Source organism: Meles meles, chromosome 7 (genome assembly GCF_922984935.1).
Source record: "Meles meles chromosome 7, mMelMel3.1 paternal haplotype, whole genome shotgun sequence".
NCBI lineage: Eukaryota > Metazoa > Chordata > Mammalia > Carnivora > Mustelidae > Meles > Meles meles.
The window spans coordinates 93,588,377-93,660,465 of record NC_060072.1 but is presented as its reverse complement, the minus strand read 5'-3'; the positions used below and the strand labels follow the sequence as shown (position 1 = coordinate 93,660,465).

Here is a 72,089-nt window from a genome sequence, read left to right as displayed (position 1 = left end):
ACTTTAAATAAAAAAAGTTTCAAAGGAAGTGAAAGGAAATGTCCTAAACTAAGAGAGGATATTTATAAGACATGTATTTGACTAAAGATACGTATTTAGTGAGTGTATAGATATAATATGTATTATAGATATCTACATGCACATATATATTATGGATATATTTCACTTTACATATATCAAATACATATTGGTCTATGTTATGTGTATAATGTAATAAAGATACAAAGTTACATGCATGTGTAAGTATACACACATAGTCATATATACACAGTATACTAATACAAAGATAAACAGCCCAATAAGACTGGTTCAAGATTTGAACATATACTTCACTTAGGAAGAAGCATGAATACTAAATGTGCACATTAAAATATATTCAGCATCATTAGTCATTAAGGAAATAATAATTAAGTGAAAATGAAACATTACAAAACATTTGTTAGAATGGTCAATATTAAATATACTAACAATAGCATGGTTAAAACCATGAGGCAGTTGAAATTTTCACATATTGCTGGTGGAAATATAAAATGGTGAAACCACTTTGGAACACAGTTTTGCAGTTTCTTATAAAATTAGTAATGTATCTATTAAATAACATGTTGAATCCAGCCCTAAGACTTTACCTGATAGGAAAAAAACAAAACAAAACTATGTCCTTAGAAAGAGTTGATAATTGCAACTTTATTTATCATAATGAAAAGAGGAACATAAGTAACCATTAGGAAGTGATAAAAAGTGGTGTATTTGGTACATAGTAATAAAAGAATAAAGAATTCCTCTGTGTGGCAATGTGGATAAATCTCAAAGTAGTATGCCAAGAGAAAATATACACATTTTAAAGGGAAAATACTATAAGATTTAATTTATTTAGAAAAGATAAACCAATTCTACTATGGAGATTAACTGGGAAAGAATACAAACATTTAGAAGTGATAGAAATTTATATATCTTGATTGTACTATTAGTTTTAAAGATGTATACATACATTTATCAAGACTCAGTGGAATGTTACTCTTAAAATAAGTACATTTTGTTGTATGTAAGTTGTACTTCAATAAAAGTGATTTTTTTTTTTTTTTAAATAGACTCCATGCCCAGCACGGAGTCCTACTTGGGGCTTGATCCCTTGACCCTGAGATGAAGACCTGAGCTGACATCAAGAGTGAGATGTTTAACTGATTGAGCCATGCTGGTGCCCTAAAAGTAATTTAAATAAGACAAGACATGGAGTGTGAGAAGATATTTGCAATTATCATCAAGGACTGTAACCAGAATTTATAAAATCTACTACAACTCAGTAAGAAAAGAAAAACCTAACCTACTAACAGACTAACGTCTTTGATAAAGAGCTTATCTAAAGGCTAGTGAACATAAGAAATGGGAACTTTTTGTACTTAGGGAAAAGGATGTTAAATTCACAACTACTGTACAATCCTGAGAATAATGGACATTAAAAATAGATGGACCATCCCATGTATCTTGAAGATTAGAGTGTGCTTTCCTATAAACACTATGAAAACTTTTTGAATGTATTTATTAGATTGATGTCCTGATATATTTGAAAGAGGAACTTATAATCCTAGGTATTTACCCAATCAAAATGTGTGCATATGTACACTAAATATATGCATGTTTAAGAAACTTTCAGACTCATTATTCCCAATAACCCAAAGAACTTGAAAATCAAAGTCCATCAGTGATAGAATCAGTTTTTAAATTGTGATATATTCATAAAAAGAAACGACATAAAAATGGAGGTAAAAATAATATTGCTACATTCAATAGAATGAGAAGTTCTCCAAAACATCATTTTGAGCGAAGAAGCAAGACACAAAAGAATATGTAGAAAATGATTTCATTTACACACATTTCAAAAATAAGTGAAACTAATCTATGGAGTTAGAAATCAGGATAGTTCCTCTATTCAGGGAGGATTATGAGGCATGTATGGAACTGGCCTAGGTATATATATGGCTTAGATGATACAGTTCATATTCTATCTCCATGTCTAGAATTGTGCCCTTATAGTTTGTTCACTTTTGTATAATACTAAACTATTGCAAAATTTAACAATTAAAAAAAAACAAGGCAGCCCCTAATAACAAAGCATCTGACACTTTAGTATTCTATAATAGTTCCTTATTTCTACACTTCTTAGTAATGCACCAAACCCTTTTTTTATATATTCAGTTTACTACAATGCGAGGTCATGCTTGGCACAGGTTGTATTCATTAGAATACTTCAAGGCAACATCCAATCACTGAATTTCAAAGACCATGCCATTTCTTTTTTTTTTTTTTAAAGATTTTATTTATTTATTTATTTTGACAGAGAGAAATCACAAGAGAGACAGGCAGAGAGAGAGGAAGGGAAGCAGGCTCTCCGCTGAGCAGAGAGCCCAATGTGGGACTCGATCCCTGGACCCTGAGATCATGACCTGAGCTGAAGGCAGCGGCTTAACCCACTGAGCCACCCAGGCGCCCAAGACCATGCCATTTCAATGAATTCTCCTAGTCAGCATATATATTTTCATCTCATCTCTTCTCTCTCTCTTTTTTTCTTCTCTTCTTTTCTTTTCTTTTGTATTATGTTAGTCACCATACAATACGTCATTAGTATTTGATGTAGTGTTCCAGGATTCATTGTTTACATGTAACAGCCAGTGCTCCATGAAATAGGTGCCCTCCTTAATGTCCACCACCAGACTCACCCATCTCCCATCCTCCTCCCCTCTAAACCCCTCAGTTTATTTCTCAGAGTCCACAGCCTCTCACACTTTTTCTCCCCTTTTGAATTTCCCCCACTTTACTTTTCCTTTCCTTCTCCTAATGTCCTCCATGTTATTCCTTATATTCCACAAGTAAGTGAAACCAAACAATAATTGATTCTCTCTGCTTGACTTTATTTCACTCAGCATAGTCTCCTCCCATCCCATCCATGTTGATGTAAAAGTTGGGTATTCATCCTTTCTTTTTTTTTATTTCTTATTTTTTTTAATAAACATACAATGTATTTTTATCCCCAGGGGTACAGGTCTGTGGATCGCCAGGTTTACACACTTCACAGCACTCACCATAGCACATACCCTCCCCAATGTCCATAACCTCCACCCCCTCTCCCAACCCCACCTCCCCCCAGCAACCCCCAGTTTGTTTTGTGTGATTAAGAGTCACTTATGGAATAAATGAAACAAGATGGGATTGGGAGGGTATTCATCCTTTCTTATGGCTGAGTAGTTTCCATTGCATATGTGGACCACATCTTATTTTTCCATTCATCTTTGAAAGGTATCTTGGCTCTTTCTACAGTTTGGCAATTGTGGACATTGCTGCTATGAACATTGGAGTACAGATGGCTCTTGTTTTCACTACATCTGTATCTTTGGGGTAAATACCCAGTAGCATAATTGCCAGGTCATAGGGTAGCTCTATTTATAATTGTTTGAGGAATTTCCATACTGTTTTCCAAAGTGGCTGCACCAACTTGCATTCCCAACAACAATGTAGGAGGGCTCCCCTTTTTCCACATCCTCTCCAACATTTGTTGTTTCCTGCCTTGTTAATCTTTGCCATTCTAACTGGAGTAAGGTGATATTTCAATGTGGTTTTGATTTGAATTTCCCTGATGGCTAATGATGATGAACATTTATTCATGTGTCTGTTAGCCATTTGTATGTCTTCATTGGAGAGGTGTCTGCTCATATCTCCTGCCCATCTTTTAACCTGATTATCTGTTTTTTGTCTACCCCTCTATCTTTCACTCATTACTCAGGCTACTGAAATCTGGCATATTTATCCACTAATCTACAATCACTGCTCTTCCTTAATTTGTTGTTATTACTCTTCTTTTAGAAGGCCTCCTTCCACCCTATTGCCCATATCTGGATAAGGCCAATCTGTTTAGACTCTACATTTTTAATGTATTACAAAATAGTCCATCTTATTCATTCCATCTGCTTCTACCATACTTCAGATCACTTTGATCTCATGCTCAATATGAAAACTTCATATTCTAACTGGAGTTCCTGACTCCTGTTTTGATCATTTTAATACATCTTCCTCACTGCATATAGAATAAGTTCTGATGGCTAGTGATGATGAACATTTTTTCATGTGTCTGATAGCCATTTGTATGTCTTCATTGGAGAAGTGTCTGTTCATATCTTCTGCCCATTTTTGGATATGATTATGTGTTTTGTGTGAGTTGAGTTTGAGGAGTTCTTTATAGATCCTGGATATCAACCTTTTGTCTGTACTGTCATTTGCAAATATCTTCTCCCATTCCATGGGTTGCCTTTTTGTTTTGTTGACTGTTTCCTTTGCTGTGCAGAAGCTTTTGATCTTGATGAAGTCCCAAAAGTTCATTTTCACTTTTGTTTCCTTGACCTTTGGAGACATATCTTTTTTTTTCCCATTTTATTTATTTTTTCAGCATAACAGTATTCATTCTTTTTGCACAACACCCAGTGCTCCATGCAAAACGTGCCCTCCCCATTACCCACCACCTGTTCCCCCAACCTCCCACCCCTGGGTCACAGAGGGATCAGGGGTGGAGACATATCTTGAAAGAAGTTGCTGTGACTGATATCGAAGAGGTTACTGCCTATGTTCTCCTCTAGGGTTCTGATGGATTCCTGTCTCACATTGAGGTCTTTTATCCATTTTGAGTTTATCTTTGTGTACAGTGTAAGAGAATGGTTGAGTTTCATTCTCGACCAGTTTTCCCAGCACCATTTATTCAAGAGACTGCCCTTTCCACTGTATATCTTTTCCTGTTTTGTCGAAGATTATTTGACCAAAGAGTTGAGGGTCCATATCTGGGCCCTCCACTCTGTTCCACTGGTCTATGTGTCTGTTCTTATACCAGTACCACGCTGTCTTGGTAATCACAGCTTTGTAGTAAAGCTTAAAATCAGGTAAGGTGATGCCGCCAGTTTTGCTTTTGTTTTCCAACATTTCCTGAGCAATTCGGGGTCTCTTCTGATTCCATACAAAGTTTAGGATTATTTGCTCCAGCTCTTTGAAAAAGGCCGGTGAAATTTTTATCGGAATGGCATGAAAAGTATAGATTGCTCTACACAGTATAGACATTTTAACAATGTTTATTCTTCCGGTCCAAGAGCATGGAATGGTCTTCCATCTTTTTGTGTCTTCTTCAATTTCTTTCATGAGTGTTCTGTAGTTCCTCGAGTACAGGTCCTTTACCTCTTTGGTTAGGTTGATTCCCAGGTATCTTATGGTTCTTGGTGCTATAATAAATGGAATCGATTCTCTAATATCCCTTTCTGTATTTTCATTGTTAGTGTATAAGAAAGCCACTGATTTCTGTACATTGACTTTGTATCCTGCCACATTACTGAATTGCTGTATGAGTTCTAGTAGTTTGGGGGTGGAGTCTTTGGGGTTTTCCATATAAAGAATCATGTCATCTGCGAAGAGAGAGAGTTTGACTTCTTCCTTGCCAATTTGGATACATTTTATTTCTCTTGGTTGTCTGATTGCCATTGCTAGAACTTCTAATACTATGTTGAACAAGAGGGGTGAGAGTGGGCATCCTTGTCGTGTTCCTGATTTCAACGGGAAGGCTGCAAGCTTTTTCCCATTGAGGATGATATTTGCTGTGGGTCTTTCATAGATAGATTTTATGAAGTTCAGGAATGTTCCCTCCATCCCTATACTTTGAAGCGTTTTCATCAGGAACGGATGCTGGATTTTGTCAAATGCTTTTTCTGCATCAATTGAGAGGACCATGTGGTTCTTCTCTCCTCTCTTATTGATTCAAATTAAAACCACATTGGGATATCACCTTACACCAATCAGAATGGCCAAAATTAGCAAGACAGGAAACAACGTGTGGTGGAGAGGATGTGGAGAAAGGGGAACCCTCTTACACTCTTGGTGGGAATGCAACTTGGTGTAGCCACATTGGAGAACAGTGTGGTGATTCCTCAAGAAATTAAGAATAGAGCTTCCCTATGACCCTCCAATTGCACTGCTGGGTATTTACCCCAAAGATACAGATGTAGTGAAAAGAAGAGCCATGTGTACTCCAATGTTTATAGCAGCAATGGGCACAGTCACCAAACTGTGGAAAGAACCAAGATGTGCTTCAACAGACGAATGGATAAGGAAGATGTGGTCCATATACACGATGAAGTATTATGCCTCCATCAGAAAGGACGAATACCCAACTTTTGTAGCAACATGGACGGGTCTGGAGGAGTTTATGCTGAGTGAAATAAGTCAAGCAGAGAGAGTCAAGTATCATATGGTTTCACTTATTTGTGGAGCATAACAAAGAACATGGAAGACATGGGGAGATGGAGAGAAGGGAGTTGAGGGAAAGTGGAAGGGGAGATGAACCATGAGAGACCATGGACTCTGAAAAACAACCTGAGGATTTTGAAGGGGTGGGGGGTGGGAGGTTGGGGAACCAGGTGGTAGGTAATAGGGAGGGCACTTATTGCATGGAGCACTGGGTGTGGTGCAAAAACAATGAATACTGTTACGCTGAAAATAAATTAAATAATAATAATAAAAAAAGAATAAGTTCTGAGATACCATCTCAATTCCTCCAGACTAGCCTGGCTAAATCTCCACTGTATTCCTATGTCCATCACACCTACATCACAGCTGCATTGAATAGCTTCTTTACCTTTTGTCACCCAATTAGACTGTGACAATCTTGAGAGGAGGGGCCATCTTTCTCAATAGTAGACTCAGATCTTATCAACTCAGATCTTATTACATTTTTGAAATATGATAGTTTCTCAGTATATTAATTAAACACATAGATATTTACAAAGACCAGAATATAGTCTTTATTCTGCTTCAAATTTCTGCTTAACAGAAGTCCTGTTATACCTGTGGTTCATTTAGAAGATACTACACCAATTTTAAAGGTTCCCCCTTTAATATAAGAATTTTATCATGCTCCTTTGACTATTTGGTGACTTAATTTTTGAGTATTAGAGTATAGTCCCTCAGGCTGGGTGTTTAATCCTCTCTAGTGATCACAACTCCATGGAACTTTTCATTTATACTCTAATATAGACCATATGAAAAAATAGAGATCATAACAAATAAGTATAAGGTAACAAAGTCTTTAAAAAGTTCTAGATAGGGGCGCTTGGGTGGCTCAGTGTGTTGAGCCACTGCCTTTGGCTCAGGTCATGATCTCAGGGTTCTGGGATCGAGTCCTGCATCGGGCTCTCTGCTCAGCAGGGAGCCTGCTTCCCTCTCTCTCTCTCTGCCTGCCTCTCTATCTACTTGTGATCTCTCTCTGTCCAATAAATAAATTTTTAAAAATCTTAAAAAAATTTTTAAAAAAGTTCTAGATAGGAGGTAATGATAATTTTTCTGTTGTATTATATTTACTTGAAACTGTTACTAGGAAGTCCCTTAATTATGTGGGGATACTATTCGATTTTACTGACAGCATATAGGGCAAACTTCTTAGACTTTAGTCCAGGTAGACTGGAATTAGCATTTCTGTTGGATGGTGTGGTATTAGATGGCTAGTTTCAACCAAAGCTTGTTCTTGGATTCCTTGTTTGACAGAATGGTCTCAGATGGAATCTTTGTTACAAAAAGTAGCCTTCTGAATTTCTAGACATTATCAGAGAGGACAAACACTGAAATACACTCATGGGCAAAAAACTTTTTAAATGTTCTGCAGTTGCACATTTTAAAAATCTGCAGTAGCCTACGTGAGAAAAATGGAACTGTTACCCAGAGCCCACCCTCCTTTCTTCTTACAGTCATCTTCCTTTCATTCCCTATGGTAACCTCCAACAAAGGTTCCTGCTGATCTTGGATATTATCTCAGGATGCAAAGCAACCTTTTGTCCTTCTAGTTACTTTGCTCAGAAACATGCCTCAGAAACATTCTGACAAATAAATTATATTGCAGTTGCAACTTACTAATTTTTGTTTAATGTAACTAGACAGTAAAAAGCATTTGTTTAAAAAAGGTTTTCTTAGGTGAAATGTCAACCAAGTTTTAATAAGTGAAAAGATGCAATTGTACAATTTAAATTACATGTGTGAGTGTGTGTGTGCACATATGTTGGCAATTAGGGCAATAGATACTGCATTATATGCCTATCAAGTCTAAACATTTTATTGCTCACATATGAACCAGTTCATAAAGCAAGCTTAGAAACTTCTTCATTTGATTCCATGATTAATATTCTTGGAAAAGAAATGGGATTCTGGAAATGAAGTTAATTTCTCATATCCTTATGAACAGTCATATTTTTAAAAGTACACACACATACATAAACATGTGTTTGTATATAAATGTAGAGAGATAGATGACAGATAGATAGATAGATGGATAGATGATACACACACTTAGGAAAGTGACAAGAAATATTTTAATTATTTTTCCAAATTTCATAAAAGAAAATAATTGATTGAGAAATATGAACATACTTACACTTTGGTGTCTTGTACATGCTCCAATTTTTATCCACACAGATCCTTTGTAGAACTCACAGTTAAATAAGAACTATCAGTAGTGACATGAATGTAATGTAGCCTCACTTTCTCACTTAACTTTCAGTCAAAGGTAGCAGTGGAAATGCATACACAAGCTATATAAATTTTTTATTTCTCTAGGGCTAACATTTATCATGAATTATATAATATCTGTCTAAATTTTAAAAAGGAACCATTTCTGCATAATCTGATTGGCTACATAGAAGGAAAGACTAGTAAATGTCAAAGGAAAACTAGAAATTCTCTTTGATTTTTGAAAAGTTGATGGTTTGACCAAAGAATGTTAGCATGGGGAGGGTTTCTGATAGTTTCACCAAGATAGGATTGAGGATGATTTACATATTCAGCCTGTTATATCGGTAAGATCAACTAAATTAAAAGGAAAAGTGTCTTTGGTGACCCTAATTTAAAGACACTCAAGGATGTAAAATGTAACTAATATAGAAAAATAAGACAAAACAAAAGCTAGCTGATGCATGTGGGAATTGGGATAGCGTCCTTGGAGATTAGAAGATGCATTAATAATACAAGATGCATTATCAATGCATTATCTTTGCCAATATGATGATCCAAATAATATTTTGTTCTTTTCTTCACTTTAATTCACATTTTTATTGCTAATGAATACAATAATTTTTTATGTGTATTGGCTATTTATGTTTTATTTATGAACATACTATTACTCTCCTTTCATTATTTTTGAATAAAAGTGATTCCTTATCCTTTTCTAAAATATTCACATATATTCAGGATATTAAGTCTGTGCAAGTCTTATCTATTACAAATCCTATTTAATGATTTGTTATTTGACATTTAATATAATTTAGGGTGGTGGTGGTATACAGAAAATTTGGTTACTATGTGGTAAAATATACTTCTTTTGTCTTATTATTTCTGAATCTGTTGCCATTACTTGAGAGACTTTACTTATTCTGATCTTGTCATATATTTACTTGTATTTTATTTTTTTAAAGATTTTATTTATTTAATTAACAGAGAGAGATCACAAGTAGACAGAGAGACAAGCAGAGAGAAGAGGGGAAGCAAGCTTCCCGCTGAACAGATAGCCCAATGCGGGGCTTGATCCCAGGAACCTGGGATCATGACCTGAGCCCAAGACGGGGGCTTTAACCCACTAAGCCACCCAGTCGCCCCTACTTGTATTTTCTTCCAATAACTTTATAACTTACTCATATTAGTATCTATACTGTTGGATTATAGTTGATATAAGGCATGAGCATATAGAATTTCCCCCAAAATGATTAGACATTTGTTTTAATGCCATTTTTGAGACTGAGAAATATAAAATCTGGGCAGAAAAACCTGCGGTGATATGTTTGCATCTATTACATAAAATATTAATTTTTACCAAAATGTTAATAGTCTATTAACTAAGGTTGAAAATTTGAACCCCATCCCCCGAGAATTACATAGACTGATGTCTTAGTTTCTCACATGGTAGTCATTTAATCTCAACATGTTTGCCTACTAAAATAGTAAAATGTCAAAATAAAAATAAGGGTGATTTTAAGCATAAAAGTGGTCATGGAAATAGTGAGATGTGGTTAAATTCCAGCAAATAAATGAAGTTTTAAAAGATGAGACTGAATAAGAGGACTTTGGGAATAAGCAGAGAAAGAAGAGAGAACAGATCCATAGACTGAACCTTGGACCAATCCAGTATGCAGAAGTCAGTAAAACAAGGTGGGATCAGTAGAATATTTTGGCTCCTCTGGTATTTTGGAATGTTCCCCTTGGTTTTAGGCATGGTAATGCTGTCAAAAGCTTTCTAGAATCTTTCGAAGGATGCAGGAAACAAATTCACTAAGAAATCAGTTGACATTGCTGTCTCTGATTCTAATCCACCACTCTAAATTATTTTCTGATTTATATTTGAGTCTCCTCCCTCTCTTTTTCTCCATAGATTCCTAGTTGTCAATATCAAAATATTTACGAATTTGCCCAATGCTAAAATTTGTATAAAGTGAAATCAGAATGACTCTATCAGTACCATCATCAGTAACAAACAAACTAAAGTTAAAATTTTTTCATCTCTTTACTCTTTGGAATATATCTCATGGACAGCCAGTGATCAGAGCATGACAGTTTAAAGAGTTATACACTAATTGTTTCTGTATCTTAGATTATTACCCCTGTTGTTTGTTCAGTGTGAATTACTGTTACTTCATTTATTTCTATTTTTGCTCAATTGTAGTTTTTTTTCCTTTAAACTTTGAAAAACATAAAATATGGTTGAAAAATCAAAATTTTATTTTAAAGGTATATTCAAAAAGCTTCATGGGCTCATTTCTTGAAAAAGTTTTTGCATTTATGAAATAAGAATGTCAAATTTTCAATCATATATTTATTTATTCATTCAAAAAAAAGTTCAGCACTTATATCCTAGGTGTGTCATCAGGCATTAAATTGTTGATTATTTTCTAAATTAGCCCTTTCATCTATCATCTATCTATCTATCTATCATCTTCTATCATCTATCTACCATCTAGCACCATCTCCATCATCTTTCTGATTATCATTATCTGCCTGCCACCAACTATCCATTTACTTAATTAGAAATATTTCATAATGGTTTAACAAACTGCACTTTGGAATTAAAGATCTAATTACAATTCTATCTCTATATAATTTCTAAACTTTGTCATGAGTGGGAGCATGTAAACTGATTTCCCTAATTCTTGTTTTTTTTAACAGCCCCAAAAGTTAATAATCATGTGTACTTTGCCTATTATGATGATTAGCTGAATAAGGTGTGTATGTCAGTCATCATAGTACTACATGCATAGTAAATATTCAATAAATGATAGGTGTTATAATGATTAGTAGTATTTCAAAAAGGTTGAACTTAGGTGTACATTCTCAAATCACTAAAGAAAATATTCATTCTCTAAGCATGATATTAAGCAGAAGTTCTATTTCTTTTCTTAATATTGAACACAGCTTCTTGTAAAAAAAAATAAGTAGGAGAAGTATTTGATTTAGGTACCCATATGCTGTTCTTCCAGTGATAGATTCACATGTTGCAACTCCCCCCAAAACCTCAAAAGGAATTATCTTGGCACATATTATTGGTATCTTGGCACATATTATTATGTATGATCCAAAGTATTCTGGTAATTTACAGCATGACTTGATGATTGTCTAGATGATATCATGAAATGGGCAGTTTTTAATGTAACAACTCTAACAATTGTTTATCATCATGCTTGAAACAATAAGCTTATATTTAATGAAAGAATAAAGACAAGGTCAACTGGTGTTTTGTAAGTTCTTTGGAGTGCTTTTTCATCTTTCTTATTTCTCATTAGGGACATCCTCCCCTTAGATTTCCCAGGGAGATGTCTTCATTCCTTTTAGATAATTGGAAACTAATATATATTTCCCAAGTTGCAATCTAATCATCTCAGCTATGATAATCTTCATGAATGTTTGTGAGGTAGAGTTATTTGGACACACATTTTATAAATTATAGAGTATTAAACAAAGGAATTTATGAGAAATCTTTATTACTCAAGCCATAGATACTACCATATATTCAGATATATGGGATAATGCAGACAAATCATATTATTACCATTTCACACTTTATCTCTTTGGTTTGAATTAACATGAGATTATTTTATATTAATATTTCTGATACAAAATTAAATATTATTTTCTAGTGAGTATGTTTGCCTTTCATTATCATTGATCCTTGCTCATGTAAACTACAGAAAAAAAAATACCAACATAAACTGCTCATGGTAAGTAAAATAGTGGTGTTATTTTCTTTCAAAAATGTAAGAATAATTGTAAATATCATGTAAGTTATATACAAATAAATAGCAGGGATAAAGTGATATTTTATTATTACTCCTTGTATAAAGCATTAATTATTGTTCATTTTCTATTTTCTAATTCCATAAATGGAAGAGTTTGAAGTTTGATTTATGCATTTCCACCTGCATTTCTAATACTTAAGTGGTTAAAACCAGACACTGCACTGCAAAATAGTGGAGGGAATGAGGATTATCCTAGTTCTTTCTGGATAAACAGAGTGCCTGACAAATCTACAAGTCAGTCAGACATGACAAGGTCAGAGGATATTTTTTCTTTGGACAATTGGCTTTAAATATTTTAATATAGTTTATAAAAATAGGAAAGACAGCTCTTTAGAGGTGCTAATTTTTATTAATACTTTGAGCAATAAAAACATAATTGATAATTCATGTGGTTTATGAATTTGTAAATAAGGTGATGGGATAAATCATGTAAATGGAAAAACATTACATATTCAATAATAAAAAGAAGAACAACTTCAGAATAGGCAAAGATAACTGATTGACAAAACTAATAAGGGATGTAATTTAAATATTTTTATTTAAAGGAAAGAAAGAACAAACTATATGATATAGTTTATTTTTTTCTCTCTGCCAGTGCATATGTTTACCTGGAAATACCTTGTTTATTTGGCAAATTGATTGCAGTTTCTCAGGTTAATAGGAAAATGAAGTGCATCACTAGATTTTTTAAAAAATTATTTTATTTTTTCAATGTTCCAAGATTTATTGTTTACATATAACATGCAGTGCTCCATGCAATATGTGCCCTCCTTAATATCCACCACCAGGCTCACCCATTCCACCACTGCCTCTCTTCCAAAACCCTCAGTTTGTTTTGCAACTTTTCCTTTCCTTCTCCTAATGTCCTCCATGTTATTCCTTATGCTCTATAAGTAAGTGAAGCCATATGATAATTGACTCTCTCTGCTTGGCTTATTTCACTTAGCACAGTCTCCTTCAGTCCCATCCATGTTGCTGCAAAAGTTGGGTATTCATCCTTTCTGATGGAGGCATAATACTCCATCGTATATATGGACCACATCTTCCTTATCCATTTGTCTGTTGATGGGCATCTTGGTTCTTTCCACAGTTTGGCAACTGTGCCCATTGCTGTTATAAACATTGGATACAGATGGCTCTTCTTTTCACTACATCTGTATCTTTGTGGTAAATACCCAGCAGTGCAATTGCAGGGTCATAGGGAAGCTCTGTTTTTAATTTCTTGAGGAATCTCCATACTGTTTTCCAAAGTGGCTGTACCAAGTTGCATTCCCACCAACAGTGAAGAGTGTTCCCATTTCTCCACATCCTCTCCAACACACGTTGTTTCCTGTCTTGCTAATTTTGGCCATTCTAACTGGTATAAGGTGATATCTCAATGTGGTTTTGATTTGAATCTCCCTGATGGCTAGTGATGATGAACATTTTTTTCATGTGTCTGATAGCCATGTATGTCTTCTTTGGAGAAATGTCTGTTCATCTCTGCTGCCCATTGTTTGACATGATTATTTGTTTTGTGTGTGTTGAGTTTGAGGAATTCTTTATAGATTTTCGATATTAGCCCTTTGTAATGTCATTTGTGAATATCTTCTCCCATTCCATGGGTTGCCTCTGTTTTATTGACAGTTTCCTTTGCTGTGCAGAAGATTTTGATCTTGATGTTGATTTTTACTTTTGTTTCATTTGCCTTTGGAGACATATGTTGAAAGATGTTGCTATGGCTGATGTTGAAGAGGTTACTCCCCATGATCTCCTCTAGAATTTTGATAGATTCCTGCCTCACTTTGAGGTATTTAATCCATTTTGAGTTTATCTTTGTATATGGTGTAAGAGAATGGTTGAGTTTCATTCTTCTATACATAGCTGTCCAATTTTCCCAGTACCATTTAATGAAGAAACTGTCTTTTTTCACCCTTGATATTTTTTCCTGCTTTGTAGAATTTTATTGGACCATAGAGTTGTGGGTCCATATCTGGACTCTCTACTCTATTCCATTGGTCTGTGTGTCTGTTTTTGTGCCAGTACCATGCTGTCTCAGTGATCACAGCTTTAGAGTAAAGCTTGAAAGAAGGCAACTAGATTTATTTTAATTGAAAATATGGCTCTAAAATATATAACCAATAAGGGTTCTGAATTCACATTATTTTCACTTTGCTATTATAATAAAATATTAAATTAGAGAAATTAGAGAAAGCATGTTCCATTGTATAATTTCTTTGCTAGAATATTAAAAGAATGGGTGAGGGGCACTGGGTGGCTCAGTGGAGTAAACTCTCTGCCTTCCGCTCAGGTCATGATCCTGGAGTCCTGGGATCGAGCCCCACATCAGGCTCTCTGCTAAGCAGGGAGCCTGCTTCCTCCTCTCTCTCTACCTGCCTCTCTGCCTACTTGTGATCTCTGTCTGTCAAATAAATAAATAAAATCTTTTTAAAAATGGGTGAATTTTTTTTCCATTTTATTTATTTTTTCAGTGTAACAGTATTCATTCTTTTTGCACAACACTCAGTGCTCCATGCAAAACGTGCCCTCCCCATTACCCACTACCTGTTCCCCCAACCTCCCACCCCTGACCCTTCAAAACCCTCAGGTTGCCCCAACCTCCCACCCCTGACCCTTCAAAACCCTCAGGTTGTTTTTCAGAGTCCATAGTCTCTTATGGTTCGCCTCCCCTCCCCAATGTCCATAGCCCGCTCCCCCTCTCCCAATCCCACCTCCCCCCAGCAACCCCCAGTTTGTTTTGTGAGATTAAGAGTCATTTATGGTTTGTCTCCCTCCCAATCCCATCTTGTTTCATTTATTCAAAATGGGTGAATTTTTAATAAAAAAAAAAGTCCATATAATTAAACAGCTCACTGAGAGTATTTTATTCTTTTTTTAAAATAAACTTTTAATTGAAGTATAACATGCAAACACAAAGTGTACTTACAATATACAGCTTAGGGGCACCTGGGGGGCTCAGTGGGTTAAAGCCTCTGCTTTCGACTCAGGTTATGATCTCAGGGTCCTGGGATCAAGTTCCGCATTGGGCTCTCTGCTCAGCAGGGAGCCTGCTGCTCCCTCTCTCTCTCTCTGTCTGCCTCTCTGCCTACTTGTGATCTCTGTCTGTCAAATAAATAAATAAAATATTTAAAAAAAACAATATACAACTTATTAAATGTTCACAAACTCAACACACTCACATAACCAGCATCTAGATCAAGAAAGAGTACATTATTAGTACCTCAGATTCCCCCCTTCCCATTGTTGTTTTTTTTTAATGTCAAGTGACAGTGTGGGCCTGTTTCTGGGCTCTCTCAGGAGGGACTGACATTTTCACAATACTGAATTTTCCAGTCTTTGAACATAGTCTGACTCTTACAAAGGGAAGCTTTATGATTGAACAGTTGCCCTTGGAAATGCAGGAATATCAGGAAAAGATTGGTTGAGTTCATCAATTTTTCTGGGGTTTCTGAGAAATTTTCTGGGGGCTCTGGGACTTCCTCTGAGAGTCCCTTGAGGAAGTAGATGTCCCACCTCTCTATACAATCTAGGAAGAATGTGAATGTGCTCCTGGCTTCATGGAGCAAGTAAAGTTGCCTCTTGGTGCCTCCACTCCATTTCCTTATCCACATCACTGCAGGTGCTTGGTGTCTTCCCCTCTCCACAGGACGTCCTCCATCATTTTGTGCCACTTTTTCTCTAGTTCCTCTTCTAAGAATTTATGTATAATCCAGCACTTTTGGTGGCCTTCCATCTTAGGTGCAGGGCTGTTGGTCTAGCTTTTATTGTTGTTGGTCACTTTGGAGTGGTGCTGCTAACTGTTCCTTGTTGACTTGACTGTCTATACTCGGACTGTCCTTGACATTTTTTCTTCATGCTGGTGTGTAGCTCCAGAAGTTGCCTGGGTGTGAAGTTCAGAGTACGGTGCACAGGGCAGAGTTTTGAAACTCCAAAAGTACTTCATTTTTAATTACTCTTATTTTTGTATATAGTTATGGAAATTATACCTTCATGTGTCAGATACAGACATTTATAGAATTGGGGTCAGTTTTTATAAAGATTTTTGGAATTTTTGTCTAAAATGCATTTAGAATATTTTGAATCACTTCAAATGTAATTATCTGAAAGACTAAAATTATTTAAAGAATTGCTTATTTTTAAAAATTTCTACTCTTCACTCAAAACTATGCCATGACATATAGCTTGTATGTAATATGAAATTTAATTGCCTTTTGAGAAGGGTAAATATTCCATTATATACTCTAAACAATTTGCAAAGAAAAAAAATTTTTCACATTATTGAACTTATTTTTACAATAGTTTCAATTTATTATTTGGATATTCTTTTGGGGGGCATATTCTCTATTCATTCTTAAACAGTAAAAGACCCACCAAAACTCTAGTCTTAAGAGCAAAGTGTCCTTTTCCTCAGTAGCCATTAGTATGTTCTTCTTGCTCAGATTCATTACTGGACTTTTGTAAATGTGGTTATATTTGGTTCATATTGTTTCAGTTTTTTTTTTTCCCTAGATTCAACTAGTATTTATTTTGTTGTGGTATTACATTCTTACACTCTTTTTCTTTTGTCATATTTTTTTCTTCATCAGTAGTTCATAGAAAAGTTGCAAGAGGCTATAATGGGCTCTAAACAAATACCACTTTAATATGAAACCTAAAATTTCAGAATTTAACTGTAGGTCTTAATTTATTATACTGGCATATTCTATTTTGATGAAATTCATAATGAAAAATTAATGAATTATTTTTGAATCTGGAACCAAGATTTGATCTAATGTATTTAGGAAAGAACAAATTTGGAATTAGTTACAGTTGAGCTGGAAATTTGTAAGTAATGGTGAAAAAATAAACTATTATGGATTTTGCAGGTCAATTTTCAAAACTGAGTTGACTTCTATTGTGCTTTTTAAAGATACTGTCTGTTGCATGGTTCTACATCATATCTTCAACCTCATAGAGTATTTCCTGATAAATGAGCATATACGTGAATATGGATCTTTTTTTTTAGTATATGTGCTGCCGAAGCAAGCACTGAATATGGATCTTTTTATATAAAATTTCCTGGATATTAAACTTCTCATATAGTTTCTTATCATTGTACCTTTTATTTCTTTTTTTTAAAGACTTTATTTATTTATTTGACAGAGAGAGATCACAAGTAGGCAGAGAGGCAGGCAGAGAGAGAGAGAGAGAAAGAGAGGGAAGCAGGCTCCCCGCTGAGCAGAGAGCCCGATGCGGGACTTGATCCCAGGACCCTGAGATCATGACCTGAGCTGAAGGCAGCGGCTTAACCCACTGAGCCACCCAGGCACCCTGTACCTTTTATTTCTAGGATTTGTTTGAAATCACAAAAGAGAAATGAAGAACCAAACAAAACCGATAGAGTTTATCCTTCTGGGACTGACAGATCATTCTCTGTTACAGATTGTAATTTTCATATTTCTATTTCTAAATTACATGCTGGGTATGTTAGGAAACTTAACCATCATTGCCCTTACTCTACCGGATTCTCATCTCAAGACCCCAATGTATTTTTTCCTCCATAATTTCTCTTTCATGGAAATTTCTTTCACAAGTGTTTGCATCCCCAGATTCCTAATGTCCATTGTAAGCAGAGAAAAGACCATTGTCTATAATGGCTCTATATCTCGGTTGTTTTTTTATATATTCTTGGGGGTTACAGAATTTTTTCTTCTGGCAGCTATTGCCTATGATCGTTATGTTGCCATCTGCAAACCTCTGCATTATACATCCATCATGAACAACAGAATTTGTCATCAGATTGTACTCACTTCTTGGGCAACTGGATTCCTGGTCATTTTCTCTCCATTGTTTTTGATTCTGAACTTGGATTTCTGTGCTTCCAATATCATTGATCATTTCATTTGTGACATTTCTCCTGTCCTGCAACTTTCTTGCTCAGACACACATTTAGTAGAATTGATTGCTTTTCCCTTAGCTGTGATGATCATCATTGTCACATTGTTATTCGTAATCTTTTCTTACTCTTATACCATCAAGACAATTCTAAAATTCCCTTCGGTTCAGCAAAAGAAAAAAGCCTTTTTGACCTGCTCTTCTCACATGATTGTTGTATCCATCATTTGTGGTAGTTGCATATTCATGTACATAAAGCCATCTGCAAATGAAAGAGTCACTTCAAGCAAAGGAGTAGCAGTGCTCAATAGTTCAGTTGCCCCTATGCTGAATCCATTCATTTATACTCTGAGAAACCAGCAAGTTAAACAAGCCTTCAGAGATGTGTTTAGTAAGATATTTTCTGCTTCAGATAAATAATACTGCCTGTTGAAATAAGTAACATAAAAACATAAACAGAACAGTGAATTAAATTTCTTGACTTTTCTAGTTTAGTATTGATCTTTAAAATCTAATTATTTGGATCTCTTTAGTTTACCTGAGCTTCGAAACTCTTTCTTTAACTTTTTGTAACATGAAGAAATATTTTGTAAAGTTATTTTTTGTAATGTCAATTGTCACCATATTAAGAAAGCATACTTTTTGAAATGAATCAAACATTTCACTTGTGTCATTTTATTTTATTTTATTTCTTTAAGATTCTGTTTACTTATTTTAGAGAGAGAGTGAGCAGGGGTAAAAGGAGAGAAAGAGGGACAGAGAATCTTCAGGAGACTCCCTGCTGGGCACAGAGCCAATGACCTGTCTGGTTCTCATGACCCTGAGATCATGACCTGAGCTGAAATCAAGATGTGGACACAAACTCACTGAACCATCCAGTCACCTCTTAATTTAGTATTTATGTTGGGTAAATTTTAAAAATTACAGTAGAAAATAAAATATGAATTAGCACACATTTAGTTGTTTTCTCACACAATCTTTTTCAAAAACATAAAACATGTTTAATCTCTTTTTTTAAAATTTAAATTTATTTTTTCAGTGTTCCAAGATTCATTGTTTATGCACCACACCAAGTGCTCCATGCAATACCATCAGGGAAATTCAAATCACAACCACAAGCTTAATCTCTTCAACATGTCAACGAATCTATTGAATAAATGGGAATTTATGATGAATTTAATTCCTGGCATATAGGTTATTAGCATTTACTTCTGTACCAGTTTTCTATGGTAAATGATATTAAATATCAGTTTTTCCTAATTCAAATGACTTCTTGAGAGATAGAATTATGTTTTATTTTCTCTAAAACTAGAGTTACTCTAAGTGTCAATCCTTAAAACACATAGATGCCACAATTCTATAATTCTCCCAATGTTTATGCCACTATGTCTGTTGGTTTATACCATAGAGGTGATTAAGTTGTTAGCTCAAGGCTATCTTCCATATGTGCCAGTGGTATTTGATCTTGTCTATGCCTATAGTTACCATACATTTCTCTTGTCAATAGTCTCAAAAATATTGATTGATTTTGATGAAGTCACACCAAAACAAATCTATAACACAAAGTAGAAACCACAATTGATGATTGATTGATCTTGACAGTTAATAAGAATATGGCTTGGGGCACCTGGGTGGCTCAGTGGATTGAGCCTCTGCCTTTGGCTCAGGTCATGATCTCGGGGTCCTGGGATCGAGCCCTCCTTCGGGTTCTCTGCTTAGCGGGGAGCCTTCTTCCCCCTCTCTCTCTGTCTACTGCTCTGCTTACTTGTGATCTCTCTCTCTCTCTGTGTCAAATAAATTTTAAAAATCTTAAAAAAAAAAGAATATGGCTTATCTTTGTCAAAACTCATCAAATTGGATATTTAAAATTTGTTCATCAATCAAAATTTTTAATTAATTGTTAAGAAAAAATTGAGTTGTGGAAATCTGGTTTACTTTTTATAGTGTTATGGATTATCAGTTTTGTAATTTCTTTGTGTGTTCTAGGCTTATTCAAGTGTGGCATTGAAGAAAAGGATACTGAGGCTTCTCACTGTAGGGGAAACAAGTTACAAGAAGTTTTTTCTTAAGTAACCTGTATAGTGTATATCAGAATTGGAGGTATCAGTATGAACGCATAACACACACACACACAGAGTCTTCTGAGATATAAGATAACAAGCATATAAGATATAAGATAATAAGCAATAACACACTAACCAACACAACTAATGTCCACATTGGTTTTTAAGTATCACTAACTAAAGGGAACCTTGGATCCCTGGAGAATGACAGTATTATTTTGGGATGATCAAGGAAAGTATAAGAAAGCTAAAATCACCTTATCGTAAAGAACTGCTCAAAAAATGAAGAAGACATATAAAAAAAGTTTAGAATCCAATTAAAAGAAGTTCCCATTCACCATATTTGTGCAATTTGGATATCAAATGAATGATAACATTAATAAACTTATTGAGTAAAATGAGTATCCTTGAATTCATATTGCTTTATAGTAAATGGGAGATATATATATACCTGGGAGAAAAGAAAGACCATCTTTATAGAAAAATACACTTAACTACCCATATAGAGGTAATGATTAAGGTAACAAATCATCAATGAATGCTAAAACTAGTGGATGAAAGTTTCATGAGGAACAGGATATCTACACAGTCTCAAAATATCTCTTAATAAATTAATTATTAGTACATGAAGAAAACAGTAACTTTGCAGTCTAGAGAGACTTGAAAGAGACCACCTGATCCAAGTGATCAGTTACCAAAACCAGTGGGAAAATCAGCATTATATGGCTCTTGAAAATGTGATTAGGAGGGATCTATCATCACTTCTGTTTTATTCCTGCAAATAAAACCCCACTACCACCACCACCAACAACAACAATAAAAACAAAACCCAAATCTCAGTTTAAATTTGAAGAAAAATCAGGTAAGAGCTATGCAGAAATGACAACTAAATGCAACATATAATCCTGCATTAGGCTGGATCTAGAGGGAATAGAAATATATAGAAAGATATAAAAGATATCACTTGGAAAAATTTATAAAATTTTAATATGGACTATGGATTAGATAACATATCAATGTCAGATTTTCCAATTTTGATCATTATACTTTGGTTAGGTAACATAATGATCTAATTAGGAAATATACCCTGAGATAAATAAAGAGGCACAATGTCCAACTTATCATCAAATGGTTTAGAAATTATATATATACATGTGTGCATACACATTTATGTTTATAGTACTAGTATTGTATATATAGAATATTAAGTGCATGTATGTATGTATGTAGACAGAATGATGAAAAAAACATACAAGAAGTAAACAACTGTGACTAAAAAAAGGGCATATGTAATACTTTGTACTATTTTTGGAACATGTCTTTGAATTCAAATTAGAAAAAAGTTACAAAAACAGGCTTGGACTGAAACAACTATTCTCAATATGATTCTTTATGGATTTGACTTACAGGGGGTGTCATGAAAGAATATGGACTGTCCTAAAACAACCAAATCATTTCCTCATTTGAGAGTAGTTACAAATGACTGAAAGCTATTACATATATTAATAATGGATTCATTAAGAGTTTCTAGAATTTCATATTAACACACAAATGTTAGAATATTATTAGTTCATTGAAACCTAGTGCTTGGTACTTATGAAGCTTAGGTGTTGTACAACATATGGAATGACTTTACTTTGTGCTCCAACGTTTACATAACTTTAGGAAATGATGCTTCCATTCATCAACATTATGATCTTACATTGATTGGTGTTTTCATTTATCACATTCTCTTTTTAATGTGAAACTGTTACTAAATTCACCCTTATGAATTAATTCCCTTTGGGATTCTTGGGTAATTTTAAGAGCACATAATGATGATAATGGCATGTAGCAACAATACTGTAATTATAAATTTCTTTTTTAAGATTTCCAGTTATTGGGCATATGAATGCATTTCAAATAAATTTATATTTCTAGTGCTAACATGATACTGCTGGCTCAGAAAACAATGTATATCATCATCCCTCTAATTTTTTTACCTCTAATACCATCACAAGCTCTTTTAAATATTAAAAAGCACATGTAAATATGTTATGATTCAAACAATTTACACAGGAATGTTCATAACAATGTTGTTCATAATAGTGCTCAAGTGGAAACAACCTAAATGTCCACCAGGTGATGAATGGATAAACAAAAGTGGTATATCTGTGCAATGGAATGTCATTTATCCGTAGAAAAGAATGAAGTATTCATAGATTCAACCACATGTGTTAACCTTGAATATATTATGCTAAGTGAAAGAAGCTAGTCCCAAAAGACAAATATCTAGAATCAGTAAATCCTAGAGACAGAAACATATCGATGGTTGCCAGGGACTGAAGGAAGCAGGGAATCACTGCTTGATAGATATGGAGTTTCTTGCTGAGGTGATGACTGGGCTATGAAAGTAGATAATGGTGATGATTGCATAACTGTGTGAGTGTTTTGACTAGCCACTGAATTGCACACAGTGAAACAGATAAAGTGGTGCCTTTTATGTTATATAAATGTTACCTCAATAAAAAATGTAGTTCTGGAGAGGAATATAAAAACTGGATTCGAGCACTGGGTGTGATGCATAAACAATGAATCTTGGAATCTTAAAAACAAAACAAATCAAAAATTGGATTGGAAGACCAATAGCCTTTAGAGCTTTGACTTCATGATAGCCAATCTACTTTATGGAAACCTTTGTCTTGTTAGCAGAGGAGATTGTAAGTTGAGATGACATGGTAGAATGTGTTAACTAACTAACTAGCTTGCATAGCTGATGTACTTTGGTGGTTGTGCTTTTTAATTTACAGGAATCATATACTGAGAATCAAATACTGAGAGGGCTCTGGGCACCTGGGTAACTTAGTTGGTTAAGTGACTGTCTTCCACTCAGGTCATGATCCCAGAGTCCTGGGATTGAGTCCCGCATTGGGCTCCCTGCTCAAAGCGGAGCCTGCTTCTCTCTTTCCCTCTGCCTGCTACTCTGCCTGCTTGTGCTCTCTCACTCTGTCAACAAAAACAAAAACAAAAGAAAACAACAACAACAACAACAAAAACCACCACCACAACAACTGAGAGGGCTTATTCCAGTCACTGTGCTAGCTCTTTGTCCAGAAATATAGGGTGATAGGCTGTTAAGCAAAAAGCTGAGAAAAATCCAATGTTAGCATCTAAACTGACTGATTTCCCATTCATCTCTGACAAACAAGGCACAGAGCAGCCAGAATTGAAACTAACAGAGAGAAAGCAATAGAAGTATAAGAACATTGCATAAAGATCATGGGTAAGAGAGTGAATTAACAAGAATGGTATATCCTGCTAATTTTGGCCATTCTAACTGGTGTAAAGTGGTATTTCAATGTGTTTTTTTTTAAGATTTTATCTATTTATTTGACAGAGAAAGATCACAAGTAGGCAGAGAGGCAGGCAGTGAGAGAGAGAGGAGGAAGCAGGCTCCCTGCGGAACAGAAAGCCCGATGCAGGACACGATCCCAGGACCCTGAGATCATGACCTGAGCCGAAGGCAGAGGCTTAACACACTGAGCCACCCAGGCGCCCCTCAATGTGGTTTTAATTTAGTTATTTATAGCAGCAATGACCACGGTTGCCAAACTGTGGAAAGAACCAAGATGACCTTCAACGGACGAATGGATAAGGAAGATGTGACCCATATACACTATGGAGTGTTATGCCTCCATCAGAAGATGAATACCCAACTTTTGTATCAACATGGATGGGACTGGAAGAGATTATGTTGAGTGAAATAAGTCAAGCAGAGAGAGTCAGTTATTATATGGTTTCACTTATTTGGGGAGCATAACAAATAACACTGAGGACATGGGGAGATGGAGAGGAGAAGAGGGTTGAGGGAAATTGGAGGCAGTGATGAATCATGAGAGACTATGGACTCTGAAAAACATCCTGAGGGTTTTGAAGGTGCGGGGAGTGGGAGGTTGGGGGAGCCAGGTGGTGGGTATTATGGAGGGCACGTATTGCATGGAGCACTGGGTGTGGTGCAAAAACAATGAATTCTGTTATGCTGAAAAGAAATTTAAAAAATAAATAAACCAGATTTAAAAAATGGTATAGCCTGCATGAATTAAATACAATATTTGTAGGTAAAACAAGATAAAATATTTCTAGAAAATTTGTGGTAAGCTTTAGATATTAAATCTAGCTCCATATGAAAATCATTTGCTCAGACATTATAAAGAGATTTTCTTAATACATTTATTTTCTTTTTTTAGAAGATTTTTATTTATTTATGTATTTGTTTTTCAGACAGAAGGAGAGAGAGAGAGAGGTAGAGAGCACAGAGGTGAGCAGAGTCAGAGAGAGAAGCAGGCTCTCCACTGTGCAAGGAGCCAGATGTGGGACTCGATCCCAGAACCCTGGGATCATGACCTGAGCTGAAGGCAGACACTTAACTTACTGAGCCACCCAGACATTCCCCAATACACTTATTTTCAATAAAATGTTTAACTAGACTAGGTAAGGTTATGTTATAAGTAAATTTCCTAGGAAGAGAAAATGTAAAATGAAATTTTACAGTTACCATAGCTATTTAAGGCAATTATCTTTTTTTTAAAATTTAACTTATTTACTTATTTTAGAGAGAGGGAACATGCATGTGTACTCATGCCTGTAATAACACAAGTCAGGGGAGGAGCAGAGGAAGAAGGAATGGCACAGAATCTGAAATAGACTCTGTGCTAAGCACAGAGGTGTTGTGGGGTTTGATCATACTACCCCAAGATCATGACCTGAACTGAAATCAAGAGTTAAAAGTCCCACTGACTGAGCCACACAGGCTCCCTTAAGACAATTATGTTCAAAACAACAAGGAGGTTGGGGGAACCAGGTGGTGGGTAGTAGAGAGGGCACGTATTGCATGGAGCACTGGGTGTTGTGCAAAAACAATGAATACTGTTTTTCTGAAAAAATTAATTAATTAATTAAAGACTTAAACAAACAAAAAAAAGGACAAACTGCTGATACATGATACAACATGGTTGGATTGTGAAACAGTCGTGCAGAGCGAGAGAAGCCACACAAGAAATAGTCCAAACTGTATGATCCCATCTGTATGAAACAGATGCTGGAAAATGCAAACTAATCTATAGTGGCAGAAAGCAGATCAGTGATTTCCTGGAAATGGCAGGGAAAGCGAGGAGGGGGGACATTCATTAAGAAGAGGCACAAGGAAACTTCTGGAGAGTGATGTATATATTCATTATCCTGATTGTGGCAATGGCTTTACAGATGTAGACATACATCAAAATACACCCAGTGCATCGCTTTAAAGATAATGCAGTTTCTTGTGTGTATATTATGATTCAATAAAACAATTACAAAAAAAAAAACAACAACAACAAGGTTTTATTTTAAAAAAGCTTCAAGTTTTTATCAGTGATATATAAGTATCTCAGAGAAGGAATATACTATAAAACACAGATGAATGAATTTTGCTCTTCTAAATCAGGAGGTAAAGGATAGTGTACTATGAAAATGCTCATAATCTTTGTTCAATAAATTTGAACTCAGAAAAGTTACCTTAACATTTAGGACTATGGTTTTAACCTTCCTATTTCAATATAGTTATGTCAAGTTACAGATTAATAAGTGTGGAAAAAAATCAATATTTGAAAGTGACTTTGTTTCATATGCAAACAAGAAATGATTAAAAATAATCTTGATACAATGTTACCCTCACAACTTCCTTACCACAATGGATTTTCTACTGGAAAGAAAGGATTAGAATAACTAACAGTAACATGGGATTTCAAAAACCACTATGATTTTTTCCAAGAATAGCATAGTATTTAAAATCTATTACATAAATTTTGAAGTGTTTAGACAACTTAATTTTTTCTCTGATGTCAGTAATGCAATTTAATCAACAGAGAAAAGCAGACACATCAAAAAACTGAATGAATGATTGCAGAGAGAGATCCCAACCACTATGTCAGTTTACATACTTCCAGTGTCTTTTCTCATCCCTTCCCCAGAAAACTATACTACTGCTTGAAAGGTCGTGTGTTGTAGTGGACTGAACATGACTTGATGTTAGAATATAGGCTCCTCTATTAAGTACCTATGATGTATTGGTGACTGTACCCAATCTTCTTCTGTCTACATTTTGATACAACTTAAATGTATTTCCAGGACTGGTAAGGGCTTTGATGATGTTTGAAAAGAGTTTGACAAATCACTGGAGTTCAAAACAAGCAGTTATTTTAAAAATTATGTCAGTAGAAATTATTTATTTATTTAAAAATTTTTAAAAAATTTGTATTTATTTATTTGACAGAGAGAAAGACAGAGTACAGCAGGGAGAGTGGGAGGCAGAAGGAGAGGGAGAAGCAAGCCCCCATGGAGCAAGGAACCCTATGCCAGGTTCCATCCCAGGGCCCTGGGTCATGACCTGAGCTGAATGCCGATGCTTAACAGACTGAGCCACCCAGGTGCACTGCTGGTAGAAGTAATTTTAATTTAATTTTTAAGTTAACATATAATGTATTATTTGTTTCAGGGGTACAGGTCTGTGAATTATCAGTCTTACACAATTCCTAGCACTCACTATAGCACATACCCTCCCAGGGGTCCATTACCCAGACACCCTATCCCTCCCAGCCCCTCTAGCAGCCCTCAGTTTGTTTTCTGAGATTAAGAGTGTCTTATGGTTTGTCTTTCTTCCCAGTCCCATCTTGTTTCATTTTTCCCTCCCTTCCCCCCATGAGCCCCACCCTGCTTCTCAACTTCCTCCTATCAGAGACTTCATATGATAATTGTCTTTCTCTGATTGACTTACTTCTCTTAGCATAGTACCATTTAGAAGTAATTTAAAAGAGGGGCACTGGGTGCCTCAGTTGGTTAAGCATCTGCCTTTGTCTCAGGTCATGATCTTGAGCTCCTGGGATTGAACGTTTGTTGAACTCCCTGCTCAGTGGTGAAGTCTGCTTCTCCCTCTCCCTTTACGCCTCTCTCACTCATCCTCTCTCTCTCTAGCTCTCATAAATAAGTAAAATCTTAAAATAAAAAGAGTGTTTAGGTGTTATTTCAGCCCTCCTTTTATTTTTATTGTTTCTTTTTAAAATTATTTGTTTATTTGAGAGAGAGAGAAAGAAAGAGGGTAAGCAGGGGAAGGGGTAGAGGAGGAGGGAGAAGGAGAAGGAGAGAATCTCAAGTAGTTTTCCTGCTCAGTGAGGAGTCCCAAATGGGACTCTATCTCACAACACTGAGATCATGACCTGAACTGAAATCAAGTGTTGGCCATTTACCTGACTGAGCTATGCAGGAGTCCCTCAAAGACCACTGTGAATTAATTATTTAGTTAATAGCTTTATTTTCCTTTATTTTATTTATTATTATTTTAAAATTTTCAATTTAAATTCAATTAGCCAAGTTATACTACATCATTAGTTTCAGATGTAGTCTTTGATAATTTAAAAAAAAATTATTTATTTTTTGAAATTTCTTTTCAGTGTTCCAGAATTCATTGTTTATGTACCACACTCAGTGTTCCATGCAATACATGCCCTCCATAATACCTACCACCAGGCTCAACCAAACTCGCATCCTGCTTCCCTCCAAAACCCGCAGATTGTTTCTCAGAGTCCATAGTCTCTCATGGTTTGTCTCCCTCTCCAATTTCCCCCAACTCCCTTCTCCTCTCCATCTCCCCATGTCCTCCATGTTATTTCTTATGCTCCACAAATAAGTGAAACCATATGATAATTGACTCTCTCTGCTTGACTTATTTCACTCAGCCTAATCTCTTCCAGTCCCATCCATGTTGATAGAAAAGTTGGGTATTCATCCTTTCTGATTTATCAATTGCATAACACCCAGTGCTCATCAAATTATATGCTCTCCTTAATCTCACTTCGAAAATTTAAAATTTATCTGTCTTGTATTTCCTTATTTTCTCCTATTTCTACTGCTTAGATATCCTTGATATCTTCTTAAATCATTCACTTAGCTTTGTGTTGATGTGAATAATGGTCTGATTTCATCATCATTTAAAATTTGGTGTTTTAGTTTGCTCTTATGCATTTATTCTAATTTTGTAACCTATAATAAGTGACATAATGTTACTTTCTTATTTATTATTTTTGTTTTAAAGATTTATTTATTTGAGAGAGAGTGAGGGAGAGACAGAGACAGAGCATGTGCTAGAGTAGGGGGAGGGGCAGAGGGAGAGAATCAACAAGCAGAATCCCTGCTGAACACTAAGCTCATGATAGAGCTTGATCTCACCACCATGAGAGGTTGACCTGAGCTAAAACCAAGGTTTGGACGCTTAACACACTGAGCCAACCAGGTGCCCCTGTTTACATTTGTTTCAAATTAAATATTTGCCTTTTAAGTGAAGTTCTGTCATAAATATAAGTAAATAATTAAAAGTCTTATCAGTGTTCGTGAAGCTGTTTCCATCTCTTCAATTCTGATTATTCCCAAATTCCCTTTGGTATCTCTGTTTCCACTTGTTGTTTTCATTATTTTAATTAGCCTAGAATGCCTTATTTGGTTTCTTTTGAGGCATCTTTGCTGTTGCTGTTTTCTATATTGTATTTGGGTCTTAGATTATGTTATTAATTTTGATGACATTTGTTAGAGGAAGAAACTGGTTTGTTACTATGTTGTGTGTATTCTGTAGAATTTATATAGTTTTAAATATTATTAGTCTTCTTCCTTCCCTAGAACATTGAAGGAAAGACTAAGTCAGAAGTGGAGATATGTTTACTTACTTGGAAATATATTTTATAGTTTTACAGTGAGGGAAGCCACTATGTGTGAGTTTGGTTTGAAAGAAAAAGGAGTTTGATTAAGGTGAGATTAGGATGTATTCTTAAACGTCTTTAAGAGGGTTAATATGACTACATTATAGGCACAAAGCAATGAAACAAGTCAGAAGCTGTAGTTAAATATTTAGAGGGCTTTCTTCTTTGATTTTACACTGCTTTCATTAAAACTTCAGGTTCTTTGAAAGAAATGTCATCTTCTTTGTGAAATCATTAAAAGCTTGTTGCACTTGCTTATTCCTCAAGGTGTAAATGAAGGGGTTCAACAAGGGTGCAACAGAAGTGGTGAGCACCGAAACACCTTTATTTATGGCTACCTCTTCTTTTGCTGATGTCTTGATATAGATGAAGATGCAGCTACCATAGGTGATGGAAACAACAATCATGTGTGATGAGCAGGTAGAAAAGGCCTTTTTTCTTTGTTGGACAGAGGGGAATCTCAGAATTGTCCTGATGATGTATGTGTAGGACAGAAATACACACACTAGGGTGATAATGAGTGCAAATATGGCCACAAGGATAACCATTTGTTCTAGTACCCATGTATCTGAACATGAGATCTTTAGGAGGGGACCTGCGTCACAGCCAAAATGATCAATGGCATTGGAGTCACAGAATTCAAGCTGGAGGCCCAAGCTTAGGGGAGGGAGAATGATCATCAAGCCAGATACCCAGCAACAGAGGATTAATAAGGTGCACACCCTATTGTTCATGATGGTCATGTAATGAAGGGGTTTACAGATAGCAACATAGCGATCATAGGACATGGCTGCCAGAAGAAAAAATTCTGTTGCTCCAAAGAGAAAAACAAAAAATATTTGACTTGCACAGGCATTGTAGGTAATAGTATTGTCCCCAGTTGATATACTGTATAGGAATCTAGGAATACATACAGTGGTAAATGAGACTTCTAAGAAAGAGAAATTTCTAAGAAAAAAGTACATAGGGGTTTTAAGATGAGAGTCTACCAATGTGAGGGTTATAATTGTCAGGTTCCCTGTTACACTCAAGATATAGGTGAGGAATAGAAAGATAAAAAGCAGGATTTGCAGTTGTGGGTCATCTGTCAGTCCCAGCAGGATAAAAGTTGTTATTGCTGTGTAGTTTCTCATCACTGACTTTTGACATCTATCCATCAGCATGTGAAAATAAGAGAGATTTTTATGAGATCAATATTTAAATTCTGTAGCAAAAGACTGACTATAAAAAGCTAGCAAACCAAGTCTACGTTTATTTTCTCATTGCACATCATAATCAGTATTACCACTATTCCAGTTAGCCTTCTTGAATATTCCATGTCTGAGCAGTAAAGATTATTCCTTCAGAGTTCATGTTTCTGTAAAACAATGCAACATTTTCTCAGATCATTCTTTGCCCCTCAAAATTTGCAACTGTACATGTTGATTGTTTATAATTCATCACATGGATTGGATTTAGAAATAAGTTAGAGCAAAATAAACAGTAGTTTTACTTAATGTGTACTTAAATGTTGTTTATCCAAGACAAATCTTGGATATATATCATATCCAGATAACAAAAAACATGACTTCTCTTCAGTTGTTATTATCAAGGATTGTTTTAAGGGTAAGATGCATTTCTGCTGGAAAACAAACAATAATGACAACAAAACACAACACTGGACCCTGAGATTTTCCCTTATTTCTTTATTCTTATCTGCTTTATCTACTGTGTCAGAAAAGGAATATCTTCACTATGCATACATGTTGTTTTTCAGTTGCCTGTAGCTCTATATCTCTCAAAAGCCCTGAAATGCAATCTATGTTTAATACCAATAAATACAGTCTTCCAGAAGGTATGCACCTTTTTATTTTTAAATTATTTATTTATTTATTTATTTTTTATTTTCAGAGAGGACGAATGAGGATCAGGAGAGGGAGTGAGAGAATTATTTATTTATTTATTTATTTATTTATTTATTTGACAAAGAGAGAGATCACAAGTAGACAGAGAGGCAGAGAGAGGGGGAACAGGCTCCCCGCTGAGCAGAGAGCCCAATGCAGGGCTCAATCCCAGGACCCTGAGACCATGACCTGAGCCGCAGGCAGAGATTTAACCCACTGAACCACCCAGGTGCCCCAAGGGCGGGAGAGAATCTTAAGCAAGTTCCATGCCCAGTGCAGAGCCCAACTCGGGGCTCAGTCTCACTAACCTGAGATCATGACCTGAGTTGAAATCAAGATTGGAGCATTTAACCAACTGAGCTACTCAGGCTCCCCGCAGGCTGTGAATCTTTAATTGTGTATTTAATTTTTTCAAAAAGTTACTATCATCGTCACCTTCTCATCTTACTCCTACTTTGTTTAGGTCTTCAGGCTCTGCAAACTTTCGTGTCCAACCTCCCACTGCTCTAACATCCACAGGAACATTATTACTATTGAAGTCATTGGTATATTTTTTTGTAGTTCCTTTGCCTGACATCCCCACAATATTTTTTTTAAGTTAAGATTCTGTCATGCTTCAAATAGATTCCATGCCATCATCCTGACTTTCTTCCTGACTTTCTCTCTATTTTTAAAGATTTTATTTATTCATTTGACAGAAAGAGACAGAACACAAGCAGGGGGAGTAGCAGGCAGTGGGAGAGGGAGAAACAAGTCTCGTAGAGCAGGGGGAACCCAATGTGGGATTCGACCCCAGGACCCTGGGATCATGACCTGAGCCAAAAGCACTTGTGCAATCAACTGAGCCATCCAGGCACCCTATATCTCTCTTTTTACTGACCTACAGTCACCTCATTCTCTATTCACCTATGAAGTATTTCTGTTCCCCAATATTTTGTCTTGAGACCCCTCTTTTCTTGCTTGCTCTTTGTTCTTCTTACTGCATGCTCTCCAAGAGGATTTCACTTCATACAATTGATTTTATTCTCATTTACATGCATTCCAAAGGCCAGAACTTTTCCAAATAAAACAATTGCTAAGCACACATTTCCAGTTGTCTGTTCCACGGACACTTCATACACCATGAATTCAAAGTGAAATCATGGTCCTTCTCCAAGCCTTATTCTCTTCTAGTGTTAACTATTTATTGATGAAGATTAGTTTCTTGTGTGTAGCCTGCAAGGCTCTTCATGGACAGGATCTTCCTTATTTTCTCATTTTATCACTTACATATTCCTTACCTTTCTTCCTGCTAGATTAAATTCCACAAACATTGGCTGCTTGTATTCTTCATATTTTTTCAAAGTCTCTCTCCTCTTCCCTTCCCGTTCCTTCCTTTCTCTTTTCTCCTCTCCTCTCTTCTCTTCTCTTGAATGGCTTTTTTTTTTTCTCTTCTTTTTTTTTTCTCAAGGGCTGTCTTCTCTTCCAGGGCTACTCTTTGATTAAGTCAATTGGTCCTTCAGAATTCTCCTTTGTATCAGTTTTCCAAGGAAATCTTCATTCACCCTCCCAGAGTATGTGAGATTAGGATACCATGTTATTTCTAAACACCTGTCGTTTACTCCTCCTTGGAATAAACCACATGGTATACTTCCATATGCTTATATGTCTCCTCTATGTTTCTGTACACTTTTCCAAAATAGAGGTTATGTTTTGTTTTCTATGTGTGAACTGGAGAAAAAAAAAAAAAGAGTCATCTATATACTTTGACTAAGCTATCTTCTTTAATGCCTATTTTGGTCAGGTGACTCAGCATTCTTATTTTTCTTTATGGTGATCAAGAATTTCATATGACGTTAATATCTGAGCTCCACCCAGACAATTAAGGAAGTGTGTTGCCCAGCCTCATCACTCATATCCACGCCTCCATTCCAATCAGTGTGTAGAGTCACCTCATTTATATATTTACATTATAATTGGAGATACACATGAAGGATGAGTAAAATATTGACTGGCTCCCTTTTAAATATATCATGAGTCTCTTTTTGTTGATATTATATGTGACCATTATGTATATTATTCACAACAGGAAAGGACTCTATTTCTGTTTGTGGGGTCGTAACCACTCCTAGTCCTCAATAAGCATTAATTATTTAAAATGGAACTACGAGAATATGTTCTATACAAAAACAGTCTCCAGGGTTTCTGCTATTGCTCCATTACTAAAGGACATGGTATCTTCCCAGGAAACATCAAGCAGTTTGCTATATGAGTGATTTTTCACTAGATTGGTTTTAAAATAATCCCTGCAAATGAAAGAGCCCTCTGAGTGTGGCAATATTAATTCTCTCTTCCTAAGGACATGTGCCTTCTAAAGGCTTATGAGCTATATAAGGCAAGGCAAGCCTTGTTTTAAAGGGACCATCACAGGAAAACGGATGCTCCTGAAGGGACTCTAATTAAAAAGTCTGGTAAAGAAAATAGTGTGGACCTGATACAACTAAAGTGAAGACACTAGCACAGCTGCTGGCCAACATGAAGGGCACCTGGGGGGTTCAGTCAGTTATGTGTCTGCCTTTAGCTCAGGTGATGGTGCTAGGGTCCTGGGACTGAGCTCTGAGTTGGGCTCCCTGCTCAGTAAGCAGTCTGGTTCTCTCTTGGCCTATCCCCAACCCGTCCCCACATACCGACCCAATCATGTGGTGTCTCTCTCAAATAAATAAATAAAATCTTAAAAAAAAAAAAAAAGCTACTGGCCAACCTTATGTAAAGACAACCTCTCAGATGCATTTCCATCATGCTAAAACTCCAAAGGTGTTTCAAAACATCAAAACTGTTTCTTTGATGACTCTTCCACTGCTAAAGAATGATCTCTTTGTGAGCCTCTCATACCAATCAATGGCTTATGCAAGGAAAGAAAAACAGGCTATTTGTTTTCAAACTTTCTGACATTTTTCATTTCCTCTCAATCTTCTTTCTCTGGGAAATTCTATTTTTGCTTACATTAGAAAGTTCAATTTATTAATAGTTTTTCGTTCATGCAAGTGAAATAGTGTACTAATAATTTACTATGGCTTATTCTTTGCCTTATCCTTTGATTTGGTTTATCTAAGAACTGATTCTCTCTAACTACTTCAGGGCTCCAAAAAGGGCAATAAGTAGAACTAACTACAAAGGAACTAAAAGTTGACATCCTGCTCTCATCTCCTTTTTCATACTTCCCTCTGGATATACAGCAAGCAGAAGTTGTCGTGGTGGAAATACTCATCTCAACCTTGCTATCCTGAACAGTGTGCCAAGAACAAAAAAATGACTTCTTTCTCCTCATTCATCAAATTACTCAAATTAATTTTATTGAAGAATTAGATTTTAAGAGAACATTTCTGTTTAAGTAATAGATATTTAGGAGGGGTTGTTTTTGTTCTGTTTAAGTTTTTCATCATGAAAGAATATTTAAAAATTAGAAAATGTTAACATTTTAAGCAATGTAATATTCTTTCTGGGTACAAATCCTAGGCATATTTCTGTATGTTTTTGAAACTACACTGCGTGGGTGACTACTTACGGATGCAAAGTATAGCTCTGACCACTTACGAAGGGCTACTGCATAGTTCATAACATGTCTACTACAATTTTCCACATTAAAAGTTAAAACAAGCTTAAGTAACTATATTACAGAAGAAAATACCAACTAATATTACTCTCTATTATCTCTTAAGGGAGAAAATAATTCTCATGTCTACCTACAGTACTTACTTTTTAGGTAATTATTCGTGGTTTTAGCTAGCAGCTTTTTCCTGTTTCTCTATGTTGTGGGGAGAGAGAAGTGCCTCAGCCCAGGTCCAGTGGGATCAAGTCACAGTCACTCTTCAGGCATTTTCTGGAGGAACTTGAGTTCTTTAACTTTCCTGTTTTCACTCTCATTAGAGACTCTTATTTTAAACCTTGGAAGCATTTTCTTTGATCTCTGTCATGAAGGGAAGAAACTTAATGTATCGGAGGAGAACAAACACATTTTCTCTGGGTTTTGGAAGAGCTCTGATTGTTCTGAGCCAGGATTTGGCTTCCTCCTCTAAAAATAATGATATTTATGTTCATCTGCTCTATCTTCTGGGGTGCACTGGGATCACATGTATGAATAAAGTAAAAGATCCTTAGTGACCTGGGGTCTCATGTCACTAAGGAATCTTTTGCTTAATGAATGTTGGCAAAATAAGTAAAATAGATAGCCGCAGGGATGTTGTCCTTTGAGACAGTAGGATAGAACAACAGCACCAGACAGAGGCCAGGTGCCCATCACATTAATGAGAAAAAGTGTGCAAGCCTGATTCAATTCTCTATTACACTTTCTAAAGATATGGTATAAGAGACTTTAATAATCAAAATATTTTGCCTTCCATAATCTCCTGTCATTTTTTGTTTGTAAATATTTAATATGAAAATATGTATTGAAAAATTACTATGTTCAATGACATTGCAGACTGAATTTATTTTTTTTTTAATCACAGGAGTATTTACCTACATTTGAAAACCAGGGAAAAATATATATGGCAGACATATTTTTTATTCTACCTACAGGTGATGCTTGATAAGACTATGGTTACATGGATGACTCAAAAACATTTCACTCAGTAAAAACAATGGCTCTAATAATTTCTGCTGTGAAATATCTGCCCCCAAGAATTTGCAATATGTATGAAAAGGGACTCAACTGATAATACTTTAAGACATAAACTAAGGTTTGAAGGACTGGTTAAGAAATGTTGCTGGTCAATGGCCACGGTTGCCAGCCAAACTGTGGAAAGAACCAAGATGCCCTTCAACGGATGAACGGATAAGGAAGATGTGGTACATATACACTATGGAGTAATATGCCTCCATCAGAAAGGATGAACATGCAACTTTTGTAGCAACACGGCTGGGACTGGAAGAGATTATGCTGAGTGAAATAAGTCAAGCAGAGAAAGTCAAGTATCTTATGGTTTCACTTATTTGTGGAGCATAACAAAGAACATGAAGGACATGGGGAGATGGAGAGGAGAAGGGAGTTGAGAGAAATTGGAAGGGGAGATGAACCATTAGAGACTATGGATTCTGAAAAACAACGTGAGGGTTTTGAAGGGGCGGGGGGTGGGAGGTTGGGGAAGCAGGTTGTTGGTAATAGGGCACATCTTGCGTGGTACAAAAACAATGAATACTGTTACGCTGAAAATAAACAAATAAAAATAATGTAAAAAAAAAAAAAGAAATGCTGCATGTGATCCATTATAAAAGGGTAATAGAAATTACAGTAGTTTGGAGATGACTGTTTAGAAATCTTGAAAAACCTTGTATGTTTACATATTAGTTGCTTTAGGGTTATGGTTTGATGATAGTAGATTAGGGCTCATGATGAATACATTTGTCATGATAAAGAAAGCTCCTACATTTAAAGGAAGGAGAAAATGCCTTTGTGGCAAAATGCTTGAATAAATTAAGCTAATCTCTCTTTATTATTACTTTAATTATACCAGCATCACTTCTATGGCTTTCTTTCCCTAATTTTCTTGTTTCTCTTCCTTTTTTTTCTTTTTCTTTCTTTTTTTATTATGCTCCATTAGCCACCATATAGTACATCATTAGTTTCTGTTGTAGTGTTCAATGATTCAATAGTTGCATATAACACCTTGTGCTCATCACAACATATGCCCTCCTTAATACCCATCACCTGGGTACTCCATCCCCCTAACCCCTTTCCCTCTGAAACCCTCAGTTTGTTTCTCAGAGTCCAGGGTCTTTCATGGTTTGTCTCCCTCTCTAATTCTTTCCCTAATTTTCATTTTATATTTTAATTAAGGCAGTTATTTGTTGTTTAAGTCCTTCTTAATAATTTTTCACACAATAAATTTTTATTTGTTATTAGGATTTATGTTGTGGGAGACAATATATTATATGAGTAGGTTCTTTTTTTTAAATTTTATTTATTTATATGAGAAAGAGAGAGCACAGACGTGAACCTGCACATGAGTGTGGGGAAGGGACAGAGGGAGAAGGAGACTCCCTGCTGAAATGGGTGCCAGACTCAGGGCTCAATCCCAAGACCCTGGGACCATGACCAGAGCAAAAGGCAGACACTTAGCCACCCAGGTACCCTGGAATAATTTCTTACCATGCCAATTAGTATTTAAATTTTTGGTCTGGGGATTAGAAAGAGGATAAACAGTGAATTTAAGATTTCTAAAAACTATGATTTTATATGTTGGATTGTAAATAGTAAGAACAAATCATACCATGCATGTAATATTATGCAACTTCCAAAAGATTTAATCTTAGATAGTTTTAAATTTTCTTTTCATCCCTTTATCTCATCTTTTTTTACTAATGTATGTAATACATTATATATGTAATATATTTAATTAATATTTTTGCATCTAGAATGACCTTGATATTAATAAATATATCTTATAACAAGTCATCTTTTCCTCCCCACAGATGATTCTCTTAGATTTTGCAAACATATAATCATATTATGAGCATATTGTAATAATTTTCCCTGGATTCACTGATGGGATTTACAATACTGTAGAGTTGTACTGTTGAACAATTTTTAAATAAGACATTTTTTAAAAAAATCTACCATGCATACAAGACAGTGTATCCTTATAGAGGTATCCACAAGCTAGGTTAAGGAACAGAACATTACCTGTATCTTAGAAACCTCCCGTTTGTCCATCTCTGATTACAGTCGTCTTTATCCCTAATATATGAATTCAAGGGCCACTTAGTTTCTGTTTGTACTCTTCTTCATCCTGCTGTTTGTCTGAGAAGGCTGACCGGAATACACTGTATGCAGGAGCTCCTTTCTCTGTGGATTTGATTTTCAGTTCAGGCATTGAGAGCCCCTTATAATATCATCATCAACTATTGTATCAAGATTATGCAATTCTCATTTTTTACAATGTGTAGATACTCCCTTAGCTATGCCCTGAAATGTCTTTGTAGAACTGGTATACATTTCTTAAATATTTGAACCAGTTGTGAAAGTTGTATTTTTTTGTAGAAATTTCAACACTATTTACAAATTTATTGGCAGAATTGCAATTATTTTGGTTTTATGACTGCATTATGTATAGTCGTGTGCACTCTATTTCCTAATATAATGGTTGACTTCCTCTCTTCTTTTTTTTTTGGTCGCCCTTGGGAGAGATTTAATGATCTCATTAGTCCATTTAGACATTTCTCTTTTGGCATTGCACGTTTTAAAAAATTTTTTGCTCATTGTCTATTTGCTTTTTCTCTATTTTGATAATATGTGCTTTAATATGTATTACTTTCTTCCTTCCAATTTAGTTAGGTATAATGTCATGCCTTTTTAAACTTCTTTGGATTAATGCTTAGCTCATTGATTTCGAGTTTTTGTCATTTATTTTCTAATGCATTTGGATCTAAATATGCTGTTAATCACCACTTTATATTTACCCCACAAGTTTGTTACTTCATATCTTTATATGACATAAAATGTTCCTTCTAATATTTGCTGCAATTTATTCTTTGACCACAGTCATACTTAGGTGTTATTTCATAATTTCCAAATGTATGGTGATTTTCAATCATTTTTTTCTTTAACACAATTTCTGTTCAGAATTTATCCCATAGGTTATATATGTTATATATTTTTCCACATTTACTATTATCTATTATCTTTATCAGTTACTGAGAATAGTTTGTTAAAATATGGTGGATTTATCTATTTCTCTTGAAAGTTCTAATCATTTTGCTGTGTATATTTTGAGTCTATGTTATTAAAGACATATGAATTTACAATTACATTAACTGTGGAAATTTTGTCATTATGAAATCTTTGTCTCTAGTGTTTTTTTAAATTTGATCTTGTAGGATACATGCCCTTATTATTGACATAAGCATACAAGCTTTCTTTTTTTCAGTGTTTGTATTATGTAAATCTTCCATGCTTTTACTTGATATCTATCCTTTTATTTTAGATGCATCCCTTGTAAGGAAATGCTTTGAAAAAAAAAAGCTGTTCAAGATTATGTATGCTTAGTTGGGGGAATATAGGTTATTACCTTTTTTTAAACAGCAGATTCCAGAGTTCCTATTTATGCTGTGTACATTATATGAGTTGTGACAAATGTACTATGTCATGTATGTAGTACTACATTATCATACAGAATAATTTCTCTGGCATAAAAATCCCCAATGCTCCACCAATTCATTGCTTCCTTTCTCTCTCTCCTAGCCACTGGTAACATCTGATTTTTTGCTATATCCATAGTTTGCCATATCCAGAATGTTAGAGAGTTGGAATCCTACAGTATGTAGCCTTTTCAGATTGTCCTCTTTTCTTTTCTTTTTAATTTCTTTTAAACGTGACAGAATTCATTGTTTATGCACCACACCCAGTGCTCCATGCAATGCGTGCCCTCCTTATATACCCACCACCTGGCTCCCCCAACCTCTAGAAGTCCCTCTAGAAGTCCCAATAGTTCATTTTTGGCCTTGCTTCATTTGCCTTTGTCAATGTTCCTAGGAAGAAGTTGCTGTGGCTGAGGTCAAAGAGGTTGCTACCTGTGCTCTCCTCATGGATTTTGATGGATTCCTTTCTCACATTGAGGTCTTTCATCCTTTTTGAGTCTATTTTCATGTGAGGTGTAAAGAAAAAAAAATGGTCCAATTTCATTTTTCTGCATGCGGCTGTCCAATTTTCAGAACATCATTTATTTATTTACTTATTTATTTTTCAGCATAACAGTATGGAACGTAACATGGAGTACAATACCAGTTCAGCGTAACATGGAGCACAATACCCAGTGCTCCATGCAATACATGCCCTCCCTATTACCTACCACTTGGTTCCTCCAACCTCCCCCCTCACCCCGCCCCTTCAAAACCCTCAGATTCTTTTTCAGAGTCCATAGTCTTTCATGGCTCATCTCCCCTTCCAATTTCCCTCAACTTCCTTCTCCTCTCCATCTCCCAATGTCCTCGATGTCATTTGTTATGCTCCACAAATAAGTGAAACCATATGATACTTGACTCTCTCTGCTTGACTTATTTCACTCAGCATAATCTCTTCAGTCCCATCCATGTTGCTACAAAAGTTGGGTATTCATCCTTTCTGATGGAGGCATAATACTCCATCGTGTATATGGACCACATCTTCCTTATCCATTCGTCCATTGACGGGCATCTTGGTTCTTTCCACAGTTTGGTGACCGTGGCCATTGCTGCTATAAACATTGGGGTACAGATGGCCCTTCTTTTCACTACATCTGTATCTTTGGGGTAAATACCCAGTAGTGCAACTGCAGGGTCATAGGGAAGCTCTATTTTTAATTTCTTTTTTTTTTAAAATATTTTATTTGTTTATTTGACAGAGATCACAAGTAGGCAGAGAGGCAGGCAGAGAGAGAGGGGGAAACAGGTTCTCCACTGAGCAGAGCGCCCGATGTGGGGCTCGATCCCAGGATCCTGAGATCATGACCTGAGCCGAAGGCAGAGGCTTTAACCCACTGAGCCACGCAGGCGCCCCTCTATTTTTAATTTCTTAAGGAATCTCCACACTGTTCTCCAAAGTGGCTGCACCAACTTGCATTCCCACCAACAGTGTAAGAGGGTTCCCCTTTCTCCACATCCTCTCCACACAGATTGTCCCTTTTCACTTAGTAATATGTGTTTAAGGTTTCTCCATGATAGTACATTTCTTTTTTAGTGGTGATAAATATTCCACTGTCTAGATGTACTACACTTTATCAATTCACCTACTGAGAGATATCTTAGTTGCCTTATCAATTCACCTACTGAGAGATATCTTAGTTGCCTTCATTTTTTTTTTTTTGGCAATTATGAATAAAGCTGCTATAAACTGTCTAGAGTTTTGTGTGAATGTAAGTTTTCAACCATTTGGATAAATACTAAGAAGTACAGTTGCTGGACTGTATGGGAAAGAGTATGTTCTGTTTTAAGAAATTGCCAAGCTTTTTTTTTTCCAAAGGGACAACACCATTTTGCATTTGTAACAGCAATAAATGAGATTTTCTGTTGATACTCATCCTTACAAGTGTTTGGTATTGTCAATGTTTGGATTTTAACCTTTTTAGGAGGCTTTTAGCAGCACCCCATTGTTGTTTTAATTTCTAATTCCTTAGTGATATATGATACTGAATATTTTTTGGTGTGCTCATATGCCATCTGTGTATCACTTTTGGTGAAGTGTCTGTTCAGATCTTTGTCCATTGTTTAACTGAGTTGTGCATTTTCTTATTGTTGAATTGGAGTATCAGCAGATGTCCCAATGGAAAACTAGGCTTAAATGATGACAATCTTAAAGTAAGGAACGATATCGATAGTGTTCCAATTATTTAACCATACTTTAAAATATATTTTTCCATCTTTCTTTTAATTCAGAGTATACATGTTGATAATAAACCACTTAGTCCAGCACTGTCAGAAATGGAATACATATTTATTTAATTCAGCTTTTTCTTGACTTTATTCTTAGAGAAAGCTAAATTTCCAGCTTAATCAGATGCCACATTCTTAACCTATCCCTTAGTTGACTTTCTTTTTTTTTTTTTTTTTTTATTTATTTATTTGACAGAGAGAGAGGTCACAACTAGGCAGAGAGGCAGGCAGAGAGAGAGGAGGAAGCAGGCTCCCCACGGAGCAGAGAGCCCGATGTGGGGCTCGATCCCAGGACCCTGAGACCATGACCTGAGCTGAAGGCAGAGGCCTAAACCACTGAGCCACCCAGGCGCCCCCTTAGTTGACTTTCTTATCCTTCCCTGGGTGAAACTGCACTCAGTGTCTTCTGAAATTCACACGCATAGCTTGCTTATGACAAATGGTATGATACAGAATGGAGAAATGGTATGTTTTTCAGAATCCTGAAGGAAGAACACTGTAAGATAAAGGGTAATAACAGTTCAGTTCAGTAATGTAATGTCCTTTGAATTTGTTGCAGTTTTTATTTAGTAATTTTCCATTAACAGAAGAGACCATTTGGCTGTGAAATAAATCATATGGCTATGAAAAAGCACAAAATAAGTAAATAATATTCCACCAACCAATGCTTAAGCATATTGACAAAATAAAAACAAATTAATGAGGTTCTATCACATTGAAACCTGGAGCCATAATGTGGAGAGTTGTAGAATTTGAAAGCAGAGATAAATAAAAATGAAGAAAAGACACACTGAACAAAGATTTTTAACCAACCATGTGTTCAAGGGGTAGAAACACTTTGACAAATCTCCAGTGAAAATATTTGGACCTAGAAATTTCTTTGGGGAAGTTTTATTTTTAATCATGAGCCCAATTTACCTAATAATTACAAAGCTATTAAAATCATTTATTTCTTACTGGGTAAGCTATGGCAGTTTGTGTTTTTTGAAGAATTGGTCTGCCGCATCTGCCAAATTTGTGTGCATAGATTTGTCCATAATATTCTCATATTATCATCACATATTATCACATAATATCATAATATTTGTCCATAGTATTCTCATATTATCACTTGGATGTCTGCATTGTCTCTAGGGATATACCTTGTTTCAATTTGATATTGGTAGTTTGAGCCTTTCTTTTATTTGTCTCTCTTTCATTCTTACTAGATGCTTGCCAATTTTATTGATATTTACAAAGAGCTTTTTTGTTTCACTGATTTTCTCTATTGTTTTTCTGTTTTTTTTTCTTTCTTTTTTTATATACCTTTTTTAAAAATAGATTTTATTTATTTATTTGACAAACAGAGATCACAGGTAGGCAGAGAGGCATGCAGAGAGAGGGGGAAGCAGGCTCCCTGCTGAGCAGAGAGCCAGATGTGGGGCTCAATCCCAGGACCCTGGGATCATGACCTGAGCTGAAGGCAGAGGCTTTAACACATTGAGCCACCCAGGCACCACTGGTTTTGATTTATTGTATTTCTGCCTTTCTTGTTGTTCTTTCTTTTGGCCTGCTTTGAGTTTATTTGCTCCTCCTTTCTATGTTGAATGAGGAGAACTTATATTATTGATTCAAGACTTGTTTCTTTTCTTTTTTTATGTATATATTATTATTTTTTAAAATTTTATTTTTCAGTATATTATTCTTTAAATTATAGGTACATATGTATATATTTAAATGTTTCAAGTTTTTATTTAAATTTCATTAGTTAATATATAGTGTAATATTGTTTTCAGGAGTAGAATTTAGTGATTCATCATCTACATATTACACCCAGTGCTCATCATAACAAGTGTGCTCCTTGATACCCATCACCTGTTTAGCCCATCCACCACCTGCCTCCCCACTTTTCCTATTTTTTTTTACTTTTTTCCTTTTTAACATATTTCTTTTTTTTAATTTAATTTTATTTTTTCAGTGTTCCAAGAATCATTGTTTATGCACCACACCCAGCCCTCCATGCAATACATGCCCTCCTTAATACCCACTACCAGGCTCACCCAACCCCCCGCCCCACTTCCCTCCCAAACCCTCTGTTTCTCAGAGTCCACAGTCTGTCATGATCCTATTTTCTAATGTAAGTATTTCATGCTATTAACTCTTATCTCAGCAGCGCTTTTGCACTGTCCCAAATTTTTTGATATTTTTCTTTTCATTTTAGAGTTTTCGTAATAATTTTTCTGTCCCACCCTCTTTTTTCCTCTCCTTCAGAGAAGAGGCTGATAAGAATGTTTGATCTTTCGTTATTGTCCGAGGGATCCCTCTGGCTCTGTTTATTACTATTATTATTGTTATACTTATTAATATTCAGTTTATTTTCTCCCTAATTCAGATTATATATGTACTTTTTTTGGTCAAGCTTTCAATCTATTCTCTGTGGCTTCCATTCTTGTGTTGAGCCTGTTTATTGAATTTGTTTCTATAACCAAATCTTTCATGCATATTCTTCTCCGCACCTACCTGGCTTTTCTTCACACTAGCACACAACACCTCAGTCTTTCTAGAAATGTTTTTTCTACCTTATATCTTCAGATCTTCACACTTTCTTCTTTTCTGAGAGCTTTATGAATTGTTTGGGAAGGAAGACAGCTGTCAGCATTTGCTCACAATCTTATCGGAACTTCCTCAGATCTTCAATGTCCATCTTTGGAGTAATTTCAGTTTTAGCATCACCAGAAAATAATCTTTAAGGCACTTCTTTTCCTTCATCTGATTAGTACTTTTAATTTATTGTGTTCCCATTTGTTGTTTTTGTAAAATGCTCAAATAAATCCAACTCAATGTTTAAAAATTTGAAACTTCTCCAAGTACTTTATAGTTTCAATGATTTTTTTTAGTCATAAAATTTCCAGTTGATTGTTTTTTATGTCTTTTATTCTTTGTTGAGGATTTCCTCCTTTCTATCTCTTTCTTTCTTTCCTTCTTTTCTTTCTTTTTTTCTTTTTCTCTTTCCCTCTTTCTCTCTTTCTTCCTCTTTCTTGACTATCTAATTTTTCTTTTTGGCCTGTGTCTTCATAATTGTTCACTGAAGTATTTTTATGATAGTTTCTTTAAAATATTTATTAGATAATTCTAACACCTCTTTCATTGCAGTGTTGCTTTTGATAGATTGTCTTTTTTTCACTTAATTTAAGATTTGCCTAGTTGTTGTTATTACAGGTTATTCTTTTTATTGAAATTTGGATAGAATTGCTATTATGTTAGGAGTCTCTGGATCTTACTTAGACTTTCTGTTGTAGCTGGCTTCCTCTGAGACTGGTCCAGCAGTAGAATACAAGAACTCAACCCTGTAACTGCCAGATGTGGGTGCCCTACTTGGCCCTTCTCATCAAGGTGAAGGGGGGGTTCCTCATTAACAGCAGGTCAGAATAGGATTTTTAGGTACCCACTGACCTCTGCTGGTAGGAAGGAGAAGAGGACACTTTAAACTTTTGAATCCTGATTTTGATGTGTTTTCAGATATCCGTGTATAAAAGTAGATGGGATCCTTGCATGTTGGCAGTTCCAGACATGCTGTATAGAAGAGATGGTTTATGGGAGCGAACTCCTTATCTGGTTTATCACTAGGACAATTATATATTAGATGATTTTATATAGCAAAGATGTTTTTACTTAGCATACTTTTTTTTGAGGTTGTAGGTCAAAAAATATGTGGATAAACCCACTACTCAAGCACTTAAACACGGCAATAATTAGGAGGTCAGATATTTAGGCCTTGATTTAGGAGTGGGTTAACCATTGATTTAGATGTCATTATCTCAGAATACAAGATTAAACTCTGTAATAAAATTTTTAAGAGGGGGGAAGAGAGAATGAGAGACAAAACACTATCAACAGTTAATTACAGAAGACAAATAGTTGCTGGTAAACTTGGGAATGAAAGCAAAACAAGGGAAAAGAGAGGAAGAGTATGTTCCTCAAATCCAGGGATGAAGAGTATTCTATAAAAGAGAGATTATATGTCAAAATAATATCAAATATTCATTGAGATCTTGAAATAAACACTTTAAAGGACCTAATTTATCCTCATCAAACAAAAAAATCAATTAAAAAATCTGGCTATGGATTATTATTCACCCAATTTGATAGTTAATAAAAGAAAGACACTACTTGGTTAAATAAAGCTGGTACAAGTCATTTAAAGGGAGTTAAACATACCATAAAAACACACACAATATAACCATAGTCAGAATTTAACAGTATTGACTTAGTGTAATCTAGTAGACATACATTTGGTCTATAGCATTTAGACTTGTCACAGATGCTTTTAGGTGAAGGGGTGATTCATCATGTATTTTTATGTCTAGGTAAAAAGATAAAAAAAAACAATGGAGAAAAGAACAATGATGTTTATTATCTATATCATCCTGTTTTTGTCAGTGTCTTAGTATGATGATGATAAGAGTGTGGCTCCTTCTCATAAAGCACCTGGCAGTCTCAGGCACTAGTAACCATTTTTAAGTGATGGTAAATGCACACACACACACACACACACACGTAAATATATATGTATGATCAATCATGTATGCATATAATTGAATAACTAAAAAATATGAGTACCATAGCTTTTTTTTTTAGCTTTTTGAATAGATTTGCAGTGATAAACATCAACACAATATATCTGAAGCACACTTATGTAAGAAGTGATTTAGTAATTTCTTTGTTATATCATGGGAAAAATACTACAATTATTCCATAATGATTTTGTGCTCAAATTCATGGAAGGAGAACTTATGATATAAAAACATTGAATCCAAAATAAATAACTTTATTCCTGAGAATTGATAAAAGTAAGGAGAGAGAAGAAATAAAACAAATAACTATCTATTGGCTTCTCATGAAAGTGTTGTGTGTATAGTGTTAACATGAGAAACAAAATGGTTGGTTATCTTACCAGAAAAAAAAAAAAAAAAGAGTTTATTTGGGAATCATGAGTGACAGAATTGCAGTTTGGGTCATGAAAGCTATAGGCAAATCCAACCAAGAAGAAGGATGTTATTTTATGGAAAAGAGAGTGGAATCTGGGAGAAATTGTTTGGAACAAAAGTTCACTGGAGAAGAGCAAGAATTTAGGGTGATGATGATTTCTCATTGGCTGAGTTTCAGGGGTAGTCAGTATATTATAGGAGATGCAGTGTACATCTTTCCGTGTTGGGGCCTGTAATTAATAATCCTTTTCTGCCCTCCGTTTTTCTGGTGTGGTCTATAATTGACAATTGTTCCTGTAACTGACATTGAGTGGTAAGACTCCTCCATTTCAGCTTCCTATTCTAGCATCCCAAGTCCGCTTCTGTGAGGTTTCCCATTTTTAATTTTCACAATAGTTTAGCTATAAATATTTTATTTTTGTTTTAAAAAAATTTCCTTTTTTTAAAAAAACATATAATGTATTATTAGCCCCAGGGGTAGAGGTCTGTGAATCACCAGGTTTATGCACTTCAAAGCACTCAACATATCACATACCCTCCCCAATGTCCATAAACCCATCACCCTCTCCCTATCCCACTCCCCCTGGTCACCCTCAGTTTGTTTGTGAGATTAAGAGTTTCTTATGGTTTCTCTCCCGAACCCATCTTGTTTCATTTATTCTTTTCCAACCCTCCAAACCCTGCACACTGCATGTCCACTTTCCTCATATCAGGGAGATCATATGATAGTTGTCTTTCTCTGATTGACTTATTTCACTAAGCATAATACCCTCTGGATTTATCTATGTAGTCACAAATGGCAAGATTTCATTTCTTTTGATGGCTGCATAATATTCGATGGTATATATATACCATTTCTTCTTTATCCATTCATCTGTTGATGGACATCTTGGTTCTTTCCTTAGGTTGGTTATTGTGGACATTGCTGCTATAAATATTCAGGTGCACGTTCCCCTTCAGATCACTACGTTTGTATCTTTAGGGTAAATACCCAGTAGTGCAATTGCTGGGTCATAGGGTGGCTCTATTTTCAACTTTTTGAGGAACCTCCATGCTGTTTTCCAGAGTGGTTGCACCAGCTTGCATATCCACCAACAGTGTAGGAGGGTTCCCCTTTCTCCGCATCCTCGCCAGCATGTCATTTCCTGACTTGTTAATTTTAGCCATTCTGACTGGTGTGAGGTGGTATCTCATTGTGGTTTTATTTTGTATTTCCCTGATGCCGAGTGACGTGGAGTACTTTTTCATGTGTCTGTTGGCCATCTGAATGTCTTCTTTGCAGAAATGTCTGTTCATGTCCTCTGCCCATTTCTTGATTGGATTGTTTGTTCGTTGGGTGTTGAGTTTGCTAAGTTCCTTATAGATTTTGGATACTAGGCCTTTATCTGATTTGTCATTGGCAAATATCTTCTCCCATTCTGTCAGTTGTCTTTGGTTTTGTTAACTGTTTCCTTTGCTGTGCAAAAGCTTTTGATGTTGATGAACTTCCAATAGTTCATTTTTGCCCTTGCTTCCCTTGCTTTTGGCAACGTTCCTAGGAAGAAGTTGCTCTGGCTGAGGTTGAAGAGGTTGCTGCCTTCATTCTCATCAAGGATTTTGATGGATTCCTTTCTCACATTGAGGTCCTTCATCCATTGAGTCTATTTTCATGTGTGATGTAAGGAAATGTTCTCGTTTCATTATTCTGCATGAGGCTGTCCAATTTTCCAACAGCATTTGTTGAAGAGGCTGTCCTTTTTTCCATTGGACATTCTTTTCTGCTTTGTCGAAGATTAGTTGACCATAGAGTTGAGGGTCTATTTCTGGGCTCTCTATTCTGTTCCATTGATCTATGTGTCTGTTTTTGTGCCTGTACCATACTGTCTTGATGATAACAGCTTTGTAATAGAGCTTGAAGTCTGGAATTGTGATGCCACCAACTTTGGCTTTCTTTTTCAATATTCCTTTGGGTATTCTAGGACTTTTCTGGTTCCATATAAATGTTGGGATTATTTGTTTCATTTCTTTGGAAAAAAAAAAAACAGAGGGGATTTTGATAGGGATTGCATTAAGTGTGTAGATTGCTTTAGGTAGCATAGACATTTTCACAATATTTGTTCTTCCAATCCATGAGCATTTTTCCATTTCTTTGTGTCTTCCTTAATTTCTTTCATGAGTACTTTGTAGTTTTCTGAGTAGAGATTCTTTGCCTCTTTGGTTAGGTTTATTCCTAGGTACCTTATGGTTCTGGGTGCAATTGTAAATGGGATTGACGCCTTCATTTCTCTTTCTTCTGTCTTGTTGTTGGTGTAGAGAAATGCAACTGATTTCTGTGCATTGATTTTATATCCTGACACTTTACTGAATTCCTGTACAAGTTCTAGCAGATTTGGAGTGGAGTCTTTTGTATTTTCCACATATAGTATCATATCATCTTCAAAGAGTGATAGTTTGAATTCTTTGCTGATTTGGATGCCTCTTAATTTCTTTTTGTTTTCTGATTGCTGAGGCTAGGACTTCTAGTACTATGTTGAAGAGCATTGGTGATAATGGACAACCCTGCTGTGTTCCTGACCTTAGCGGAAAAGCTCTCAGTTTTTCTCAATTGAGAATGATATTTGCGGTGGATTTTTCATAGTCGGCTTTGATGATATTGAGGTACGTGTCCTCTATACCTACACTTTGAAGAGTTTTGATCAGGAAGGGATGCTGTATTTGTCAAATGATTTCTCAGCATCTATTGAGAGTATTATATGGTTTTTATTCTTTCTTTTATTAATGTATTGTATCACATTGATTCATTTGCGGATGTTGATCCAATCTTGCAGCCCTGGAATAAATCCTACTTGGTCGTGGTGAATAATCCTTTTATTGTACTGTTGGATTCTATTGGCTAGTATTTGGTGAGAATTTCCCCATCTGTGTTCATCAAGGATATTGGTCTGTAATTCTTTTTTTGATGGGATCCTTTTCTGGTTTGGGGATCAAGGTAATGCTGGCCTCATAAAATGAGTTTGGAAATTTTCCTTCCATTTCTGTTTTTTGGAAGAGTTTCAGGAGAATAGGAATTAATTCTTCTTTAAATGTTTAGTAGAATTCCCCTGTACAGTAGTCTGGCCCTGGGCTCTTGTTTATTGGGAGATTTTTGACGACTATTTCAATCTCCTTACTGGAGATGGGCTTGTTCAGGTTTTCTATTTCTTCCTGGTTCAGTTGTGGTAGTTTATATGTCTCTAGGAATGCATCCATTTCTTCCAGATTATAAAATCTGCTGGCATATAGTTGCTCATAATATGTTCTTATAATTGTTTCTATTTCTTTGGTGTTGGTTATGATCTCTCCTCTTTCATTCATGATTATATTTATTTGAATACTTTCTCTATACTTTTTGATAAGTTTGGCCAGGGGTTTATCAATCTCCTAGTTTCATTGATTTGTTCTATTTATTATTATTATTATTATTATTATTATTATTATTATTATTATTGGTTTCTATTTCATTGATTTCTGCTCTGATCTTTATGATTTCTCTTCTCTTGCTGGCTTTAGGCTTTCTTTGTTGTTCTTTCTCCAGCTCCTTTAGGTGTAGGGTTAGGTTGTGTACTTGAGACCTTTCTTGTTTCTTGAGAGAGGCTTGTAACACTATATTTTTTCCTCTCAGGACTGCCTTTGCTGTGTCTCATATATTTTGAAAAGTTGTGTATCACTATGATTTGTTTCCATGACTTTTTCAATTATTCTTTAATTTCCTCATTGACCCATTCATTCTTTAGAAGGATGCTCTTTAGTTTACATGGATTTGAGTTCTTTCAAAATTTCCTCTTGTGATTGAGTTCTAGTTTCCAAACATTGTGGTCTGAAATTATGCAGGGAATGACCCAGTCTTTTGATTTCAGTTGAGCCCTGATTTATGACCCAAGATGTGATTTATTCTGGAGAATGTTCCATGTGCACTAGAGAAGGATGTGTATTCTGTTGCACTGGGATGGAATATTCTGAATATATCTGTGATGTCCATGTGGTCCGGTGTGTCATTTAAGGCCTTTATTTCCTTGTTGATCTTTTGCTTGGATGATCTGTACATTTCAGTGAGGGGAGTGTTAAAGTTCCCTAGTATTAGTGAATTATTGCCAATGTGTTTCTTTGATTTTGTTATTAATTGGTTTATACAGTTGGTTGCTCCCATGTTAGGGGCATAGATATTTAAAATTGTTAGATCTCCTTGTTAGACAGACCCTTTGAGTATGATATAGTGTCCTTCCTCATCTCTTATTATAGTTTTTGGCTTAAAATCTAATTGACCTGATATAAGGAATGCCACCCCAGCTTTCTCATGATGTCCATTAGCATGGATATATAGTTTTCCACCCCCCTCACTTTAAATCTGAAGGTGTCTTTGGGTCTAAAATGGGTTTCTTGTAGATAGCATATGGATTGTTTTTTTTTGTTGTTGTTGTTGTTTGTTTTTGTTTTTTTTAATCCATCCTGATACCCTGTGTCTTTTGATTGGGGCATTTAGCCCATTTACATTCAGGGTAACTAATGTCCTGGAAGCTTTTTATCTCTCCTTCTATTTTCAATGATAGCCTAGCTGGATATACTATTCTTGGCTGCATGTTTTTCTTGTTTATTGCTCTGAATATATCATGCCAATTTTTTCTGGCCTGCCAGGTCTCTGTGGATAAGTCTGCTGCCAGTCTAATATTTTTACCATTGTATGTTACAGACTTCTTATCCCAGTCTGCTTTCAGGATTTTCTCTTTGTCGCTAAGATTTGTAAATTTTACTATTAGATGACCAGGTGTGGACCTATTCTTATTTATTTTGAGGGGGATTCTCTACACTTCCTGGATTTTGATGCTTGTTCCCTTTGCCATATTAGGGAAATTTTCTACAATAATTCTCTCCAGTATAGCTTCTGCTCCCCTCTCTCTTTCTTCTTCTTCTGGAATCCCAATTATTCTGATGTTTCATCTTATGGTATCACTTATCTCTTAAATTCTCCCCTCGTGGTCCAGTGGTTGTTTGCCTCTCTTTTGCTCGCATTCTTTATTCTCTGTCATTTGGTTTTCTATATCACTAATTCTTTCTTCTACCTCATTTATCCTAGCAGTAAGAGCCTCCATTTTTGATTGCACTTCATTAATAGATTTTTTTATTTCAACTTGGTTAGATTTTAGTTCTTTTATTTCTCAGATATGGCTTTTAAGTCTCCGGACAGGGTTTCTCTTATATCTTCCATGCTTTTTTATTTTTTTGAGCCTGGCTAGCACCTTGAGAATCATCATTCTGGACACTAGATCTGACATATTATCAATGTCCCTATTGATTAGGCCTCTAGACTTTGGTACAACCTCTTGTTCTTTTTTTTTTTTTTTTTTTTTTGTGGTGAGTTTTTCCACCTTGTCATTTTATCCAGATAAGAATACATGAAGGAGTGAATAAAATACTAAAGGGTGGCAAAGACCCCAGGAAAATGTGATTTAAACAAATCAGAAGAGACCCCAAATTTTGGGAGAGAGAAAGAGGGTAAAATGAAATTCAGAAAAAGAAAAAAATTTAAAAGAGGAAATAAATAAAAAATATATAAAAAAGTTAAAAAATACATTAGATTGGTGACTAGAACAGGGTCACCCACTTAATTTTGGGAGTATTTTGGTCTCCTAGAAGAAACTACCTCCCAAAATTTTAAAGAATGAAAAACATATATATGGGTAAACACAATGAACGGATGGAATATTACTATAAAGATGAAAAAAAATTTTTTTTTTTTAGTTTCTAAAAAAGGAGTTGATAAGTTGGTTGGGAGAATAAAGAAAAAGAGAGTGGAGAGAATTTGCTCAGACTAGAGACTAGAACAAGCCCGGTTTTAGATTTAGGGTGTATTTTGATCTATTATTAGAAGTTGTACCCCAATTTTTTTAGAAGAAAAAAACCCTATGTGTATACAAAAAATAAAATTAGATACAATGCAGGATAAAATATGACTATAATAATGAAAGTTCAAAAAGGGTTTTTTTTTTTTTATGAAAGGTATTGTTAAGATAAACTAGTTTAAAAACGTTAAAAGAGGAAAGGGTAAAAGATAAAAAAAATTAGCAGAAGAAAAAAACTAAAATTAAAAAAAAATTAATTAACTTTGCAAGACTAAATCATGGGGAGAAAGCCACGAATTCCATGCTTTACTTTCTCCTCCTCTGTAATTCCGCTGTTCTCCTTGGTAAGTGAACTTGGTCTTGGGTGGATTTCTTGTTGATCTTCTGGGGGAGGGGCCTGTTGTAGTGATTCTCAAGTGTCTTTGCCTGAGGCAGTATTGCACTGCATTTAGCAGGGGCCAGGCTAAGTAAGCCGCTTGGGTTCGCTTTCTGGAGTTTTTGTTCCCTGAACGCTTTCCATAGTGTTCTGGAGGACTGGAATGAAAATGGCCTCCCAATGTCTGACTGGGAGGGGCCGAGAGCTTGGGGCCCCACTCCTCAGTGCTCCCTTGGAGAAAAGCGCTCAATCACTGCCGTCTTCTTGGCCTCCAGCTGCGCTCCGAGCTCACCTAGCCTGAGACCAAGTGTCTCTGTCTCTGGTACACAGCTCCACCTGGAGTCTCCAAACCCCACAGGTCCCTGAGCTATTACAGGGGCATCTCCCTGGATCTTGTGTGGTCCCCACTCACTGAGCAGTATCCTGTGCCACAGATTATGGTTCAAGGTAACCCCGAGTTGAGAGCTCACTCCTTAGCTCTGTCTCTGTAGCTGGCTTCCCTGCTCTAATTCGTATGAGCTCTGCCACACTCAGATACCCCTGATCCTTCTGTGACCCCATGGGACCTGAGGGCATGCTGTCCCCGTGTGGGTTTCACCCCGGTTTAGCCTCTGGAGTGATGTCCTTCAGCGGAGCAGACTTTTAAAACTTCTGATTTTCGTGGTCCATTGCTCCACCCCCGCCCCACCACAGTCTATCTTCCCATAGCTTTGGATTCACTTCTCTGCCAGTCCTACCTTTCAGAAAGTGATTGATTTTCTGTGTCTAGAATTGTTGGTCTTCTCTTTGATCTCATATTGGATTTGTAGGTGTTCAGCATGGTTTGATAAGCTTTCTAGCTGATCTCCTGCTACTGATGTCATCTCAGCCTGCTACTTCTCTGCCATCTTGACTCCCCCCCCCTCTGGTTTTGAATCTTGCCTCAGCTACCTGAAAACTGATTCTTTAAGATTCATGTGAGATGGTTCCACTGTTGGTTCCACAAGAGAAGTATTCCTCAGAGGCTAACTTGATATAATTATACTTGACTTTATAAGATAGAGAATTATTGAACAGTGCCCTTCAAACCTGTGAGCTAGTCAGAAATAAAGTAACTCTGATGGCTATGTAATTCAAATTCTCTCCCATCATAAGGATACAACGGACATGTCTGAATAAGAAGGAGATTGTGTAGCCATAGCATGTACCATTTTATGAGGTTGTTCATGGCTAGTAGGATGGTTTCTTGCATTTTGGAAGATGGGATTAGATACAGGGTTTTAAAATATCTGTATTTTGCAATAATTTTAGATTGAGAAAACTTGCAAAATAATACCGTTTGTTTCTATATTTTGCTCAGCTCTAAGTCCAATATCTTATACAACCATGGAATATTATCAAAATTAAGGAAATAGCTTAGGTACAACACAAATAATTAAAGGACAGACTTTATTTGGATTCTTATCAGTTTTCCTGTCCATGTTTTTTACTTGCTGAGGATCAAATCCCGAATCTTCATTGTATTAGAAATCATGTTCCTTAGTTTTCTCCAATGTGTGAAAATTCCCAAATCTTCCCTTGTTTTCATGACCTTAATGTAGTTGAAGAGTGCTGATCAGGATTTTATAGAATGCCTCTCAATTTTGTTTTTTCCACTGTTTTCTCAGGGTTATATTAAGGTAATACATTTTGTGGAGAATGCCACAGACGTGGTATGCTCTTTTCAGGTATTGTATTATATCAGAGAGTATATAATATCTACATCTTATTACTAAAGTTAGTTTGTTAACTTAGTTAATGGGTGTCTTCCAGGTCTCTCTATCATAAAGTTCTCCTTTGAAATTATAAAGTATTTTGGTGGAGATACTTTGATACATGTTGGTATGGTTGCAAATTTTGGTAGATTATGGTAATCTTATGATTAAATCTCAGTCTTTAGTGAGCTTCTGCTCCTCAGCCTTCGAAAGTGTTTCTGGTAAAATCTTTTCCCTTGGAGTGTATGTAGTGTAGGCCTTTGTGTGAAGAATGTTCTGGGATTTTTTTCATAATAGTTACTCTTCCGTATCCTTGCCTGCGTCAAGAGAAGTTCTCTCTTGGTTCTTCAGCTTGAGGAACTGGTGGGACTAGTGGAGGCAAAATCTAGACAAGTGTGGGGACCCTCTCTTACAACAATCCTCAATCTCTTCTCATTCTCATGGTGGTAAGCACTCAAGTGTCGGGGAATAGGCCAAAATTGCTATTAGCATTCCTACCTATATATGGTTCCTCCGGCTTGTGTTCTGTGAAATTAGATATCAACAGGAACTCTGGATTTTCCTGTATCTCTAGATTTCAGGGTGTCATTTGTCTGCAGTTTTACTTCCACCATGAGTTCAAGTGAAGTTATTGACCTTTATGAAGCAGAATGGATGGCTTTCAAACTCTAAACATTGGAGCTGAAACAGGAAGTCAATAGGATTTTTATTAAGGTACTTATGTTGTTTGCATAAATAAAAGGGGTTTTGCTTCTTCCTTTTTAGTATGCATACTTTTCCCTTTTTTAAACTTTATTGCATAAATTAGAAACTGCCATAGAATATATATGTTTAAAAGATTTACTTACTTATTTTAGAAAGAGAGCATGGGGTGGAGGAGCAGAGGGAAAGAGTGCAGAGCCCAATGCAAGGCTTGATGTCATGACCTTGAGATCATGACCTGAGCCAAAACCGAAAGTCTGATGCTTAACTGACTGAGACACCCAGGCAACCCAGAAGTTAAGTACATTATTAAGTAGAGGTAGCAAGAGTGACCATCCTGGCCTTATTCTTTTTCTTAGGAATAGATTGTTAAGACTTTCATAATGAAGTAAGATGTTAGCTATAGTTTAATTCTTTTTTCTTTTTCCTTTCTTTCTTTTTCTTTTTATAAAACTATATTTTGGATGTCCTTTGGTATTTTCCATTTATTAGATCTGCTCACTGAGAGTCTTTTGTTTTTTGTTTTATTTACAGTATAATATTAAATTCAGATGTATGATTTAGTGATCCAATACTTCATACAACACCCAGTGCCCATCATAAGTGCACTTGGAGAGTTTATATTAGATATGTATGTTGGATATTTTTCTATATCTATAAAGAAAAACTCCACTTGACCAAAATTAATTTAACTTTTTATATATTCTAGATTTATTTGCTTTTATTGTACATACTTGCAGCTTACTCATGAGTGAGATTTGTTACCATATTTTACTAATAATGTCTATTGCCTCATTTTTCTCTCAGGATAATACAGTTCTCATGGGTTAAGTTTGAAAGTATTCCCTACTCTAATACATTCTGGGACAGTTGCGTATAATTATTACTATTGCTTTCTTTTTTTTTTTTTTAATTTCTTTTCAACATAACAGTATTCATTGTTTTTGCACTACACCCAGTGCTTCATGCAATATATGCCCTCCTTAATGCCCACCACCTGGCTCCCCCAACCTCCCATACCCCACCCCTTCAAAACCCTCAGGTTGTTTTTCAGAGTCCATAGTCTCTTTCTTAAATATTTCGTAGCAGTCACTGGTGAATGTGGAATTTTCTTTGTGACATATTTCCTAATTATAATTTCAATTTCCACACCAGATATAGACCTATCATCTATTTTTTTCTAGATTGGGATTTTATTGTTTCTTTTCTTCAATGAGATTTTGTTGTTTTTCCATTTCATTATGTTTTTAAATTAATTGACATAAAGTTGTTAAAAAATCTCTGTATTATTTGTTTATTAACTAGAATATCAGTGATATGACTTTGGTCTTCTCTGATAATGATAATTTGAATCTTCTTGTATTTCCCTCATCAACCAGCCAGTAAACTTATCAATTTTGATGCTATTTTCAAGAAATCCAATTTGGTTTTATTAATATATTTTTCTAATAATTTTTTATTATGTTATGTTAGTCACCATACAGCCCATCATTAGATTTTGATGAAGTGTTCCATGATTCATTGTCTGCGTATAATACCCAGTGCTCCATGCAATATTGATATTTTCTTATTTTTCTGTTTTCTATTTTTTTAATATTTTATTTATTTGTTTGACAGAGAGAGGTCACAAGCAGGCAGAGAGGCAGGCAGAGAGAGAGGGAGAAACAGGCTCTGCACTGAGCAGAGAGACCGATGTGGGGCTCGATACCAGAACCCTGAGATCATGACCTGAGCTGAAAGCAGAGGCTTAAACCACTGAGCCACCCAGGCGCCCCCTGTTTTCTATTTCACTGATTTCCTCATTGGTTTTTATTATTCACTTTCATCTTGTTACTGTGGGTTAAATTTGCTTTCCTATTTTGATGGTTGATTTAGGTGGAAGCTGAGGTCATTGATCTTAGGATTTTCTTCTTTTCTAATTTTAGAGTCTAAAGTTTCTTTTTAAGTAATGCTTTAGCTGCATCCCACAAATTTTGTTATGTTGTAATTTTATGTTTATTTTGTTCACATGGCATTTTCATTTTTCTCTGATTTCCTTCAACCCAGGGATTATATATATGTAAGTTTCTAAATATTAGTAGATTTTCCAGATATCTTTCCATAATTGATTTCAAAGTTAATTGTAATGTGTTCAGTAAACATACTAGGCATGACTGAAATGTTATAAACTTATTGAGATGCTTTTGTCACTCAGATTATGACCCATTATGATAATGTTTTGTGTAACACTGGAAAGAAAGAGTATTCTGGGGCTTCCAGGGTGACTCAGTGGGTTAAAGCCTCTGCCTTTGACTCAGGTCATGATCCCAGGGTCGTAGGATCAAACCCCCATGGGGCCTTCTTCTCATCGGGGAGCCTGCTTCCTCCTCTCTCTCTGCATGCCTCTCTTCCTACTTGTGATCTCTGCCTGTCAAATAAATAAATAAAATTTTTAAAAAAAAGAATGAGTATTCTGTTGATGTTGGATGGAATGTTCTGAAAAATCTCAATTAGGTCAATTTGGTTGATAAGATTGTTCAAGTCTTCCATATCCTTACTCTTTTGTGTTTTCAACCTTTTATATTAATTATTGAGTGTATTGAAAAACTTCTGACTCTAAATGTGCATTTGAGTGCTACAGTGTTAAATTCAACTGCATTTGTCAAATTGTGGTGGATATGCAAACTTAGATTAGTTATGGAGATGAGTTTGGTAAAAATCAATGAAATCGTTCTGTGAAAATCAACTTGGGACATAGAATTTCCAATTCAGTTTAATGAATGTTTTATTATTATTTGCAAATTATATTAGTAAAATCTATAAGATGTCTGTGTATTATTTCTGATAATTGGTTTTAAACACTAGCATGCTACTTTTCTCTGCCCATATGCATTGAAGCATCGGAACTTTATTGAACATCACACTGTTGGAATTGTATCTGCATCAAGAGATGCAAACCAGTATTTAGGTTTACACAGAATCTCCAAAGCAATGAGTAGAAAAATGAAAAGCTTTGTAAAATAAAGAAAGAAAGAAGAACACAATTCTGGAATGGGTGGAAAATTTACATCTATGACACTTAAGAAGAGAATTCCCAATTCTAACTAAAGTTACTGTCAAATTGAGAAAAACACTTTTTATAAGCAGATATAGTAAATATTTTTGCTGAGGCACACTTGTAAATATTACAGACGTCTCAGACATTCGTGCTTTTGGAATTTAATTTTAGCCTGTTTTTGATTCTTCTAATGAGTGAGAAAGGGAACCAAAGCATGGAGAATTCAAATAAATATTAAAGAAAAATGTTCTGATGGGAAGTTATATGATTTCATGTGTTCATGCATTGTTTGTGGGAGAGGACAACAAAGAAGCAAATGGGCAAATACTAAATTGAGTTTCATTCTTGTAAGTGTAGAGCAGTAATTAAGAACTTCTTATAGGAAAGATTTATGTCAACTTTTGGATAGCGCATACATGCTTAAATCTACAGCCTCCAATGTCCATAAAATTCTGAAAAAGACATTTTTCATTTTTAAGATAATGAAAACCTATGAAACCTGGAAAATATTTTAAGGTACTATCATCATGCCAGAAATTTTGAGAACTACCTGGGAGATAGAAAACATATAGTTTTAAGTTCAAAAAAGAGAAAGAAAAAAGACAAGTTAAAAAGAGAAAATTGAAAAGAAAGAAAGAAAAAAGAAAAGTTAAAAAGAGAAAATTGGATCATAGGAAACCAGGTACCTCCCAAGGGAGTGTCTGATAAGCTCCAGGCTCAGCATGAGCACATTAAAAGAAAGTAATGGGCTGTGGCATAATCATCAGTGTAGTTCACTCAAAATGCTTTGTGTTGAAACTATTGGGATTTTACAGAAATGGTAATGCCATGCTTGTAGTAACTTCGGAATTTAGCCCCAAAAAGACATTAAGCAAGCTTTGTTGTAATATTAAAGGTTTAAATTCATGATGAAGATATAATGCCTATGCCCCAAATAGCATAGATCAACATTTATCATATAAAAACCCTAGGAGATACAAGGACAAAAAAAGGCACACTAGACATAGGAGACTACCTCACAGGTGAAATTACTTTAATACTCAATGCTTACCCACTGGGAGAAATAACTTTTTAGGATTGCTTAGGATTTTGCCTAGCTTTGATTGCTGTACAAAGAAACAGTTCTTCCAATGACTGTTAAAACTAATTCTGGCATTCTTGTTAAGTTTATGCTCATTTATGTGACTTCAAATCATTCATGCTTAGAAAATTTTTAGGGCATGTAAATGGAAAGGATAGTTGAATTAAGTGAGAGCAAAATAGAATAAATGGAGAATCAGAGTTGAAGGAAAGGAAGTTGAATATCACAGTGACTGGAGAATATAACAATGTTAATATTGTGTTAGACATAAGTTCTATTTAAAAGTGAGGTCATGAATTTCTTTATGATTACAGTTTATTTGAGAAGGATTTGTTGGTTAAATTCATAAAAGATTGCTTTACCTGCTGGTTCCTTAAGGAGTAAATAAAAGGATTTAGCATTGGGGCAACAGAGGTATTGAGCACAGCTATACCCTTGGTCAAAGCCACTCCTTCTTTTGCAGAAGTTTTGACATACATGAAAATGCAACTTCCATAAGAAATAGAGACAACAATCATGTGTGAGGAACAAGTGGAAAAGGCCTTTTTCCTTTGTTCAGCAGAGGGGATTCTCAGAATCATTTTAAGGATGAATACATAGGAAAGAACCACTAATATTAAGGTTACCATGAGCGTGAATACTGCCAGGAAGAACCCCATGAGCTCTAGGAATGCTGTGTCTGTGCAGGAGATTGACAGCATAGGAGAAGAGTCACAGGTGAAGTGGTCAATGATGTTGGAGTTGCAGAAATCTAGTTGAAGTTCCATGATCACAGGTGGAAAGATAATGAGAAATCCAGCTAGCCAGGAGCTAATTACAAGCAGATTGCAGACTCTGCCATTCATTATTGCTGTGTAATGCAATGGCTTGCAGATAGCTACATACTGATCATAAGACATAGCAGTCAAAAGATAAAATTCTGTTGAGCCAAGGAGTATGAAGAAAAACACCTGTGCCATGCAGGAATTATAGGAAATGGTTATATATCCTGTTATAATGCTGACCAGAAATCTAGGAATAAAAACTGTTGTGAATGAGAATTCTAGAAAAGAGAAAATCCTAAGGAAGAAATACATGGGAGTTTTAAGGTGAGGATCTACCAGAGTGAGGGTTATAATTGTCAGGTTTCCAGATAAACTCAGTATGTATGTGAAAAATAGAAATATAAAAATCAAAATGTTTAGTTTTGGGTAATTTGTTAATCCCAGAAGAATGAACTCTTTCACAGATGTTTGATTTTTCATTTCTTATTGCTGACTTCTTCCAAGTTTAAATGCAAAGAAAAAGCAATGATTTTTGTGAGTTCAGGAATATTTTTTTGGCACTTCTGCTGGTTATATGTAAGACATATAATGGAGCAACAAATTGTCCATAAAATTGTATTGAATTTTGAAAATATATATGAGCCAGCACAAAGAAACTTATGCCTAGTACCTTCCTTGTAGACCACTAGCCATTTAACATTGAGTAAGTCACTTGGTAGGTCTAATGAACATGTCTGTATATCAAAAATATACTTAATCAAATGTTTTACTTTCTTTTAAAAATTTGATCATATGTGTTTGGAAACTATAATACATAAGGTATTATTTTATTTCTATTAAAGTATATTACAACGACCACAGGTTATAATGAATTTTCTCAAAAAAGAACATTTGAAATTTGCTTTTCAAATAGTTTCTACAATTTATTCGAGATGTTTATTTCAGTCCTGCCTAAGTAGAGAATTAATAACAGCAAAAGAATCAAGGTTATAAAATGTGAAATTTATATAATCCTAAACAAACCAAGAATTAAAACTTTTCCTTTCTGAATTAAATAACAATCTACTACTTTTTAGAAGATATTCAAAGAGAAACATTTAAGTGATTTTAGTTACAATTTGATTAGAAAATGGAAAAAATAAGTGAGGTAAGAAATGAAAAATGTACTTACAGTTAAATAATCTTCTTTGCTAACAGTCTGCCTTCTCAAATCCAAATATTCTGTTGCCTTCGTTTCACTGAGTGTCAGTGTTTGGGTCTTTCCTTCTGGAGCATTTTATAGACTTCACAATTTGTTTCTGCCTTTAATTTCATTATGCAAGAAGCTATTTCTGTAATGTGTAGGTGGAATTTGGCAGGATGATCCTAGTCACATAGAGAAAGATGAAACATATTGAAGAATAGTTTAGGAAAGTTTATTCCTGATATTGGGGAGACCCTCATAGAAAGTTGACACAGCCCCAGTTGCTGGTAGAAGCTGCAAGCAAAGTATTCAAGAGGTTCTGTAACTGGTGATCCAGGAAATAGTTGGTGACACAGTGGAAACAGGTTTACAGACTGTTTCATGTAGTCAATCCATGTTTAGTTTGAAAGGCTGAGACTCAAATGGTCTTGCAAAAGTTTTTCATTGGGTAGCAGTATCTCTGGCACTATGCCATTGTTTAGGAGTCAAGCCTGAGGTCTGGAGAGGGGAGGCCAGCAGCAAAATGGACCTCTGCTCTAAATTTCTGCCTGGTCACATGGAGAACTAGAGACTGAGCTTTCCTGAAATGTGGGTTAGACTCTCAAAATAAATAAAAAGTAAAAGAAGGAGAAAAATATGGGATCGAGGCAGTAGTTACAGTGAAATAGGCAAATAGAGGTGACAAAGTTGTATATTTTTCTGGTTAATGAAGTGAAGCTCTTTGTTCAAAAGAAGGAAAGGCTCATGCCATGAGTGAGAATCAAGAAATAACAGGTATAGGAAAGAGGTCATCTGCATAGGAACGAAAAAAAATTTTAAGAGAGAAAATCCTTAAAATGTAGGGAACTATCCTAAGTTACAGAATCCAAGAACCAGCATTTAGTATCCCTTATTTTCCAAAATTTCCATGAAAATAAAAATATCCTAACTCTAGATGCTAGGGAGACCTATTAATATAACATTTTACCTGACTCACAGTAACTTTGGTAAAATAATGATGAATTGTAATTTTGTAAAAACCAACAACAACAACAACAACAACAACAACAACAACAACAAAACCTTATTCTTCCCTTCCAGTGAGAAAAGTTGGTTTTCCAACTCTACCAAAACAGACTGGTTTTATCTACCCAAAATAGTCACAGGAGTTTCATGCAGGAAAGCAATTAAATGTCTCTGGAGACAGATGTTCCTGAGGAGTATATTGTAAAGTTTAGTTGAATAATTTTAAATAGGTAGACTTGGGAATTGTTTCTTAAAAAAAAAATGTCAGAGAGGTGTAGAGGTACAGAGAATAGCAGTGAGGTAAAAAACAGTCTTGGGATTTTTATATTGTCAATGTTGTATTATTTCTTTAAAAGATTTTATTTATTTATTTAAGAGAGAGAGAGTGAGAGAGAGCATGAGAAGGGAGAAAGTCAGAGGGAAAAGCAGACTCCCTATGGAGCTGGGAGCCTGATGTGGGACTTGATCTTGGGACTCTGGTATCATGACCTGAACTGAAGGCAGTTGCTTAACCAACTGAGCCACCCAGGTGCTCATTGTTATGTTACTTTTACCTAAGATAAATGTCTGCCAAGGCACTCTAATCCAATGACGTGTAAACTGTGAAGAAGCAGAAAACTGCAATAAGAATGGGCCACAAGGATATAAAATGTTCTATTCAAATATTTTGTTCATAAAAATATATTGACAATAAACAAATAAACAATCTATTGGGAGTATACAAAAAAAACCCCACAACTTTTTGCATAGTGAAGGAAACCATTAACAAAATGAAAATGCAACCTACCGAATAGGAGAAGATATTTATAAGTGATATATCCATAAGGAGTTAATATCTTAATACCTAAAAAAATTATACAACTCAACATAGAAAACCCCCAAATAACCTCCAAAAAATTGGACAGAGATTCTGAATAGGTGATTTTCCCAAAGAAGTTGTACAGATGGCTAATAGACACGTGAAAATGTGCTCAACATCATTAATCATCAGGAAAATACAAATCAATACCACAATGAGGTATCACCTTACAACTGTCAGAATGGCTAGAGTCAACAAAGCAAGAAACTGTGCTGGTAAAAATGTGAGGAAAGAGAATCCGCTCATGTCCTTTGATAGGAATCTATTTCTAGAGTTGCTGTTCTTCTCTTCGCTCTCCCGTTGGATTTGTAGGTGTTTGCAATGTTCAGATAAGCTATCGAGCTGATCCCCTGTTACCTGATGTAGTCTCAGGCTGCTACTTCTCCGCCATCTTAACTCCTCCCCCCTTTGATAGGAATCTAAATTGTGGCAGCCACTATGGAAAGAAGCATGGGATTCCTCAAAGAATTAAAAATAGAAATACCATAAGATTCAGTGATCTAATTACTGCATGTTTATCCAAAGAATACAAAAACACTAATTCAGAAAGATACATGCACCTCTCACTTATTGCAGCATTATTCACTATAGCTAAGATATGGAAGCAAGCCAGTGTCCATTGATAGAAAAATGGAAAAAGATGTGATATATATATACATATATCTATATGTATATATATCTATATATATATCTATATTATATCTATATTAATATATTAATATATAATATATAATGTATAATAATAAATATGTATTAAATATAATATAATTATTTATATACATAATAATATATTAGATATATATTAGATATATAATATATATTAGATATATTATATATAAATATTTATATATGATATATCTAATATTATATAATAAATATTTATAAATATATTATATATTTATCTATTATATATTATATATAATGTATCTAATATATAAATATGTTACATATAATATATCTAATATATATGAATATATATATTATAATTATGAATATATTATATTCATATATAATATATATGAATATATATAACTTATATATAAGTAAGTTATATATAATATATCTAATATTATATATAATAAATATTTATAAATGTATTATATATTTATATATTATATATTATATATAATGTATCTAATGTATATATAAATATGTTATATATAATATATCTTATATATATATACATTATATATATATATATAAAGGAATACTACTAAGCCAAAAATTAAAACAGCAACAGCAACAAGAACAACAACAACAACAAAACCCAAAAAAGATGAAAAATAAGATCTCGCCATCTGCAACAACATAGATGGAATGAGAGGGTATTATGCTAAAAGACAAGTACCATTTATCTATGCAATCTAAAAAACAAAACGAGTTCTTACACAGAAAAAAACAGACTTCTAACTACAGGAAAGAAACCAGTGGTTGCCAGCCAGGGTGGGGAGATGGATCAGGGGATGGGTGAAATAATAAAGGGGATTAAGAGGTACAAATTTCCAGTTATAAAATAAATAATTCATGGAGATGAAAGCTACAGCATAGGGAGTATAGTCAGTATTATTGTGATAATATATAGTATAATACATAGTGTGATGAAAACAGAGTAATGTGTAGAATTGTTGGATATGTTGTATACCTGAAACTAATATAACATGTATGTTAGTTATGTTTCCATAAAAAATAAGTAAATCTCCCCCTCCGGGATTCCAATAATTCTGTTGTTGGAACATTTCATGACATCATTTATTTCCCTGATTCTGTTTTCGGGGCTTCTAAGCTGTTTGTTCCAGGCTTCCTTCTGATCCTTTCTCTCTATCTGTTTGTCTTCCATATCACTATTCTATCTTCTGTATCAGTTGCCCTAGCTTTTAGAGAATTTAGATTAGATTAGAACTCATTGAGAACATTGTGAACATCATCCCTGGTGACTTTCATTTCTGCCCTAGTCAGAATTATTGAAATCCTTGAGGAGGAGGAAAAAGAAAGAAGACTAGAAAATATAGTTGAACAAATTCTCCATTAAATTTTCCCAATCTCATGAATGGAACCAGCATTCATGTACTAGAGGCAGAAAGGTTTCCCCCCAAGATCAAAGAATCTAGAAAGGCCTGAAGACACCTGATAGTGAGAATGATGAATCATAATTATAGACATGAGCTCTTGAAAGCAGCTAGGACAAACAAATTCCTTATGTACAGAGGAAAGCCATCCAGAATACACCAGCTGTCTCCAAACCTTAAAGAACTGGAGAATCAACAAGAAATTAAACCAACTCCACACACAAGAAGGGAAATAATCAAGATTAGAGCAGAAATTAATGAGATAGAAACTAGAGATACAGTAGAATTCATCAATGAAACTGGAAGCTGTTTTTTTGAAAGAATCAATAAGATCAATAAACCATTGGCCACACTAATCCAAAAGAAAAGTGAGAAGGCCCAAATTAATAAAATTAGAAATGGAAAGGGAGAGTTCACAACTAACACCAAGGAAGTAGAAACAATCATCAGAAGTTACTACCAACAGTTACATGCCAAAAAGTTAAGCAACCTAGATGAAATGGACGCATTCCTGGAAAACTATAAACTTCGAAAATTGAACCAGGAAGAAATTGACAACCTGAATAAACTGATATCTAGTAAGGAGATCAAAGCAGTGATCAAAACCTCCCCCAAAACAAGAGCCCAGGACCTGACAGATTCCCTGGGGAATTCTACCAAACTTTCAAAGAAGAAATAACACCTATTCTCCAGAAGCTGTTTCAAAAAATTGAAGCAAAAGGAAAACATCCAGACTCTTTTTATGAAGCCAGCATTACCCTGATCCCCAAACCAGACAAAGAACCTACCAAAAAGGAAAATTTCAGACCAATATCACTGATGAATATGGATGCTAAGATTCTCAACAAAATCCTAGCAATAGGATCCAAGAGCACAAGGCATAGGTCCAAGACGGACCAACGCAGAACCACAAAAACTATGCTAATGAAGAATTTATCCAGGCAGAGCTTTGTGATATCTACCATTATGCGAAAATGGGGGAATTCAATACTACCTGTACAACATCACATAAATAATACTGGAAGCACAATAAAATGTTACCACAGGCTAAAAAAAAAAAAAAAAAAGATTATCCACCATGAACAGGTGGGATTCATCCCTGGGTTGCAAGGATGGTTCAACATTTGGAAATCAATCAATGTGTTAGAACAAATCAATAAGAGAAGAAAGAAGAACCACATGGTCCTCTCAATTGATGCAGAAAAAGCATTTGACAAAATCCAGCATCCGTTCCTGATGAAAACGCTTCAAAGTATAGGGATAGAGGGAACATTCCTGAACTTGATAAAATCTATCTATGAAAAACCCACAGCAAATATCATCCTCAATGGGAAAAAGTTTGCAGCCTTCCCGTTGAGATCAGGAACACGACAAGGATGCCCACTCTCACCACTCTTGTTCAACATAGTATTAGAAGTTCTAGCAACGGCAATCAGACAACAAAGAGAAATAAAAGGTATCCAAATTGGCAAGGAAAAAGTCAAACTTTCTCTTTGCAGATGACATGATACTTTATATGGAAAACCCCAAAGACTCCACCCCCAAACTACTAGAACTCATATAGCAATTCAGCAATGTGGCGGGGTACAAAGTCAATGTACAGAAATCAGTGGCTTTCTTATACACTAACAATGAAAACACGGAAAGGGAAATTAGAGAATTGATTCCATTTACTACGGCACTGAGAACCATAAGATACCTGCAAATAAACCTAATCAAAGAGGTAGAGGATCTGTACTCGAGGAACTACAGAACACTCATGAAAGAAATTGAAGAAGACACAAAAAGGTGGAAGACCATTCCATGCTCTTGGATTGGAAGAATAAACATTGTTAAAATGTCTATACTGCCTAGAGCAATCTATACTTTTCATGCCATTCCGATCAAAATACCACCAGTATTTTTCAAAGAGCTGGAGGAAATAATCCTAAAATTTGTATGGAATCAGAAGAGACCCCGAATTGCTAAGGGAATGTTGAAAATGAAAAACAAAATTGGCAACATCACGTTGCCTTATTTCAAGATTTACTACAAAGCTTTGATCACCAAGATAGCATGGTACTGGCATAAAAGCAGACCGGTAGACCAGTGGAACAGAGTAGAGAGCCCAGATATGGACCCTCAACTCTATGGTCCAATAATCTTTGACAAAGCAGGAAAAAATATACAGTGGAAAAAAGACAGTCTCTTCAATAAATGGTGCTGAGAAAACTGGACAGCTGTAAATAGAAGAATGAAACTCGACCATTATCTTACACCATACACAAAGATAAATTCGAAATGGATGAAAGACCTAAATGTGATGCAGGAATACATTAGAATCCTAGAGGAGAACATAGGCAGTAACGTCTGCCTGAAATCAGCCTGAGATCAGAATTATACATGTCTGGATCTCTACGGGGGCAGAAGACGCCAGTGGGCAGGTAAAGCGGAGTGGGAATATTGGACTGATATTAGAAAATAAACAAAAGGGGGAGGGAGCCACCAGAGGCGACCAATTGGAAAGTAATACCCCAATAAGAGAGTGCCCTGCGTCTGGGGACCAGCATTAACTTGGAATCTGGTTGAAAGGACTCAAAAAGAGCAAAGGATTGCCGGGGGAAATTATGGGAATTGGGGTGGTTAGGGACAGGGGCTTAAGTCCCCGGACCCAGAACAGCCTCCCCTGGCGCTGAGCCAGAGAGAGTGTGGCCGAGAAACGAGGTCTTGGTTCCTGAGCCACTAGCGTGCCCAAGAACGTGTGAGGTCTGGCTCCTGTGAGGGGCTGGGAGCCTTGCCAGATGGCAGAACCCTGCACCACACTATCAGAGCCTGAGACACGCGCCCCCCGCCCCCAGGAGAGTGCGCACAGGTGCCAGCCCGGTGCTCTCAGACCCACCCAGAAAGACCAGGCATTCCCAGCCTGGGCCAGTGGGAAAATCTCAGTTCATGATCACTGCTTGGAACCTCTCTGGTGGTCTGAAGCTGCCCAGATAGCTGCCACTGCAGTGGTTTTAGGTACAAGCAGGAGATCCTGCATCCCCAGGGACCACGACTCGGAACCTGCTCTGCGAGTAACTTGCAACACCCACAGGGGAGCAGACTGAGGCTTCTTTCTGAGAGGGAGGTCGGGGTGCAGTTTGCTTTCCACTAAACCTCCAAAAACCATCAAAAGCTGTCAAGGCGAGAGAAAACAACAACAACAACAACAAAGAACAAACAAACATAAAAACCTCCAGAGAACAAAAGCCTGAAAAACCCGTTTCCTCAGAGCCCACCCCTTTGAGGGGGGTGGGAGGACTTAACTCAGGGAACATCACTGACTGAAAACCCACGTGACAGGCCCCTCCCTCAAAAAACCAACCAGGAAAGAAAAAGAAAAAAGATGACAAGAGAACAACTACCACTACTTCATTGATACTTTAGTATTCTATAATAGTTCCTTATTTCTACACTTCTTAGTAATGCATCAACCCCCTCTCCCTTTTTTATATATTCACTATACTACAATGTGAGGTCATGCTTGGCACAACTTGTATTCATTAGAATACAGGTTAACATCAAATCACTGAATTTCAAAGACCATGCCATTTCAATGAACTCTCCTAGTCAACATATATATTTTCATCTCATCTCTTCTCTTTTCTTTTCTTTCTTATTTTCTTTTCTTTTCTTTCCTTTTGTATTATGTTAGTCACCATACAATACGTCATTAGTTCTTGATGCAGTGTTCCAGGATTCATTGTTTACATGTAACAGCCAGTGTTCCATGCAATAGATGCCCTCCTTAATGCCCACCACTGGACTCACCCATCCCCCCATCCTCTTCCCCTCTAAAACCCTCAGTTTGTTTCTCAGAGTCCATGGTCTCTCATGGTTCATCTCCCCATGTAACATCCCACCACTTCGCTTTTCCCTTCCTTCTTCTAATGTCCTCCATGTTATTCCTTATATTCCAAAAATAAGTGAAACCAAATGATAATTGATACATTCTGCTTGACTTTATTTCACTCAGGATGGTCTCCTCCAGTCCCATCCATGTTGATGCAAAATTTGGGTATTCATTCTTTCTGATGGAGGCATAATATTCCATTGTGTATATGGACCATATCTTCTTTTTCCATTCATCTGTTGAAGGGCATCTTGGCTCTTTCCTCAGTTTGGCTCTTGTAGACATGCTGTTACAAACATTGGGATACAGATGGCCCTTCTTTTCACTGCATCTCTATCTTTGCGGTAAATATCCAGTAGTGTAATTGCCAGGTCATAGGGTAGCTCTATTTTTTTTTCTTATTTATTTATTTATTTATTTATTTATTTATTTATTTTCAGCATGACAGTATTCATTGTTTTTGCACCACACCCTTTGCTCCATGTAATATGTGCCCTCTCTACTAACTTCCACCTGGTTCCCCAACCTCCAACCCCCTGCCCCTTCAAAACCCTCAGGCTGTTTTTCAGAGTCCATAGTCTCTCATGGTTCATCTCCCCTTCCAATTTTCCTCAACTCCCTTCTCCTCTCCATCTCCCGATGTCCTCCATGTTCTTTGTTATGCTCCACAAATAACTGAAACCATATGATACTTGACTCTTTCTGCTTGACTTATTTCGCTCAGCATAATCTCTTCCCGTCCCGTCCAAGTTGCTACAAAAGTTGGGTATTCATCCTTTTTGATGGAGGCATAATACTCCATTGTGTATGTGGACCACATCTTCCATATCCATTCGTCCATTGAAGGGCATCTTGGTTCTTTCCAAAGTTTGGCAACTGTGGCCACTGCAGGGTAGCACTATTTTTTTTTTTTTTACTGTTGTAGAAAATTTTTTTGTCTTATTTTTTTAATTTTTATTTGTTTATTTTCAGCCTAACAGTGTTCATTTTTTTTGCAACACACCCAGTGCTCCATGCAGTACGTGCCCTCCCTATTACTCACCACCTGGTTCCTCAAACTCCCACACCCCCGCCCCTTCAAAACCCTCTGGTTGTTTTTCAGAGTCCATAGTCTCTCATGGTTCATCTCCCCTTCCACTTTCCCACAACTCCCCCTCCTCTCCATCTCCCCATGTCCTCCGTGTTCTTTGTTATGCTCCACAAATTAGTGAAACCATATGATACTTGACTCTCTCTGCTTGACTTATTTCGCTCAGCATAATCTCTTCCAGTCCCGTCCATGTTGCTACTAATGTTGGGTATTCATCCATTTTGATGGAGGCATAATACTCCATTGTGTATATGTACCACATCTTCCTTATCCATTCATCCGTTGAAGGGTATCTTGGTTCTTTCCACAGTTTGGCGACCGTGGCCATTGCTGCGATGAACATTGGGGTACAGATGGCCCTTTTTTCACTACATCTGTATCTTTGGGGTAAATACCCAGCAGTGCAATTGCAGGGTCATAGGGAAGCTCTATTCTTAATTTCTTCAGGAATCTCCACACTGTTCTCCAAAGCGGCTGCACCAACTTGCATTCCCACCAAGAGTGGAAGAGGGTTCCCCTTTCTCCACATCCTCTCCAACACATGTTGTTTCCTGTCTTGCTAATTTTGGCCATTCTAACTAGTGTCAGGTGGTATCTCAATGTGGTTTTAATTTGAATCTCCCTGATGGCTAGTGATGATGAACATTTTTTCATGTGTCTGATAGTCATTTGTATGTCTTCGTTGGAGAAGTGTCTGTTCATATCTTCTGCCCATTTTTGGATATGATTATCTGTTTTGAGTGTGCTGAGTTTGAGGCGTTCTTTATAGATCCTGGATATCAACCTTTTGTCTGTACTGTCATTTGCAATTATCTTCTCCCATTCCGTGGGTTGCCTTTTTGTTTTGTTGACTGTTTCCTTTGCTGTGCAGAAGCTTCTGATCTTGATGAAGTCCCAAAAGTTCATTTTCACTTTTGTTTCCTTGACATTTGGAGAACTTTCTTGAAAAAAGTTGCTGTGGCTGATATCAAAGAGGTTACTGCCGATGTTCTCCTCTAGGATTCTGATAGACTCCTGTCTCACGTTGAGGTCTTTTATCCATTTCGAATTTATCTTCGTGTACGGTGTAAGAGAATGGTCGAGTTTCATTCTTCTACATATCGCTGTCCAGGTTTCCCAGCACTGTTTATTGAAGAGACTGTCTTTCTTCCATTGTATATTTTTTGCTGTTTTGTCAAAGATTATTTGTCCATATCTGGGCTCTCCACTCTGTTCCACTGGTCTATGTGTCTGTTTTTATGCCAGTACCATGCTGTCTTGTTGATCACAGCTTGTAGTAAAGCTTGAAATCCGACAATGTGATGCCACCAGTTTTGTTTTTGTTTTTCAACATATCCTTAGCAATTCGGGGTCTCTTCTGATTCCGTACAAATTTTAGAATTATTTGCTCCAGCTCTTTGAAAAATGCCGGTGAAATTTTGATCGGAATGGCATGAAAAGTATAGATTGCTCTAGGCAATATAGACATTTTAACAATGTTTATTCTTCCGGGCCACGAGCATGGAATGGTCTTCCATCTTTTTGTGTCTTCTTCAATTTCTTTCATGAGTGTTCTGTAGTTCCTTGAGTACAGGTCCTTTACCTCTTTGGTTAGGTTTATTCCCAGGTATCTTATGGTTCTTGGTGCTATAGTAAATGGAATCGATTCTCTAATTTCCTTTTCTGTATTTTCATTGTTAGTGTATAAGAAAGCCACTGATTTCTGTACATTGACTTTGTATCCTGCCACGTTACTGAATTGCTATGTGAGTTCTAGTAGTTTGGGGGTGGAGTCTTTGGGGTTTTCCATATAAAGAATCATGTCATCTGCGAAGAGTGAGAGTTTGACTTCTTCCTTGCCAATTTGGATACCTTTTATTTCTCTTTGTTGTCTGATTGCCATTGCTAGAAATTCTAATACTATGTTGAACAAGAGTGGTGAGAGTGGGCATCCTTGTCATGTTCCTGATCTCAATGGGAAGGCTGCAAACTTTTTCCCATTGAGGATGATATTTGCTGTGGGTTTTTCATAGATAGATTTTATGAAGTTCAGGAATGTTCCCTCTATCCCTATACTTTGAAGCGTTTTCATCAGGAACAGATGCTGGATTTTGTCAAATGCTTTTTCTGCATCAATTGAGAGGACCATTTGATTCTTCTCTCTTCTCTTATTGATTTGTTCTATTACTTTGATTGATTTGCGAATGTT

General features: G+C 35.8%; 3 protein-coding genes and 1 long non-coding RNA gene across 4 annotated transcripts; 1 reads left to right on the top strand and 3 right to left on the bottom strand.

Annotated features, from left to right (window-relative positions):
• Nucleotides 1-17,675: 17,675 nt before the first annotated feature.
• On the top strand, nt 17,676-18,641 carry LOC123946705 (olfactory receptor 6C70-like). Its single transcript, XM_046012361.1, has one exon. The coding sequence runs from the start codon at nt 17,703-17,705 to the stop codon at nt 18,639-18,641; it is 939 nt and encodes a 312-aa protein (XP_045868317.1). The 5' UTR covers nt 17,676-17,702.
• A 10,590-nt stretch (nt 18,642-29,231) lies between these two features.
• Nucleotides 29,232-30,179, bottom strand: LOC123946703 (olfactory receptor 6C2). Its single transcript, XM_046012358.1, has one exon. It carries the CDS (start codon nt 30,177-30,179, stop codon nt 29,232-29,234), a length of 948 nt encoding a protein of 315 aa, XP_045868314.1.
• Nucleotides 30,180-30,320: 141 nt separating this feature from the next.
• LOC123946706 lies at nt 30,321-61,068 on the bottom strand. Its single transcript, XR_006819646.1, has 3 exons — nt 60,999-61,068; nt 34,665-34,875; nt 30,321-30,403 (listed from the first exon to the last, which is right to left on the bottom strand). It is a non-coding gene; the product is annotated as an uncharacterized LOC123946706 (long non-coding RNA).
• On the bottom strand, nt 59,372-60,307 carry LOC123946704 (olfactory receptor 6C65-like). The gene has a single exon (XM_046012359.1). It carries the CDS (start codon nt 60,305-60,307, stop codon nt 59,372-59,374), a length of 936 nt encoding a protein of 311 aa, XP_045868315.1.
• Nucleotides 61,069-72,089: the final 11,021 nt, after the last annotated feature.

Bases quoted from the DNA above. Each gene is read 5' to 3' on its own strand.
- LOC123946704 (XM_046012359.1), bottom strand. From the start codon at position 60,307: ATGAAAAATCAAACATCTGTGAAAGAGTTCATTCTTCTGGGATTAACA.
- LOC123946703 (XM_046012358.1), bottom strand. From the start codon at position 30,179: ATGAGAAACTACACAGCAATAACAACTTTTATCCTGCTGGGACTGACA.
- LOC123946705 (XM_046012361.1), top strand. From the start codon at position 17,703: ATGAAGAACCAAACAAAACCGATAGAGTTTATCCTTCTGGGACTGACA.